At 42.3% G+C, this 71,610-nt stretch overlaps 2 long non-coding RNA genes across 3 annotated transcripts; one reads left to right on the top strand and one right to left on the bottom strand.

Moving 5' to 3' along the window:
• Nucleotides 1-11,041: 11,041 nt before the first annotated feature.
• On the top strand, nt 11,042-53,343 carry LOC119868176. The gene is made up of 4 exons (XR_005385923.1): nt 11,042-11,133; nt 31,802-31,926; nt 34,002-34,123; nt 53,216-53,343. It is a non-coding gene; the product is annotated as an uncharacterized LOC119868176 (long non-coding RNA).
• On the bottom strand, nt 33,915-43,481 carry LOC119868175. Of its 2 annotated transcripts, none has more exons than XR_005385922.1 (4): nt 43,236-43,481; nt 40,172-40,326; nt 34,905-35,117; nt 33,915-34,045 (listed from the first exon to the last, which is right to left on the bottom strand). It is a non-coding gene; the product is annotated as an uncharacterized LOC119868175 (long non-coding RNA). The 2 variants fall into 2 exon arrangements; XR_005385921.1 differs by having other exon boundaries at nt 33,978-34,048.
• Nucleotides 53,344-71,610: the final 18,267 nt, after the last annotated feature.

Raw genomic sequence — 71,610 nt, 5'->3', positions numbered from 1 at the left:
TTGTGCCCTTCCCCCAGCATCGTAATTTCTGCTCGAGGAGACGCCGCTCCTCTGCAGCGCTTTGCTGATTCACGATGATCGCGGAGGGAAAAGCCTCTTTGACTTGTGCCCCTGCAACTGGCGAGGCAAGCGCAAGTGGCTGCGAGGGCACACGCTTTGGGAAACCACCCACCACTGCGCAGCCGAGGTGCTAAATGGCAGGGTGGATGCCCTGCGTGGCGCTCAGCCGGGGCAGAAGGAAAGGCGGAAAGGGCGGGCGGGGGGTGGGAGTGCCGTGGCAGTGGGAAATACCGCGAGCCCAGTTCTGTGCCGCTGAGCTGGCGGCAGCTGGTGGGTGGGCACCTCTCAGGAGGCCTTAAGTCGATCTTTAAGCGGGGAGCGAACCGAGATGTTTCATGTGCCCTGATGCCAGCGCAGCGGCAAAAGTAAGCAGGGAAGCCAACCGACAGGTCTCCTTGGGAGCCTTGAACATTTTGGCGAAGCTCTTTGCATACTCAAATCTTTGTCCCTCCAAATGGTTCCTCCTAACCGAGGTTCACTCGCGTCCCTAGAATTTCCGGTTTTTTAATGTGAGCCCTCAAGCAGGCTGCAGAGCCGTCACTCCCTTTCTCCGTGCCTGGGCTGAATCTTAGAGCGGGAGAAACCCAGTGTCGCTCAGCTGGCCCGGGTGGGAGTGTTGTCCTCCCACAAGGAAAGGCCTTTACTTTGAGACCCGGGCTTTTGCTTCCAGTCCTTCCAACTCTATATTCCTATATCGTCTTTATGGATATGTGTGTGGGGCAATGGCCACCCCGCCTGCTTTAATTCGGAGGCACTGAATAGCCTGAGGGTGGATCTCGCTGCCACTTTTTCTTGCGGGAAATTCAGTTAGTATTACCTAAATTGAGTTGGAGCAAGGGGGGGGGGGAGCGTCTCCTCCTCCCGATTTGATTTTTCTTCTCTTGATTCAGACGTTCAGGGAAGCGTTGCCGCCACCAAAGAAAGATCTGGATTCGCATTTGGGACAATGACCTTGGGAATAGAGCTTCCATCAGGACATTTGTAAATTATTCCTTTTGCTGATTAAAAATTACATTTTAATTGTAGAGAATTTAGAAAATAAGAACTAGAGAAAGAAGGAAACAAAAGGACACCATATCCCTGTTACTCTCTCCACCTTTCAAAGACAATATAATGCAGAAGTTCAGGCTGCTGGTTCCATAGCCAATGAGTTGAATCCATGCTCCACTACTTACTATGATAGGTTGGGTGAGTAATTCCACCTCCTTATGCAGTACTTTCCTGTTCTGGAAAATGGGAATAATTAATAGTACCTACCTCATAGAGTCGTCCTGAGGAGTAAATTCGTTAAAAGATGGAAGGCACTTAAAAAGGTGCCTGGAATATCACAGACACCTAGTTAATGATCTTTGTCAGAATTCTAATCTTTCTTGGATATGTGTGTGTGAAAAAGAAAATCAGTCCCTGCCATCGAGGAATTGGCCTGGTATTATAATTTGGGACTTAGTGTTGCTAGGAGCTGCCCTGGTACTCATAGTTAAGCTTCCATGGTCTCCTTTTGAATAACAACTATTTTCCAAAACACTAGTGTCAGATAAGATCATTGAGTAACTGCGATGGATCCAGACAAAATTAGGACCACTCCATAATCATGTCTGAACACAGATGAAGCATGAGTATTGTCTGAATACCAAAATGACCAAACAAGTCCCTATCCTGGCTAGCAGGAGTGAATATTGTGGTTTTTTTTTTTTAATTTAAAATTTTTAAACAAATTACAGCTATCGCTTTGGTCTAGTCTTCTCTCCCAGATAAAGACTTATTAAAACACCCAATCATAAAACTACCCCTGTTTCTTGACAGCATCCAATCCACAGGAAGCCCCATTATCTTAAATCTTTCCCCAAATTACTTAACACAAACCCAAATGGTTCTTATTGAGATGGCCCTCAGTTCCCCATGATGCAGATTCTCCTTCACTGCAGTGAAAAATAAACCCAGGGCATTCAACTACTGATACATTCCTGGTAGTCTTCAAGCAGGAGGGTTTAGGCAATGGATGTGGCATGTTTATACACTCTCTTTTTCTAAAATTGAAAGTCATGTAAATGTTCTGTTTGGTAAACATTTTTTTTCATTATATAGATTGTAAGCTTTTTCTCATATTGCTTAATATTGCTATAAAACCTTTTAATGGCTGCAAAGAATTCCATCAATGGCTAAAACTCAACTTATTTAATGTATACTCTATTTGGGGGCCTTTAGGTTTTTTTAAAAAAATTTACTGTTGGGGCACCTGGGTGGCTCAGTTGCTTAAGCGTCGACTCTAGATTTCAGCTCAGGTCATGATCTCAGAGTTGTGGGATGGATCTCTGCATCTGGGCTGTGTGCTGAGTATAGAGCCTGCTTAAGATTCTCTGTCTCCCTCTTCCTCTGCCCCTCCCCCTGCTGTTTACAAAAGAACAAATAAATAAATAAATTTTTACTGTTATAAATAACACTGAGATGAACATCCTTCATGTAAATCTCTGACTACATCTCTATTTTCTTAGGGTCAAATATCCACCACTGCTGTTTAAGTAGACTGCTCCTTACAGTTGACTTTCTAATCATTGTTAAATTGGAAGGGACAAGGGCATTACTTCACAGGGATTAAATTTGTTGATAAAATAAATGAAGTATTCTCACTTGGGAGAGGATCATAGGAATGATCTGTTACATTAGGAGTAAGTCTGTTGGCTCAGTCTTGCTCAGAAATGCCAGAGGGATTAATCATGGTGTGGAGAGAGTGTGGGCTCAAAGGAAAAGCCTATTGTTTGATAAGGTTAGAAACAGGTTTACTCTTGTGTAGCAAGTGTGTCAGTCATTAGCTTTCAATATCACAACACCATTTTCTGCCAGAGGAACAACAAAATATTTTTATGCATATATGTTAAATCTAAACAGTTCTATGTTAACCATGAAATCAGTATGCATAGCAGGATCATGATATTCGGGCAGCTGCAATTTAGGGTGGCTCTTAGGATGGTGTGCTCATCACTCCTTTTTACATTTCTAATCTCAGTAACACTGATATTTTTTAAGTGGGACATGTTTCTGCCATCCTAAAGGATCTAGGTAAGATTTCTTGGAGAATGGAAACACATGCAGGGAAGGGCAAAGTATAGCAAGGGTTTTTCTTTCAGAGTAGGGAAGCAACCCTGGCCAATATCAGTGTTATCTTGAATGAGGATGTCTCCATGAAGTATCTGCTGGGACTCAGTCCTGTTTTGACCAAGAAGCTATTTTATGTACAACAACACTGTACTCCCTGAAATTTTATCCAAAGAGAGACTTCTGAAGATAGTTTAAACTTGCACTTGAGGAGAGAGCATGTGTGGCAAGTCCTAATAGGCTGCTTAAGACAAAGAGCCACACTGCTATGTGTAGATGATACCCATTCAAAAGGGTGCTGATTGGATTTTTCAGAGTACTCTGCCAATTTAGTAGGATCTCAGCATTGTCATGAGTCTTTTTAAAACGTGATCTATCGAGATCCCTGGCTGGCTCAGCGATTGAGCGTCTGCCTTCAGCTCAGGGCGTGATCCCGGGTCCAGGAATCGAGTGTGGCATCGAGTCTCACGTCGGGCTCCCTGCATGGAGCCTGCTTCTCCCTCTGCCTGTGTCTCTGCCTCTCTCTCTCTCTGTGTGTCTCTCATGAATACATAAATAAAAATCTTTTTTTTTAAAGTGATCTATCATGACATAAGGAAAAAAGTCATGCAGAATCATTTTCCTGCACTGATTCAGGGAGAGACCTTTTTGGGTATTGTTTTTGTTTTTTGTAAATGGGATTTTTAAAGAACTTTTCTGTCTTATTCATTTATTTGTTTATTTATTAAGATTTTAGGTAGTTAAAATACAGTGCAATATTGGTTTCTGGAGTAGAACTCAGTCACTTATGACTTAGATGCAACACCCAGTGCTCATCCCAACAAGTGCCCTTCTAAATACCCATCATGCATCTAGCACATCCCCCACCTATGTCCCTCCATCAAAAGTCAGTTTGTTCTCTATTGTTAAGATTCTCTTATGGCTTATTTCCCTCTCAGGAAGAGACATTTTGGAACACACTAGCTGGGTGTCTTGCTCACCCACGTCCAAATTTGCTTTTTTTCTCCTAACAGAAAGCCTCACCTTCTCTTTACTTTCCAAAATCCTTCCATCCTTCAAGGTTCTCATAAAATCCTAGCTCACATATCTGATAAGTTTTCTCTGGCACACCAACGTTGATTAATTTAACTAGATTGAGTAATCTTATTGCAATTAGCAGTAAGTTTCTACAGTAGTCAACAACTACGAGAAATAGAGCAAGAGATTCCCTACTCTCAAGGGATTTTTAGTTTAATAAGTTCGAGGATTAAAATATGAACCTGAGCAAGGGAGATGCCCAAGGAGAGGTCATGACAATGGTGTGGGGTCTCAAAAAGGCATAGATGGTATCTGGTTGGTCTCTAGTTTTATAGTGTCTTTAGTCTAGAATTAGCATCTTGCTGGTTTGAGCGTCTTTGTTATCTAATATTATAGATACCTACATGTTAATGATACTATGTGTCAGTTTTTTTGGATAGCCTTTGATCATGTGGCTGAGCTGCCAGAGGACCCCTTCTCTCTTTCCTTGGGATCGTCTTAAAGTTTTGGGAAGTCCTGAGTAATGCCACTTTCTCGATATCAAATTAAGTGCAACTCATGTTGTTTTTTCATTAAGTTAAACTAGCTTTCCTTCCACTGCACCTAAATGAGGAGAGTTTACATACATTTTTCACTTTCAGCACCAGGGACAGATCCACGTAAACTTAGTTACTCCTCCCCCTTCCAGCCCCCATCTCTTCTAAACTGTTATTAGAGAAAAATTAGAGCTAAAGAGATTATTTAGAATAATATAATCCAGGGGGTTGATCATTTTTTTTCTATGCCAGGACAATTAAAATGAAAATGTATTTAAATTAGTGGACCACCAAATCCAATAGAATCATATTTGAAATTGTGCCCAATACTTTTATGGCTTTGTGATGTGTTTGTATGGGAGGGGGGCATTTAAAGGGATACATTAGAGCTGACTCTAAAATACAACCTCTTGAACTTCAGGAGTAATTTAGCGGAAAATTTACAGAATAGAACATGAGGAAAAGAACATTTTAATGCATTTTATGTGCTAAGTTTACCGTAGGCACTTTCCCATACCTTACCTTTGTGATTTGCAAAATCACTGTGGGCTGTTAAGAATTGTCAAACCCATTTTAGAAAGAGAGGAAACTGAGGATTAAGGACATTAAATATCCTGTGCAGGATTACACTGCAGTGGAAGTGTAAATAGAATCTAGGCCTATGTCATATCAAAATCTATGTTTTTCTGTTCAATCATTCTTCTTCAAAGCACAATTGACTTAGTTCCTCTCCTAAAATGCCTTGACTGGGTATCATAATACGTCAAAAACATCTTAATCAGATAACATAATATGCCATGAATATTATAAACAATTAATGCTATTTCTATATTTGCTGTTCATGTAATAGTGTTGTAAGGTGGCAATTTTGTGGCCTATCCATTAATCAGTTTTTCAGTGTTTGGATTCATTTCTGATGTTGGTGTTCCTCAGAGGATTTTTGTGGACCAACAAAAATATTGTTATGGAACCCAAAGTGTTTGCTGATCTAATCCAACCCACTCTTTTTGCAGATGGTAAAACTTTTGCAGTGCTTGTCTGGATTTTTCTAACAAGAAAATCACTCAAAATGTTAAAATGGAAAACTGTCAACTGGTTTGAAAATACATAATGAAAAAAGCAACCAAATAGATTGACCTTATGCCTGTTGAAATGCTTCCATTTTTTCAGTGGTTCACCAACACACATTATACTGCAGAGGGAAACATTCTTTAGTTCTCTTCCTTTACTTTACTCTGTAAAGTGAATAGAGATCATTCTAATCACCAGAGCCATTGTCTTATGTATGAACATAGGGGACATAAAAAAGCAGGGGGTTTCCTGATACAACTCTTAGCTTCAGGGCAGTCTTTCTTTGATGTTTATATATTTAATCCCTTTAAAAATTGTACTCCAGAGCATAACCTAAGAACAAAGCACTTCATCCCTTCTGTTATTAGAACTGTGTACTTCTTGCTTTGACTTTTAAAAATGACAGAGCTACAAGGCATTCTGTTCCCCATGGCTGATCACTTCCTTCCAGTGAATGGCATTATGTTGGTGAATTAATTAATAGTAAAATCTGATTTACATATTCACAAATATTAGAATTGTAGAAAAATTACATCAGGAGACAGCTCCTTGGAGAAGCTAAGTGAGAGGAGAAAAAAAAATCAAAGGTTCCTTTTTCAGATATAGCATAGGACTTGGCATTTCTAGGCTGCTTTGCTTCCACCTTCGGGCATCTTCTGAATTTTGTAAAGCGGATTATTCTAGATATGGAAAAGTCTGTTCTACCATGGGTTGAAATACTTAGCCTCAGGTGAATGCCGTTACCTCCTGTAGTGTGCCAAGGAGCAGAAACTAAAGTAGTTTGGCTACTGGCCTATCCATCAGCAAATGTGGTCCTTCATCTAGCTCTGTATTATCACTATATTTTAGCTTTCTGTCTATAAAATCAGAATGAGAAAGATGATGATGCTATCTCCCTGGTAAGGAGATTTTCAGGTGTAAAATATGATAATGAATGTAAAGTGCTTTGAAACAACCTGACACATTATTGGGCCAGGTAGAAGGTCCAAGGCACATGCTAAATATGGAGCATGAAGTCATGTAAAGGTCTTGCCTTTGAGGAGTGCACAGTGAAGTGGACTGAAGCCAAATGAAATAACAAAATTGTGGAGTGCAGCAAGGATGTTGGTACTATGGGACCAGTGAGAATGTTTCCCTAACCCAATCTGAAAAATAAAGGTAAGGTTTGTAGAAGCTTTGGAGAGCATGTGTAGAGATGCTGTCTGGTGCTCCATCCTTACCCTCTTGGCCTAGAAGTTCACTCTAGGTGGTTTCTGTATACACTAAGGGCTTCCTGCCTTTCTCTGTTTGAGATATCCTTTGGCCATGGGGTAGGCTGGAAATGCCAGTGGGCTAACACCCCTTGAAGTAACTCAATTAATGAGGAATAGGAAAAATAAGTACCCAGATTTCTTTGTCTCTCTGTGGGACAACTCAGAAATGTGTTTCACTCAGGCTCTCAAGACTTCCCAGCAGAGTTGATCACCCTAGTTGCCCACAGCAGTAACCCACTCTTGAACACACCCTGAATTGGCTTTTCTGTCCTCTCCATCTTCCATCTTTATGCCTTCACTGAGCTTTCTGGGAATTCCCTCCTAAGTAAACCACTTGCACCCACACCTTTGTTTCAAGATCTGTTTCTGAGGGAGTCCAATCAAAAACAAGAGATGACATCCAAATGGAGTCTCAAAGGCTAATAGTTAGTCTAGCCTAGTGAATTTAATGGTGTGTAAATTATGCATCAGTAGAGCTGTTTGAGAAAGAAGAGAATTAGCTAACCCCCCGTGGAGGGAAAGAGTTTTCAGGGCTACTTGGAAGAATTCTTGGAGTATTCAAGGCAGAGGAAATATCATTTGAAATAATTATAAGGATGGGATAGAGAGCTTAGCTTGTTTTGGGAACTACAAATAGTTCAGGATGGACAGGCAGGAGTTTGGAAAAGTGGACAGGAACTGGGTTAAAAGGGGACTTATAAACCTAGATAAGGAGCTGGGTGTTCATTTTGAAGATGACCAGAAGCCATTCCAGGGCTTTGAATGAGGGAGTTTATGGCCAGCCTTATGTTCTATAAAGTTACTCCAGTGGCAACATAGAAGATAGATAAAGGAAAGACAAGTCTAGAGGCAAAGAGACCAGTTAGGAGGTCATGATAATAATTAGGATGAAAAGAGATTAGGACCTGAAGCAAGGTAGAGGCCAGTGTGATGGAAAGGGAAGCATTGATAGTTTTTTTGAGAGATAGAACTGCCAGGACCTAGATGATTGCAGAATAGAGCCAAGATACTGCATCATGATTTCTGAAAACACAGTGTTGTTCCAAAGGGCTTTGCTAAGCCATGCCCAACCCTAGAGATATTAGTGCATTTTTACCAAATTCCACTGGAACACAGAGCCTCTTGTCAGGGTGAGGAAGAAGGAGTGGGGGGACTGTGTTGAGCTCTAAGCTACAACAAATGGGGCTTGAATGTAAAGGTTTGGACATGAGAGCTGGACGAGGGAGGTTAGTGGCCTGGAGGAGTTTACAAGGTAGAGGATAAAACTGATTAGGTCAAATCCATAATATGGTGATTCACGTGGATTGATAAATGTCATTGCTTCAAAGGGAACTGAGTTATATCTTATGGCTGTTTCTTACATAAGACAGTTTCATCTGGAGAAGAAGGAAAGGAGATCAATGAGAAGCAGGGGTTGGGAAAATGGAATGTGTGGCTTTCATGGGTGAGATTCCCCAAAAACCTCCCTCTGTGTTTCATCTCAATTCACTTCATCTTTATAATGCACCCCTGTGATTTCCCCTCTACTGAATCTCTAGAACCCATCCCTGAAGGTGACCAAAGAGCATAATGTCTCTACATAAGGCCTCCATTTCTGGTGGCAGCTTATACTTTGTTAGGTCACGCACACACAGGCACATATTTCACACGTGTGTGCTTTAATTCACACAATTAGCAATCACATTGAAGAATACTGGCACCAATGTTTTGCAGTGTTAGCAACTCATTCTTTCCCTGACATCTGTGTGGGGGCACTGTAAATATGAAACCATTTTAATGAATTATTTTTAGTCCTATTATAAATTATACTGCTATTAACATTCATGTACAAGTTCTTATGTGGATGTATGTTTTTGTTTCTCTTGGCCATGTAACTACTGCTGGAATATACATGATAACTCCAAGCTTCACATTTTGAGGAACTGCCGAGCTCTTTTACAAAGGGCCTAAACCATTTTACATTCTTACCAGCAATGTTTTATGTTTGTCTGCTTGTTCATTATAATCATTATATGTAGTTTTTTCTCTATTGTTAGATGTTAGTTTCACAAAACCTTTGCAATCTCTTTCTTGATTTGTCTTCCTTCTAAATTCTTTTTGGTGAAATACATTTTTTTAAAAAACATCTTAGAATGTTACTTGAAAATCCCTGTAATAATGTAATAAGAATTAGGATAATGAGATTATCTAGAAATTATACTAGATTGGACCAGTGTATTACTTAGCTCATTGTTTGGGGATTCTGAATTTCAGATTGCGATGTTCACATCTTGCTGTGGAAAACCAAATCTTCCATGGAGTCTCCAACTTGGGGGGATTCTTTTTTTTTAAGTAGGCTCCACACTGGATGTGGAGTCTAATGTGAGGCTTGAACTCATGACTCTGAGATCAGGACCTGAGCTGAGATCAAGAGTTAGATGCTTAACCACCTGAGCCACCCAGACCTCCCTCTCCCCAGGGGAGATTAATTTAACCCACAGAACAGCAAAGATGGAATATGGGGACTACTATGATGGTCCCTCATTTTACACAGGGAAGAGGAAAGAAAGGATGGAGGGCCAAAAGGAGGTGAAAGACTGAGAAGGAGTTGTGGCAAGGCCATGAAGATGTAATGTCCTGACTTTTGTTAAGCTTTGACCTTAGCGCAGGGCCAGGGCCTGAGGTACAGTAGTGGGTCTGGTTTGGACCACTTGGGAGCTTGGTTATTTCACTTCTTCTCCTTTGTCCAGTTCAGACCACTCTCCCCAGTTTTCTTCTTCCAGTTCCACCCTACATTTATCCATCCATTCCCCATCACTCTGGCCAGTGGGTGGTGAGGCAAATTGGGGAATGGGGAAAAGAAGAATGAGAACATATGTGTTCATGACCCTTCCTCCACTTCTTCACCTCCCTATTTATTATCAATCTGGTAGGCGTTCTGTTTAATTTGCCTTACCTGAAGCAGTAACACTTTGATCTCTATAAAGCTGTAGAATCACCTAAGCCATGGTAATGAACTCCCCTATAGAACAATAAAGGTGAAATAAGGTGGTGACAAAATCCCACAGGAAGGACTATTAACTAATGTTATTAGGTGATACTTTCTTAGTGAGAATTCCCTCCACTGTAATATTTCATTATTAATAGTCCTTGGGAGTTTAAAGAAAAGAAATACCTTTTTATTTCTCTGGCTTGATCTCCTGGTACTCATAAAGGAATCTAGGCTGTGCTTTATGATGCCAAAAATCACTGGTCAATCCAATTTGATAATAGAACAACAATCAACCACGTTATTTGGAGCTATGTAGACAAAACAGCTAATTGTTTGACTGAAATATTCACATGCAAATCAGTTATTTTGACATCATATGGGCACAGTCCAAGTCAATATTTAAATAGTAATTTGAAAAATCATTAATTGGAGCCATATTTGTTGATTATCTCATATATACAGGAATTTTTCTCATTAAGCAGATGGCTCTGCATCAATCCCATCTTAGAAATTAGTAAACACAGATTTTCCTAGCTGTAGAAAGGAAGTAAATACATAAGAAGGGGCCAGAGGCATAAGGCAACCTAAAGAGAACTCTGAACACTGAGGTGGTGGTAATTCTTCAGTGGTGGTAAGATCATCTGTGGAGGAGATGGCACTTGGCAATTTGAACATTGGAGGTGTCAGTGATTAATCTGGTGTATTAGTTTCCTTGGGCTTCCTTAACAAAATGCCCAAAACTGCGTTGCTTGAACAATGGAAATTTACGGTCTTGTAGTTTTGGAGGCTGGAAGTCTGAGATCAATGTGTCAATACAGTTGGTTCCTTTTAGGGCTGTGCGGGTGAATAGGTCCCATGCCTCTCTTCTAGCTTCTGGTCGTTTGCTGGCAACCTTGGGCTCTGCTTGCTGGAGACTCATCATGTTCACATGCTGTTCTCCTGTGTCCATCTCCAAATTGCCCCTCCTTTATGAGGACATCAGTCATATTGAGTTAGGGACCCACTCTTCTCCATTGTGACTTCATCTTAACTAATGATATCTCTAATGGACCCTACTTCTAAATAAGATCCTGGGGCTTAGGACTTCAACCTGTGAATTTTGGGGGGAATACAATTCAGTCTATAACATCTGGTAAGCGACTAATATGACTTCCACAGGGGCCCAGGGGTCTCTGTCAGGTTTGACAATGGGTCATTTTGACTAGATGCTTTTGGGGAAAGATAAGGGCAAAGTAGAAATCTACTGTCAACCAGATACTAGGACCATTTAATCCTATTTTTTTATGCCCCTCTCTACTTCCTCTCCACATTTGGGAGGACTGGGACTAAAAGTTGCTTGAACTTTGGTGAATCACTCACATTTTCTGAGGGTGCTTCAGGTCTCCCCCAGCCTTGGAGATCATAATCTAAGAATATTCTTCCTTAGTGTGTTCCATATGTTTTCCAGGCTAGCATGAAGTTTTGTGTCAGAAGACACATGGGTATTTTCTTTCTTTACTCTTTATAAAATTACTCTCTCCCACAGGAGGTATTCTCCCCAAGAATTTTCATATTCTTAACCTAACATGAGCTCTCAGAGTCCTTCCTTCTACTTTATTTGAAAACACATGGTCGAGTTTCCCTGCTGCACTCCCTTCCCCAGCCAACACCATGGCTGACTCCACCCCATCTTCACCCTTGTGGGGCTTTCTCCTTGAATTTGGGAGAATCACTGGGCTACCATTTTCCACTTGGAAGAAAGGGGATGGTGAGCATCCTCTTAAATATCCCAAACACTTTGGTTAGAACCATCCTGTCTGAGAAGTCAGCCCTTGGCATCGTGATGGGTTGTGTTTTGCAAGGATCTCTCTTGCCTGAGAACATCACCAGCGGTGCCTTGGACTTCCAGTGAGTAACGTCAGAGGATATTTGTGTCAGTGTTAAACTGTCCTTCGAAGACACCTTTCTCTTACCTGTGTGAAGCCCTCTTATGTTGCTCTGCTTCATCTGAGAACTTCTTCAGAAGTGGCTCCTTTTAATTGTTGATGATGTTTATTACAAAGCTTTTAGTAAGACAATAATAGCAGCTATGTATGCATAATGCAAGAACGGTTGAAGGGTTGAGTCAAACCACTGGGCAGTTCGGTGGGAAAGAATCATCAGGCCAAGCTTTCATCTGGCACCTCTTGGCTAAGTGTTGCATATATTTATACATACACATTTCATGATTAGATATTTACATATGTACATATACAAACAAAATCATGTTGTTTAGTTGTCAAACAGAAGTTATTGAAGTAAAACCTGGATGTCTCTGTATACAAATTAGTGACAAAATATACATTATAAGCCCATTGTAGGTATCAATGGGGGGGGTGCTAGGAGGCAAAAATCCAGATTTCTGTTCTCAACGAGCTTGATGTCTTAGTGGGGAGACGTGATTGTTCATTAATTCAAGAAAAAAATTTATTTTTTTTTAAGAAAAAAATTTAAACATCTAACATTGCAGGCCCAATTTGAGAAAGGATATATGTTGTAAGCTATTACCCCTATATGAAAGATCACAGCTTACTGGAGGATGTAGAGAGGTTGACAAAAGATGACAAAAGTCTGGTGGAGACTTTAATAGAGGAACACATAGGGCATTGCAAGAGTTGGTGTTAGATATGTTTAACTCAGACTAAGAGAGCCAGGGAGGCTTCCTGCAGGTGGCAGAAAACTAAGACCAATGCATTACAGCACCATAAGTGTTCTGCACTCACTGGGTGGTGCAGGTGTAAGTAGCATTGAAAGATGGGGAGGTCACTTCATGCTGAGGTGACAAGGGATGACCTCATGGAGGAGTGAGGTTTGAGATAAACTGTGTAAGTTAATGTCAACAACCGTACCTACCTGGCCACTCTGCAACTGGGCATTGTGGAAACTATCTGTGGGGAGTTGGGTGGTGAGACAATCCTGGGGTGTTGTACAGGTTGGAGCTAGAAGAGAGAGATTTAACATTGAATCTGAGCCCAGCTAGCCATGCTATCCAAGAGCTGTCACCTGTGTCATCAGTATTTGTGTGGGGTCAGGGGTTTCTGGGGAAGGGCAGGCTTCACAGCAGATGGATTTGGGAATGGAAGTGTGGTTACCTAGAGTAATGGATGGATATTGGAAGAAGGGGGCTTATTTATCATAGTGTATGAGTTAGGAATGCTTTTGTCTGCAAGTGAAAAAAACCAACTAAGAATGACTTTAACAAAAAAAGGACTGATTTTCCCTGTATATTCCAGAATCTGGAGTTAGCCACTGGGGCACTGATTTAGTGGTGCAAGAATGTCAGAGATGGCATCTCTCCCATTCTCTCAGCCTTCTCTTCATGTTTGTTGCCTCGTGGTTGAAATATAACATTCCCAATTCTAGACATCAGGTATGCACTGCGGGCAGGAAAAAGGGGGAAGGTTATGTCTATTTCTTTAATAAGGAAAGTAATATTTTCTCCAGAAGCACCCCAGGAGATTTCCCCTTGTGTCTTCATGGCTAGACCTGTAGTACATTGCCACTCCTAAAATCAGGAGAGGTTGAGAAAGAGTTTAAGATTTTTAGTCTGTAAGAAAAGGGAGAGGGGGCTTATAAATGAGTGTTGGGAGGGCCAAGCAGGAACTGGGATATGTGTGTTGGGGCGCGGGCGGGGGGAGGGGCGGGAAGCATGGGGAATTGCTAGGGCTATTTGTAGCTTGAGCTGGGGTACAGGGACCAGGTGCAGTACCAGAAGCGGCCTCAAGGGGGAACCAAAGGGAAGGACACGCGGCTGGGTCCCCACACAGTGCTCCTTTCCCGACTCTTTGGGTCTCTCTCCACCATCGTTGCCTCTTTACCTCTGCCCTTAATCCAGATCCTCGCCCTTTCTCTCAGATGTTGGCTTTTTCTTTGATGCTGTCATTGGCCTCTCTCTCTTCTCACTCTGCACACACCTGGAGGGATGTCAGGAAGCCGACATTAGCAGGGCCTGAGACTCCTGCCAGGCCTAGAAGCTGTGCCAACCATAAGCTCCCTCTGGGTAAGGCTCGGATTTGCCAAGCCTCGCATCCCAGCCAGCCAGAGAGGAGGAAAATAACAGGGGCTCGAGAGCCCAATGATTGGTGCCAGGCCAGTCAGTGGGAAGCCAGACTGTAGTCACCTGGGATAAGAAATCTGTTCTCTAAAGACAAGTTGGATTCCGGACTTGTGTATTTCCTTCTTGGTTTCTGCCTTTCCCTTAAGTTTCTTGGTATGCTTTTCCAAAACCCCCACCCTTATCATCTCAGAATGAAAAGAAAAAAGGAATTACCCACATCACACCAACGAGAGCCTCTTCCTTACCTCCCCAGCCAGGAAGGGGGAAGACAACCTGTCCTAGCCTGCAATTCGGGTAAGAAGAGGGTGGTTAGTGGAGTAACTATCTTGGGGAAGGGAGCCAAGGACAAGGGTGATTTCTACCGTCTTGAAGGGACTCTCAACCAGGGTCCCTGGGGAGATGGGGAAATCAGAATTTCTGGTGAAGCTGACCTGTTATGGTTTAAAACAAAGCAGCACTTTGCCCCATGGAGTGGTTTTTAATCACAGTGTTTATTTTGCATGTCCAAGGATACTAAAGGTGGGCATAGATGTTTTTTTAAGAGGCAGCATGGCCCGCAAAGACTTCTCTGAAGTACCTGTAAGAGGATTTGGCAACTTGAATGAGTGACCTAATGGGGGAGCTAGGCTTTGGAAGTCTGTTGAAGCCTATGAATTCCCTCTCAAGAACTGATCTTACATGCATAAAATAAAATACGTAGGATAACAATGAAAAGTCAACTATACTGAAAGATATCAAAAAATTTAAAAATACCCAGGTCTGCAATAGACAAATACATGTGCTTCCTTATTAACATGTTAAATAAGATCTAGCAACAGTTCTAACAACTGCTGTAATTTTGAAGCAGTGATAAGTGTTAACAGTATTTTGAGATATCTGCAATGACTGAGATGTGAAATATGAAGATAACTGTGAGCTTTATTGGGGACAAAGTCACAGCCACTGCAAGAGGACTTTTGAGGTTTCTTGCCTATGTTGAATTGAAGGGAATGCCAAATTTCACTTGAGGGTTGAAACCCAAAAGGTAAAATTTTCCTATCCAAGTCATGGGCCTCCTGAATTCTACCCATAGACCTCATGGTGGTGGGGTGAGCGGGGGGCGGGCCACAGATTTAGAAGTCCTGACTACAAGGTAGAGAAAAGAGGAGACTACACAGTGGCAGGTTAATGCTACAATTAAGGAGGGCATGCAGAAGACCAGACAGTAGCCATGGGGGCACTATCCATCCTTCCGTGAATGGCCTGGAGTAGAAGCTGCATTCCGTTTTCTGGGTCTGTTTGGACTCACAGTAATGCCAAGTCCGGGAAATGGTGCTGTTCATTTTTTATTGGCAGTGGACTTGGTTATCTTGCGGGAGATTAATGGACTTAGAGTCTGCTCCAAGCCTGGGAGGGCTTCTGGTGAAGGTTTGCTCTCAGCCTTCCTGCCTTGACTGGCTCTGAAGCGTTCACACTGTGTCAGCCGGTGTAATGTTTATTTGCCTCCTCCATGAATGTGCTAAATGCAAATGAAAAGGCAACATCAAACACAAACGGAAAGGTGCAAGAAAAAGATTTGGCTTTGGGTCGTCCCTCTTTCTGAATATGGCACTGGGAGTCTAATTGCTAATACACATCAAGTCTTCAGTCAGAAGGTCACCTCAAGACTCACGTTAATCATTATTCTCACTTTGCAAACTGAGAAGGAGGACGGGCAATGAGTTCAAGGCCAAGGAGCATGACAAACAGGGTGTGATGAATAGAATTTCCAACCAAAGAATCACAATCCTTCTGGCCATGGATGCAGTTAGTTACACTGTTGAAAGCATGTCCACCAGTAAGCAAGTAATTATTGAATGCATGGCACATGATCCCAGCAAGGTGGGGCTGGAGGCCTCTTCAGCTGTGATGGTCAGGCATGGCCTCTCTGAGGGGGTGACATTGTCATCAAGAGCCCAATGAGGAAAAGCAGCAGCCACACAAAGATCCCAATAGAAGGAGTGGCGAGTGGCAATGCCCCCAGAGGGCAGCCTGTGTTGAGGGGCAGGGCCAGGTGGAAGGCCAGGGTGAGTGAGAGGGAGCATTGCAGGAGATGCAGCAGAGGGATAGGCAGGCCCAGAGCTGGGAGGGCTCCGGAGGTCACCGTGAGGAGTGGGGATTGTGGCCCACTTGAAACAGGAAGCCTCTGGAGGATTTTAAGCAGAGCAGCCGGCTTGGCTCGATGAGCAAGCTCTGACTTCCATTTCCACCCTAGCTCTGGCTGCTGGGTGAGGACTGCCAAAGTCAGGAGTGACCTGATGGGGAGTCGGGGCCACTTGGACTAGTACTGTAGCTGTGCGGATGGTGGGAAGCGCCCAGGTTCTGGAGATATTTTAGAGGCATAGACTATAGGACTTACTGTTAAATTAGATTAGACATATGAAAGGAAGAGCAGGATCAGGGATGACTCCTCAGAAACGTGAGGAGAGGTTTCTGAGCAAGAGAACACTAGCTAAAGATCTGCTGTAAGTGGCAGCACTGTCCACGGGAAACATGATGAGTTACGTGTGGTTCTTCTTGTGGCCTCTGAAACTGCCCCCCATGACCTTTCGCAATACCACTACCTTCTAGGTCTCCAGTGTCCTTTTTGGCTTTTCCAGGGTTATAACCATACACCTCTTTCTTAGAAAGCAGTATGAGGGTCAAGGGTTGTAGGGAGAAAGGGTAGGGTTTGGAACACAAAAGGACTAGAGCTCGAATGCTGGCCACCTCATTTACTTGTTCTGTGACCTGGGCAGCTTGCTTCTGAGTGTCAGTTCTTTGTCATCTGTGAAATGGGATGAAAAGAGTTACCATGTAGTGTTTTTTGAATACGGAATAACGCGATGAATGAAAAGTGCCCAGCCCAGAGCAGGCGCTGAGTCAGCTCATCCCAACTTCAGATTCAGTTTACTTCTCTCGCACTCTCTTTGGGTCTTGGCTTGGTGACAGCCTGGCCAGATGTTCACTAATAAACTAAATCACATAGAGATATTGTCCTGGTTCTCCAAGCTGGCCCCACATACAGGCAACTGGGGAACTCTAAAAAATACTCAAACCCACACCCCACCTCCTAGGGTTTCTGATTTCATTGGTTGGGGGTGTCAAAGGGTCATTATTTTTTAAAGCTCCCGAGGTATCTATGATGAGCAGCTATCTTTGAGAACCCCTGTTAAATTAGTGGGCAGTCATAATTTCATCAATGATCATTCAGTAGCCACTAGCATTTCTAGAAAAATGGTAGGGGTTCTAAAGATTTACCCCAAGCTGAAGCTTTCACTTGAGGAAACAAGGGCTTCTATTAAGAGTCCCTCTTAGCTAGTATTTGTTGTATACTCGTGTATCAGTGTGTCAGTGCTCGGTCCTGCATGCTTCCTGTGGAACTCCCAGGCTTCAGACCTCTTCAGGTGGCTTCCTATGGCACTTTGCTTCAAGAGGACAAACTTGAACAGGGCCTCTCTCTCTCTCTCTCTCTCTCTCTCTCTCTCTCCACCTCCATCTCTATGTCTGTCTCACTCTCACCTTAGCTATGTTGGCCTTCTTTCCAGTCCCTGAAACGTCCCACCTTCTCTGCCCCATTAGGGCCTTCACATGTGTTATTTCCTCCAGCCAGCCCCCTTCACACTCCCTTTGCCCCAAAATTCTGACTCCCGAAAGTGTTTTGATCTGCCTTTCGTAGGTATCTACCTCTTTGCCTGCTTGTGGAGTATCTGCCTTCCACACTCTATTGTGAACTCACAAAGGCATGGATGGGTCTGTTTTGTTCTCCGTTGAATCCTCACTGCCTGGCCCAGTATGACAAGATTTGTTTGAGTAAGTGCGGTGGTGAACATGGCTTCCCTGGGCCTTACACTCAATCAGGAGTGTGCTATGGGTGGAGAAACATTCTAGTGCCAGCTTCCCAAAGGGCTCCAAGACCGTCCTTTTCCAAACTGGGACCTTGGTGCCTAATTTGGTCAGTTGGTGACTCTCAGCCACCCTTGTGGCCTCAGTGTTCTCTTCTGTTATCTAGCCTTGGTCAGGACCACGAAGTGGTTTTAATAATGTTGAACCCCACACAGAAAAATTTGGGATGTTGGAGTGCTCTTTCTAAGATACTCTGTACAGCTGCCATGTAAATTCCTGCCTACGAGTTGATACAAGGACTGAGGAGCTGGGACTATCTGTCTAGACAGTATTACCAGTGTCTGTGCTGGGGGCTTGACTCAACTGCACTGGCCCAAGCCCCAATTTAGTTGAAGTGTTTTCTTCACCAAAGTGCTTCAGTGGCCTAGGGGGCAAGAGCAATATTATATTCACTGTTATACATAGTATGATTTTGGTGGCTGGCTATACTTCATGAGGAGGAATGAGTGGTGTATTTAGAAAACAAAGCTTCGAGGTCATTTTTATTCCCCCACCCCCTTCTGAAATCTTTCATTTTTTTTGTGTTTGTAGGGCAGAAAGACCATGCATATCACTGAAAGTCTTTGCTGAGTGGTTTTATTTTATTTATTTTTTTTTAAACTTTTTATTTATTTATTTATTTATGATAGGCACACAGTGAGAGAGAGAGAGAGAGGCAGAGACACAGGCAGAGGGAGAAGCAGGCTCCATGCTCCGGGAGCCCGACGTGGGATTCGATCCCAGATATCCAGGACCGCGCCCTGGGCCAAAGACAGGCGCCAAACCGCTGCGCCACCCAGGGATCCCTGCTGAGTGGTTTTAGTATGGAGGCCCTCATCAGCAGACCTTGAGATGAGCTGTGGATGCAGATAATCTGTTTGGGAGTGGTCCCAGGAAGCACTGGTAGGGGAGGGGTGAAGTGAGACAGGGGAGAGAAGGGAGCCTAAACAGACACACGTTAACGATAGTGTTACTATTGTGGGTGGCTGCCCCTCAGTCCTGCTGTGGGCCTCTGGGTGACTGTGTACACCATGGCTCAGAGTTGTTCTACCTAAGGGGTAAGGAAGCTGGGGTGCATATCCCCCACTCCCATCCTTTGTTGGTTGACAGCTACTGGAGGAGGCATTAACTCCTGGCCCTTCTGGCCTGCCCCATGTGTGGACAGAGCATGCGCCTGTGGCTGGAACAGGCTTTTAGGTAGGGGGCCACAGAGGCTTGCCTGGAAAGCCATGGGCATGTAAGAGAATCGTGAATGGCAAGAGGACATAGATAGGGTGCCAGCAGTTTCTGCTGTATCTGCTATACTGAGGATCTCTGCATGTGTGCCACATTGCTAGGAGTAGCAAAAAAGTTAACTATTTTGCTGGAGGCTTATGAGTTCAGATAGATGATGACTCAGACATATATATATATAACATATATAGTAAATGTTCAGAACATACACATACCTTCAGCAAATACAAACAAGTAGACAGACTGAGAAGGAATGTACCCTGAATACAAACTGGTATATTACACTAGTCAACCCTAGCTCCATTCTCATTCTGTAGATAAACTTGCAGAATTCAGGGATTGTGTAGACTTAAGAAATCTCAAAGACATTACAAAACAATTGTCAGGAAAATATGCATCCTTAAATGTATATAGTTTATATACAACTTTCCAACAACTGATAGGAAAAATACAGATGGTTTTAAACTGATAAGCTTATCAAAAATATTTCTTCTGCCTGCTTCATACAAGTCAAAGATTTGTTACACCAAATGTTGTCTTACAAATTGGGGTTTATGATACTAGCCCTACTTGAGAGACATACAATGAAGAAGAATTGAGAAGAATAGTGGTAAATAATGGAGAAAATATTGATGTGCTCTGAGTGTGCGAAGGAGATGTGTGTCATGTGTGTGCTAGAGGCAGGTGGAGGTAAAGGCAAGAATTGAAGAGGAGTCAGCAGCTAGCCTAAGCAATTGGTAAATAAAATAGAACCATTGTGAAATGTTTGTCTTATACTCTGTTTCCTTTATATGATTTCCTATGTTTTCCCCCCCCTAAAAAGTAAGCAGAAGCAGAGGCTGTTAATTCAAAATATTATTTATCTGGGTAAGGCCTTATCCTGACACACAAATGTCAACTGGAAGCATAAGAAAAAAAAATATTTACTTTGGTTGGCTTGTATTGTGCTTTGGGTTCAACTGAAAACCATTAGTGTTTATTCCCAACTCCCCCCACTGCTTTAAATCACTGAGCCAAAGACTGGCTTCATTTTGTTGAGGTCATATTAGCTCTGGGCATGAGGGGGCCCAGTGATGCTCAGAGAGGGAAGCTAAATGCTGCAGCCAACATCTGCCCAAGCTTGGTTTTAAGGTGCTCACCTCGATTCACTGCATTAATAATTTTTAGATGCAATCTTTTTTAAAACCTAAGTTATTTATTTAGGGAATCATCTTCCTACATTTCTTGAAATATTTGTTGGTTAATATTTAATCAAAGTACAACATGACCAAAACACTAGAGAAATAAAGATATGCTACAGATAGAACAACATAATTATGGCATTCATGTGTAAAAACCAATACTAAAGAGTTTTCAGTTTTCTAAATGATGCTTTTAGCTTGCATTCATTTCTGGGCTCTGATCTATGCCGTCTTGGAAGGTGTTCAGTCTGTTTTTGAAAGTGCGGTTACCACTGGGGTGGCCAGATACCGAGGGCTGGGAACATCTTCCTAAGTCCCATGCTAAGGTTCTGTTTCGTGGTCTTCTCTGTGGGACTGGCTGTGTCCCCGTGGAAGAGTATAGGCTCGATGACATGTGTGGCCTCTAATTTCTGTCCGGGTTAGTACCTCGTGTGCCCCTGCCCTGACTGGCAGGTGAGGACGGCCTTTGAGAGGAATAGTGAGGGAGGCACGGTGGTCCGTGGTCTAAGGTCATTACAGATCACCGCTGCCTACACGTGTGCACTAGCTGGATTGGCTGATGGGCTTACTGGGAAAAGGGACTTCTCGAAGACTCCTGTACATCTCTTCCATTGGAGCCACCTTTAGATGTGCACAGCATGCCCTTGTCAGATGGCCCGGAAACCACAGTTCGGTTGAAAGAGGAAGAAAGGCAGCGAGAGTAATGGTGGGGATGGCGAGCCTCTCAGAATCCCCTCTAGGCTTCTAAAAATAAAATACCGACCTTTCCCTAGTCCCTCGCCTGCAAGGGAAAAGTCCGCTTTCTTCTTTCATGGACAGTCACGGTCTTGGTGAGAAGATGAGTGAGGGTCTACCTAGGAAGAGGGAAAGTACACTAGGAATCTAAGTGGTAGGGATTCCATCCGGGAACTCGTGACCCAGGTGTCAGAAGGCCAGAGAGCAAAAGGGAAAGTGTGGGGAAGCCAGAGAATAGTTGCGGGAAGCAGTTCCCACCCGCTCTGGGAGGAGGAGAGGGAGAAAGGAGGGCGTGGGGGCCGGCGCCTGGGGCTCTGCGGAGCAGGGGGAGGAGGAGGCCGCGCGGTGGCAGCCTGAAGGCCAGGATGGCAACGGCCCAGCGAGCAAGGAGCGCGAGGTGAGGCCGCTGTGGGAACCGGAAGGAAGGACGGAAGGACGAAGTCCCTCTCCCCTTTTCGCATATTCCAGATTCCTCTGGGAGATCCTCCATGGCTCTCCCACTGGCTGAAGTGGCCAGGAAGCCACTAGCACGGCAGCTAGCACGGGCACCCGGGCCTTATGGCCTGCAGGGAGCCCCAGCTCCAGGCCCACGGCAAGCGGGGCAGGCAGGGGGGTGCTGGGGACAGGCCAGTCACAGCGACCCTCTGTCACCGACGGGAGTAGGCCTGTGTCCTTTCCTCTGCTCGGTACTTTGCATCCCTTCCTTCTGTCCTGGCCGTGAAGAACTCCCCAGCCTGGCCTGTTCCCCGCGTGGCCTCCCAGAAGGACGTTGCACGAAATGAAGATGAAGAGCCTTCGGTTTCTCCTGCACAGCAGCAGGATTTTCTCTGCGCTGGCCCTGCTGGAGGACCTGCCGAAGCCACGTGTGTTAGATTGAACGGAACAATAGAATTGTGATTTGACTTTCAAATATATCACTAATTTGAACAGGATCCAAGGATATTGAGGCTTGAGAGAGGCAAGGAATTAAAAATGAACACATTAGGAAAGTTCAACCCAAGCAGTAGATGAATGCGTCTCCCTAGTAATCCCTTAGAAAATACTTGACTGTTTACAAGACAGAACACTCTTATTCTGATGAATTTGAGGGATTTATTAAGGTCTTAAAATCATCCTGGTTCACTTTAATTTTTTTATTGTTATTTTTTTATTTTAATAAATTTATTTTTATTGGGGTTCAATTTGTCAACATACAGAATAACACCCAGTGCTCATCCCGTCAAGTGCCCACCTCAGTGCCCGCCAGGCAGTCACCCCCACCCCCCGCCCACCTCCCCAGGCAGTCACCCCCACCACCCGCCCACTTCCCCTTCCATCACCCCTAGTTCGTTTCCCAGAGTTAGGAGTCTTTCATGTTCTGTCTCCCTTTCTGATATTTCCCACTCATTTTTTGTCCTTTCCCCTTTATTCCCTTTCACTATTTTTTATATTCCCCAAATGAATGAGACCATATAATGTTTGTCCTTCTCTGATTGACTTATTTCACTCAGCATAATATCCTCCAGTTCCATCCACGTCGAAGCCAATGGTGGGTATTTGTTGTTTCTAAAGGCTGAGTAATATTCCATTGTATAGATAAACCACATCTTCTTTATCCATTCATCTTTCGATGGACAGCGAGGCTCCTTCCACAGTTTGGCTATTGTGGACATTGCTGCTATAAACATCGGGGTGCAGGTGTCCCGTCGTTTCATTGCATCTGTATCTTTGGGGTAAACCCCCAGCAGTGCAATTGCTGGGTCGTAGGGCAGGTCTATTTTTAACTCTTTGAGGAACCTCCACACAGTTTTCCAGAGGGGCTGCACCAGTTCACATTCCCACCAACAGTGCAAGAGGGTTCCCTTTTCTCCACATCCTCTCCAACATTTGTGTTTTCCTGCCTTGTTAATTTTCCCCATTCTCACTGGTGTGAGGTGGTATCTCACTGTGGTTTTGATTTGTATTTCTCTGATGGCAAGTGATGCGGAGCATTTTCTCATGTGCTTGTTGGCCATGTCTTCCTCTGTGAGATTTCTGTTCATGTCTTTTGCCCATTTCATGATTGGATTGTTTGTTTCTTGGGTGTTGAGTTTAATTTTATTTATTTTTTTAATGTTTATTTATTTATGATAGTAACAGAGAGAGAGAGAGAGAGAGGCAGAGACACAGGCAGAGAGAGAAGCAGGCTCCATGCACCGGGAGCCCGACGTGGGATTCGATCCCGGGTCTACAGGATCGCGCCCTGGGCCAAAGGCAGGCGCCAAACCGCTGCGCCACCCAGGGACCCCGGGTGTTGTTGAGTTTAATAAGTTCTTTATAGATCTTGGAAACTAGCCCTTTATCTGATACGTCATTTGCAAATATCTTTTCCCATTCTGTAGGTTGTCTTTTAGTTTTGTTGACTGTATCCTTTGCTGTGCAAAAGCTTCTTATCTTGATGAAGTCCGAATAGTTCATTTTTGCTTTTGTTTCTTTTGCCTTCGTGGATGTATCTTGCAAGAAGTTACTATGGCCGAGTTCAAAAAGGGTGTTGCCTGTGTTCTCCTCTAGGATTTTGATCGAATCTTGTCTCACATTTGGATCTTTCACCCATTTTGAGTTTATCTTTGTGTATGGTGCAAGAGAGTGGTCTAGTTTCATTCTTCTGCATGTGGATGTCCAATTTTCCCAGCACCATTTATTGAAGAGACTGTCTTTTTTCCAGTGGATAGTCTTTCCTCCTTTGTCGAATATTAGTTCACCATAAAGTTGAGGGTCCACTTCTGGATTCTCTATTCTGTTCCATTGATCTCTGTGTCTGTTTTTGTGCCAGTACCACACTGTCTTGATGACCACAGCTTTGTAGTACAACCTGAAATCTGGCATTGTGATGCCCCCAGCTATGGTTTTCTTTTTTAAAATCCCCCTGGCTATTCGGGGTCTTTTCTGATTCCACACAAATCTTAAAATAATTTGTTCTAACTCTCTGAAGAAAGTCCATGGTATTTGGATAGGGATTACATTAAACGTGTAAATTGCCCTGGGTAACATTGACATTTTCACAATATTAATTCTGCCAATCCATGAGCATGGAATATTTTTCCATCTCTTTGTGTCTTCCTCAATTTCTTTCAGAAGTGTTCTATAGTTTTTAGGGTATAGATCCTTTACCTCTTTGGTTAGGTTTATTCCTAGGTATCTTATGCTTTTGGGTGCAATTGTAAATGGGATTGAGTCCTTAATTTCCCTTTCTTCAGTTTCATTGTTAGTGTATAGAAACGCCCCTGACTTCTGGGCATTGATTTTGTATCCTGCCACACTGCCAAATTGCTGTATGGGTTCTAGCAATCTTGGGTTGGAGTCTTTTGGGTTTTCTTTGTAGAGTATCATGTCATCAGCGAAGAGGGAGAGTTTGACTTCTTCTTTGCCAACTTGAATGCCTTTTATTTCTTTTTGTTGTCTGATTGCTGAGGCTAGGACTTCCAGTACTATGTTGAATAGCAGTGGTGAGAGTGGACATCCCTGTCTTGTTCCTGATCTTAGGGGAAACGCTCTTTTAAATGAACCGGCTATAAGGTTGCCTTCGATCCACATATGCAAATTCATCTTCGAGGCTGATGCAGGTGACAATGGAATTTTCCAAGTGCACAGCAATATATGCTTAATTATACATGGTATTGTTAGAGACGCCCATTTTTCATGGAGTTTTGAAGGTTTCATAACTTTGGCAAAGTCATTTAATGAAAGCAGTACTGAGATGGTAGCACTGATATTCTAAGTAACATCTCATAACCATCAGTGATTGGGCTTCACAGGGGTTTTAAATTTGTGATTAAATGATGTCTAAGGGTATGTGCTTTATTAAAAACATTTCCTATTTGTCAGTGACAGTTTTTGAGAAGATGAGCTGACTCAGTGGCTGATGTTCTCCTGTACCTTCCAGCAATTAGCATGCTTTACCTTAGGGAGTACTTGGAGGAGCAATGAAAGTAGAAGAAAAGTTTACAGGGAGGAGAAATATTTGGGCTGGTTGTTTATCTGTGAAGTGGTGGAGCTGATAAACAGATGCTTTTTAAAAAGGTTTTATTTATTTATGCATGAGAGACACAGAGAGAGAGGCAGAGACATAGGCAGAGGGAGAAGCAGGCTCCCTGTGAGGAGCCCGATGAGGGATTCCATCTCCGGACCCAGGATCACGCCCTGAGCCAAAGGCAGATGCTCAACCTCTGAGCCACCCAGGTGCCCCAACAGACGCTTTTTTTGTGTTTCCATCTCCCAGACTTTGATTTCATATCAAGGAAATTACCACCAACACCTAGAGAAGATCACTCCATGCTTTTGTTTGTTAGGTTTATGCCCCAAGTTCCCTCAATCTATGGGATTTGTGAAATTTCTACCCTTTTCTTATTCCTTGTCCTGAGTACATCTGTTTCTTCAGTCCTCTCTTGAATCCCCAAAGATTGTTGCTTATCTGCTGAGCTGGCAAGCATCAGGCTTTTTTTTTTTTCTCTTTTGATTAGATTTTCTCAGAAAGATGGAAACAGTGGTGGCATATGGTTTTGGGTCAGGTTATTTTTCCGTTGGCTTTAAATTGTCACAGTACCACGGATTTCCTTGTAGATAAATTAGGCACTTCTGAAAACAGGAGGAGGTCTTTGAGACCTACAGCTATGCTTAATTATAATACCTTATATTTGCATAATGTTCTAAAGTGCATTGTCTCCTATAAAGACTCTTACCTCATTATATTTTAATTGTATTGTTCACAGGTCTGTCACTTTTAATAGAAAGTGAGCTCCTGGATGGCCAGAAATATATGTATTTCTCATCTGGCAGGCCCGGTGCCTGGCATATAATTAGTGCTTTAATAACCATTTGTTGAATATGTGATAAATCTTGCACTAATTTTACTCACAACATTATCATGAGGATTAGATGAGTCTTTAGATGGAAAAACCCTGATCACTGAGCCTGGTACATAGATGGCTCTCAGGAAATGTTTTTGAATTAAGTAGCAGCTATGTGATGCAACAGGATGCTTGTAAAGGGTGAAGGCCTGGAATACAGATCTTTAGCTTCTAAAAGGCAGGCTTTTCCCGTCCTACCTGAGCGGATTCTTACATGGACCCATTGCCAAAAGAGTAGAGAAGGGCTATTCGACAGGTTCTCTTAATAAATCCAGTTATGCACATGAACGAATCTATCAGAGGAGACCATCTTGATAATGCATGACAATACACAGGGAGCAGTGGTGACAGGAGTTCAAAATAATAGATAATCCCTCAAAGCACTTATTCCTCCCAGAAATGCAAAATACCATGAGAGGTAGCCAACTTCATTATTAAATTTTGGTTACAGTTGTAACAGGCTGCAGTGGAGTTCATGTGGGTAGAAGTTTAATGGTCAGGTTTCTTTTTAAATTTCATTTATTTATTCATGAGACACACACACACACACAGACAGACAGACAGACAGGCAGAGGGAGAAGTAGGCTCCATGCAGAGTGCCTAACGTGGGACTCGATCCCAGGTCTCCAGGACCACGACCTGGGCCGAAGGCGGCGCTAAACCGCTGAGCCACTAGGGCTGCCCCTAATGGTCAGGTTTTGAGTGTCAGCTCCAGGAGGCTGGTTTCTGTTATGATCAGCATTGTATCCCCAGTGCCTGGCACAGTGCCTAGAATATGGTAGGTGCTGTTGTAGACTGCGTTAATGGGCCCAAGCTTCTTTCCTCCTATATCCACATCCTTTGCCACCTGACTTTGCAGTTTGTCCCATTAAAGAGGCAGACTCTATTGTTCTGCCTCTTGGCTGACTTGCTTTGGCCAATGGAATATTAAGTGGCCAAAGCTTGGAGGCCAGACCAAAAGCTTGGAAAGCACTTGAAAAGGAGGCTTCTCTTCTTGTACCTCTGCTATTGCCATGAGAGGTACCTGCCTAGGCTCATTTTCCAGCCCCAGGAAGAGGATGAGAGCCCCGTGGAGCACAGCGGTACCACCACAGCTAAGCCCGGGCCTAATCAGCTAGCCTGAAGCTGAGACCTGCAGACATGCCCGCAGAGCCTGAATCATCTGCCCTTCAACTAACACATAAATTTGTGAGAGCGTAATAACTGCTGTTTAAAGCTGTTTAGTTTGAGGTGGTTTTGTAGTGTTTTTGTGGCAAGGGCCAAGTGCGTCAGATGCTTAATGAATCTTTGCGGAAGGAATTAATGCATAAATGGTGTGGCATGGCCAGCTGTTGTTAGGTACAGATTTCTTTTTCTAGCATCACTTTTCTGAAGAAGCTATCAGGCAAGGAAACCCGGAAGAAGATTCCTGGAGCTCTTAGTTAGGGGACTCAGGTTTTAACAGTGGCTCAGTCAGCCTTAAGTGGCTTCACTGAGACAAATCCATAGAGTAAGGGTAATTGTACGAAATACATAACCTGGGGATTTCAGAGGAAGGGTGTGAAGATGAAAAGCGCTGGTAGATTTTGCAAAAGCTCCATGTCCTCTGCTAATGTTATTACCAGGTTTTACCATAATGACCAATATATCTGACCTCATCAGAGAATGAGATAGTTCACAAAAGCGTTTTTTTTTTTTTTCAGGAAATCCCAGTTTCTGTATGTAAATGCCATTACATTTATTTTTACTTTTCGTAGCATGCATAAGCATAGGTGTTGGGATATAATCATCACTGCCTCTTAAAGACTCAGGATTGTCATTATGAGCAGCAATAATTTGTTACTTCATCAACTCAATTGTAAGATAGGGAGGAGTCTATCTGATGTCTGGTGACCTCCAGTATCCTTTCTGCTTCTAATATTGGTCCTTTATTGTGCTGCCACGAAGTGATGTCTTTTGCAGCTATTGAAAGGTGGAGGACTCACAGGGTCCATTCACAGAACATCCCTACCTCACCCAGCTGCTCTGCCTGAATGCTTCTGCTTGCAGCGTTGGTCTCACATTCCTCATCCCAGTAGATGTTCTTTAGCTACGGTGTGTTCTGTATCTAATCCAGTTCTGTTTTTCACACACACGGTCATCTGGAGGAGACCAGTGGTATCTCCATGTATTTATATTATGAAGTTCATAGCTTTTGGGGGCATCTTTGCTGCACAAAAGTCCTTCAATTTTGGAGTTCCGTGGGTTACACCTGGCTGAGGCTGCTGCAAGTTGGACTTCTGGTTAGGTGAGGTATTCCTGAATTGTTGGCCTCCCGTGCACAGCTGTGTTTTAGTATACTCTTGACTGTGGGCCCAAGTCTTTCATTTCCCTTCACTCCACATTGCTTTATATGCATTTTGGGGGAAACAGAGCCAACTTTGCAGACACCTACTTTGTGTCCTCTCTATCTCCCATTCTGCCTTCAGATGGAGAGCACTATTTTCCATTTCACCTCATGAGGATAAACCTGGGCATGCTGTTCATGGTTGAGGCATTTTCTGATCTGTGCTCCAACTAAAGTCCTCCTAAATCAGTTATGTCACATGGTATAGTGGAAAGAATACAGACCCAGATCCAAATAGATGTGGAGTCATAGGGACACCGATGCACTCCACTCCAGGTGTGGAGTGAAGGGAAATGAAAGACTTGGGCCCACAGTCAAGAGTATACATATCATGCCTTTGGATCAGGGTATGATCCAGGAGTCCTGGGATCGAGTCCTGCCTCAGGCTCCTGACAGGGAGCCTGCTTCTCCCTCTGCCTATGTCTCTGCTCCTCTCTCTGTGTCTCTCATGAATAAATAAATAAAATCTTTAAAAAAAAAGATATGGATTCATATATTGACTTTGCCCCATGTGAGCTGTTCCATTTTTCCAGCTTTGCAATGACAGATCTGTAAGTTGTCATTGTCCCGTCAACAAAATGGGGTTAATCATAGTTCCTATCTTATTGTCCTGTTTTGAGGTTTAAATAAGGTATATGTAAGGAAATGTATCACAGTGACTTGCAGATGTAAGCATTTAATTAATGCTATCATTAATATTATTATTAATATACATTAATTGTAGAAATTTGTAAGGTATACAATAGTACAAAGAAAAATTTGAAATAGAATTCCACCACTTACAGGCCTATATATACATATGTATATATATATTGTGTATATATATATATATATATGCATTGTGTGTGTGTGTGTGTATTTCTGGGAGGGATGTGTTTGTCTAGCCCATTCTATGTTGCTTTACAAAATGGTTATTTCCCAAAGCAATTTATGATTAGAACCTAAAATTGTGAAACTCATTTGGGGTTTCCCAGAATTGATTTTAGAGCAAAGTGTTACCACTTTTTTTTTTTAAAGCAAGTATCTTCCCAAGGGATTAAGGGGAGGAGAGTTTGTAGTCAAATTACATAGAGTAATTGAAATGAAAAGCTTCATTTCTTCCTAATAATTTGGGCCAATTCAGTGATATTTTCTAAGCACATGCTAGGTGGATTACACATAAACATTTCTACGTTTATCCTAGATAAGGCATCGGGAGTGAAAATGCTCCAGATTTTGCCTTTTGCGGGGCTATATGTCCAAAGGTCAGCAATTTTTCTGGATGGCTGGTAGGAATGATCTGTACAGAATAAAGGATAAGGGACTGCTATCTTTCCCTTGGAAGTACCCCACAGATTAGACAGCCAGAAATCAGATTCAGTGCTCCAAAATGTCAGAGCTTCAGTCGACAAAGAAATCATTTCAGAGTCATGGTGTGAAGTGCAAAGTAGGCTTTTTCCTGGAATTTTGACTAGAACTCACATCTGAGAACAAAAGGCACTGAGTCCTCGGAATTTTAAGTTCAGAGAATTACCAAGGCATGTGAATAGTCTGCTCCTCCAGAGTCTGCCTGCTGAGAGGCACCATTTCAGCAGAGCAGGCACCAGTGCGGGCCTCCCTCTGCTTCCCTCCGTCAGGCGAATGTGGCTATGGCATGTGAGGCCGTCTGGGTAGGGAGTCGGTAGAGATTCACGGAGCGGCAACCAGCGCCTCCCCCGGGCCGTGGAGCATTTGACTTGTCTGTTCCTTCTGCACGACCCAGGGTGACAGAACTCCCACAATCCCCACTCCAATTCTGAGAGTAAGAGTATCTCCTATACAAGATTGCCGAGCGCCCAAGCCAGCAGAATGCCCCATGCATCCCGCGGCTCTGGGATGACGACTCTGGGGCCCAGGGGGTATGGCAGGGATGAGAGATCAGAACCGAGAGGCAGAGTGCCAGGCGCAGCCAGCATTCCTACCCTGTGGCATGGCAAGAGTGTGGGACTTTGCTGTGTCCGGGGCGGGGCGGGGGTGTACCATGGAAAGTGGCTAGAGCATACACTCTCCTGTTTGTGCGCCCCCACCCCCTCCAGAGGGCCGCCACCTCGGTGAAGGGGTCCCGTGAACAAGTCACTATGGGGAGGACGCCTGGAGGGGTGAGGAAGAGGCCAACTTCAGCGGGATCTTCCACCACAGGGCACTGTTCAGGGGAGACCTCCCACGGGGTCTTCCGAGGAGCCAGGGTGCTTTCTCTCTTCAGAGAGCCAGCATTTTAAATTCCCCACTCACAGAGGGACCTCAGGGCAGTCAGGGTTGTACAGGACGACAGTGACACCAATCGAAAAGTGATGGTCACCTCACCTCCCCACAGAAGAGAACGGTAATTATAACCAGTGAAAGAAAAGGGAAGGGATGAAAAGAATTCTTCTTTCTCTTCTCCCTCCAGCCCACTGCCTCAGCCCTAAGGAGGGAAGAAGGCAGTGTGTGAGGGAGCGGTTCCTCTCACTTTGGTTTGACACCTCCTCCTGTTGTGCCCGAGATTGCGAATCCGAGAAACCAGAGGAGCCGACACCGATGCAAACACACGAGGGTTTATTTACAAGCTCGAGCTTGGGTCCGAGCGTACCCGACACAGCGGAGCAGGGACTTGGACCCCCGAGACCAAGAGGTGTAGCAGCTTTATAGGGACCAGTGGCCAATGGGATACACAGAGAGTTGCACAGTCATGTCGGTCCACACGCAGGTGGCCGATTGAATTACATTTTACCCTAAAGTATCCATTTGAACTGGCCTATCACTGAGCCGATTTCCGATTAGGGTGTGCCCTGGTCTTGACTAGGGCGGGTCAGTGCCCTAAGCAGGTCGGCACAAGGCAGGTGCAGCACAAAATGGAGTCAGTCCTGCTCTGCTTGTCCAGGGGTAGGGGATTTTTGTTAAATTTCCTGGGTCCCACACCTCCCACCGCCCAATTCCAAGTCTCCCGAGCCACTCACTAGTCAGCCTGAACGGGAGGAAGATTGAATCAAATATGAGATTGGAATTAGTTTTAGACTGTCTTAATAGTAGATTAATATTAAATATTACATTAAATATATAAAATTATATAAAAAGAGAATATACTATATATAAAATATAAATAATAGAATGAAATCTCACAGTGATTCATTTCCTGACTTGCAGCATTCATCGAGCATTTTATGAGATGTCTGCCCTGTTAAGTATTGAGCAGAAATATTCGGGATTCCGGAATGCAAAAGTGACTAACAGAAAATAAAAATAAATGAATAAAACCGGTGGTTTCAGACCAGTTATAGCAGAGATTGCTGGCTGTTTACCAAATTATTTTTTCATTTCTTCTAGAGCACCCAGCTTGATTGCATTTCCCAGCTTCCCTTGCAGTCAAGTTTGGTCACGTGACTAGTTCTCGCCAATGGGAGTATGAGTAGAAGATACTTGTTACTTCCTCCCTTAGTCAGCTCCAACATACTCTCTTTCCTTGTCAGCTGGGTGCAGATAACTACAAAGCCCCAGGGATTCCAGAACCACAGGTAAAAGGAGTCTGAATTTCTGAATTGCCTCATGGAAGAAGAGCCACCAACTGACCAGGAAGCATACTTTGGACTATCCTGTGAGCGAGAAATACAATTCTATTGTGCTTGAACTGTTATATATCTGCGGGACTATTTATGACAGCAGTCTATCCTACCCTAGTTCAAATGCCACTGCAATAGGACTTTTACCTTTACTAATCAGAATTTTGTTTCTTTTTTTATTTGTGGCTAACACTTCTATTGATTTCTTTTTCTCCTTTCCACCTTTCTTTTTGTAGTGGGGAATAAAGTTACTGTGGGATTCTGTGGAAATATTGTAACAGAATATAATTGTATTTAAGGGAAAATATTAGCAGGTTCTGGACAGATCACTAATCCTTTTTTGCTCTAGCCAAACCTTCTCAAGGCAAGATAGTATTATTGGTAGCCAGAAATCTCCATGATTAGGAACAGTTACCACTGTCAAACCAAGACCAACCTTGACATGGCTGCTGAATCATGGGTCCTTGGTTTGAGAGCCAGCACCTCTCCCTATTCTTTCTTTTTGTGCTAAGAAAGCCCCAGCAGTATGTTCCTTGAGCTCAGGAGATGAAAAACTTTGTGTAATAAGGCGGGAGAAAATGGAGAGAAACTTACTTTACTTTACCCAGGAAGGAAGTCTCCAGCAATTGAGAGAGAATCCTTAGGAACCTGAAGGGAGTTTATCTATGTTTAAAGATTTTCACCCAAGCCTCCCTGATTATAAAACGAATGTAAACAAAGTAGATGAAAATTTTTCAGTTGGACAATAGTTGATTTTCTGATAGGAACTATAAAATTGAGCCAATAAATACCAGTGTGTGGGTATATGTACATACATACATGTAAGGTCCATTCATCCTGTTGATCATTTCTTGACCTATTATGTAGAGATTCACTCTGGGTGGTATTTAGTGGGAATCTGTATAGAATTTTTCAAGAACCCAAAAGTACCTGCTGGGAAAATTTGCACTATACTAAAATGTATTTAGTGAGAGAAATTCTCAAAAGGAAATTGCAAAAGAAATTAGAATACCCAGGGGATCCCTGGGTGGCGCAGCGGTTTAGCGCCTGCCTTTGGCCCAGGGCGCGATTCTGGAGACCCGGGATCGAATCCCATGTCGGGCTTCCGGTGCATGGAGCCTGCTTCTCCCTCTGCCTATGTCTCTGCCTCTCTCTCTCTCTCTCTCTCTCTCTCTGTGTGTGTGTGTGTGTGACTATCATAAATTTTTTAAAAAATTTATCATGTCAAGGTTGGTCTTGGTTTGACAGTGGTAACTGTTCCTAATCATAAATTTTTTTAAAAAATTAGAATACCCAAAGACTTTAAGAGAGAGGAAATTTCATAAATAGAGATACCGCACAATTTTCCTCTTGGCTCCTTAGTTCTGATTGGCATTTCCCTTTGCTTTCCCACTCTGTCAGTGATTTATTTGAGGCTGAGGGCACATGCCGAGATGATTTGTGAGGCCTACCTAATGCCACGGTGATAGGGATCAATGGTTTGCTCTAAAAAGTAGTAAAATGCATCATCTCTATTGAACAAACGATATTTCTAAAAATATTTTGCTAAGCAGAGGAGTAAAACTTGAGATTTACTGTCAGGAAAGAAATATTAGAAAGTTAATTCATTTGCCTCATGACACGATTGGCATTTCTCTCAATCAAGCTTTATCTGTCATCCTCATGGAAAGGAAACAGGTGCCTCAAAAAATGTTCATTTCTAAACAGTCTTCTTTGGAGGGGAGAGAATTCTGCCAGAGACAACGCATTTTGCTCTATCACTTCTTTCCATTATGAGGTTTAGGACAAGAGACAACCAAGACCAAAATGAACCCAAACCAATTCTAATATGTAGTGAGGTAGTAAAGCTACATGGCTCAAAGAAGTGCTTTATGGTTAATTATTTTTTTACTTTCTCTCTACTTACAAAATGAATTACATGCTCAATGCAAAACAAAAACAAAAACAAAACAAAAAACAAAAAACAAAAACAAAAAACAAAAAAAAAACCACCTTGGAAAACCTAAAGGAACATAAGTCAGAAAGCAGTCACACCACCCAAAGATAGCCTTTTCATCTGTACTCATGTAATCATTTTTCTAAAGTTCTGCTTTATTTAAAACATTGGCAGGCCATGGGCTTCACAACACAGGCTGGAAACCTGGAAACTTGATCCTGCTGGACAAGAGAGTGGGGCATATTGGAAACGATAAGAGAAACAAAGGATTTGAAAAAGGAAACTGTAGAAATGTGGTAAGTATAATTTTAGAAAAACAGTGCAAGTTAAATTTTTGATGGAGATAATTGATGCTTTTGCTCTTCTGGTAGAATACATCCATATTTTACGAATAAAATTGTAATGCATGCTAACTCTACTGCATGTAATTAGTGAGTGGGGCCGTGGTAGTCCAGGAAACATTACAAAGTTGGGACATTACAATTTTGCAAATGCCACACACGGAGAACAGAAAGAAATGGATAATGAAGAGTATCGCCAAGTATTATAACTTGATAATGGGCATGAAAGCTACTTGTCAATTATCATGTGCGCTACAGATGCTAATATTATTACTGTTCATGACTATTATTCTTACTAAATATATGGAGAGGCAGGAAGTCTGTAGGAAAAACCGAAATTGCATAGAATTTCCTGATTCTCAGGAAGATCTAATGGCCTGAGTATAAAGTGTTAGTTGGCAATATTTGAAGGGTGGTCATATAGAAGAGTGGTTCAGTTTGATCCTATGAATCCCAAGGAGTTCAGGATAAAGACTTTGGACAGTTTTCCTTGATTAAAAACAATCACTTGGGACGCCTGTGGGGCTCAGTTGGTGAAGTGTCTGATTCTTGATTTCTGCTCAGGCCCCTGCCATGCTTTCAGGGTCATGGGATCAAACCCTAGGTTGGGCTCTGCACTGGGCATTGAGACTGCTTGGGATTCTCTCTCTCTCTCCTTCTCCCTTTGCCCCTCTTCCTCCCCCTAAAAAAATCACTTTAGAAAAATAAATGAAATGATAACTAAGTAGCATCCTACCTTCATGAGAAAATTTTCCTTAAATTTCAGAATAAGTCCAGGCATTTTACTTCACTTTTGATGTCCCTCTGTGAGAGCCTGGGGAAGGCTTTGGGACCAGACTGAGTTGTTTTCCTTTTTGGAAAAATTTTGTTCTCTCCATGTTGAGCATTTTCTCCAAGTCAGCCTTTTAAAATATTTCTTTCATGTATTAGTCAGACACATTTCCAGCACCTGAAAAGCAAATACACTATGTTTATGTCATCTGAGAAGCCGCAAAGCTTTCTGCTCATCACCCACTGATGTTAAAACTACATTATTCATAACAACCCCAGTAGCTGAGATTGCAAAAAGCTGAATTGTTTTCTCTTTGAAAATTTAACATTATTATTATTGCAGGGTCTTTATTTTATTCCTCTGTGTAAATCAGGGTAGGATAAGTGTCATAACAAACGATTCAAAAAATCTCAGTGGTTTAGTACAATGAGAGTTTATTTTTCACTGATGTCACATTCCAGCTCAGGTAGAGAGTGTTGGTGACTCTGTTCCACTCAATCATTCAGGGACCCAGTGCCCTTCTGTCATGTGGTGTAGATCACTTCTACCCAGATTTTGTTGGCTGGAATTCAGTGACGTAGCCCCTCCTGTCCGTCTAGCTCTTTGCCCAGGAGGAAGAGAAATGATGTATTATGAATGCATAGAAGTCTCTACAGCACCTCAAAAAATTGTAATAATAGGCAATAAAAGTCTAAAATCTAGATTATTTCTAAAAATAGAAAGTCAACATTAAAATCAGAAGAATGGTTACATGATAAGAATTTTGGCTTTGAGATATCTCCAGTGTATACCTGTGTATCTCAAGCTGATTTTAGGGAGACTCTCTCAGTTGCTGGGCTGTTGGAAACTTGACTCTAATCAGATATCATTAAAGGACCAGCTGTGGGGCAGTGATTTCTGACCTGGGTCTCTGACCCCTGAAAATTCTCAAAATGGATCCATGCCATCCATATGCAAAAACTAATTTCCTTTTTTTTTTAAGAAAATATTTTATTTATTTATTTGAGAGAGAGAGGATGAGCCAGGGGGAGGGGCAAAGAGAGAGGGAAAAGCAGTCTCCCCACTGACCAGGGAGCCTGATGTGGGGCTTGATGCTAGGACCCTGGATCATGACCTGAGCCAAAGGCAGATGCTTAATGGACTGAGCCACCCAGGCACCCCATCAACAACTCATTTTCTAAATCAGCCACTGAACCAGGTCAGGGGACATTATGTAATGCTCAAAAGTGCTATGCTGTTCTTTGCTAATGATACAATTCTAAGAATTGAGTTGTATTTCTTGGAGCCTGTTTGAGGGCTTATAATAGACTGCGGTGTGTCCAGGGAAGAGTGACTAGGAGAATGAGGGCATTTCAAATGATATTATTCATTCACTGCTGTTGAGGGCCCACCATGTGCCATTCACCATGGTGCTAGAGATAGAACAAAAGAAGCAGTATTTCTGCCTTCACGGAACTTAGTAATGGTGACAGTGAACAAGAAAACCAATGTATGAACATGTTAAATTTAACTAGTGTATTCCTGAAGAAAATAAAGTGATGTGCTAGGGAGTGTCTAGTAGGGATGAGATGTCGTTAGGCAGACTTAGTCAGGGAAGGTCTTTCTGAGGAGGTGGGATATTTTAGTGGAGATATGAATGGTGAGAAGGATCCAGCCTTGTGGGGAAGAACATTCCAGTATAAACTCCAAGGGAGGAAGGACGTTGGTGTGTTCAAGTAACAAAAAGGCCAGTGTGACTTAAGTGCCTGAGCAGAGCAGGGGTTGGGGGGCTGGGTCGCAAAGAGACAGAGAGATGGGGAGCATCCAGATTGTGGTGTTTGGGTTTTGATCTCAGTGTCTTGAGAGGCCAGCAAAGGGTTTTAAGTAAGAAAGTGATGTGGCACTTGACGGGATGAGCACTGGGTGTTATTCTGTATGTTGGCAAATTGAACACCAATAAAAAATAAATTTATTAAAAAAAAAGAAAGTGATGTGGCTGGGTTTACATGATTCAAATGGCGTCCTGGCTGCTGTGTGGTACATGGAATGTAGGGATATGAGAGTGGAACCAGAGAGGCCAGTTCTGGGCTGCTGGCCACCGGGTCAAGGATGCTGCTGCTTGTAGACACTGGTAGCAGAAGGAAGGTCAGAAAGGGTGATGAATCTTTGATGGAGGTTGGCTACCCTAGGAAGGTGTTGTTAGAGAAGAGGAATCCAGATTACTCCTAGGTTTTTGGTATGCACTGCTGGGTAGAGATCTTTCTGGAATGCTGAGGGAGGATTCAAGTGTTGGTTGATCCAGGTGAGCTTTCGGGTTCTTTGAAACTTAAGGGCCACAATTTGATGCAAGACAAAATAGGAGCTGGGGGGGCACCGCCCCCCGGGGATAGGGGGCTGGTGATCTTGCTCCTGGAGGTTCTATCCCATGAAGTGTTACGCACAGACTCCTGCAGGTACCATGGGCTCTGCAGCTACAGCCTTAGTCTTTGGGAGGCTGTGCTATCCGCTGCGATAGAATAGAAAGCCTCCATTTTGTAGACTGGAGCATTCCTTCCACCCTACCCTTCTTTCCTGAGTTGTAAGGCTAATTGCCATTCTTTTTCCTTAGTTTTTTTTTTTTTAAAGCTTAATCTTATTATGAGAAGTTACATTCTGGCTAAAATGCATTCTCAGCTTCCCTTATAACTAGGGGTGGCCAATGATGCGTAGGCAAAACACGCTGGCTGAGACCTATGGGAAGACACTATAAGAGGCACAGGTCAGCTTGGAACACAGGTGTGATGGCTGGTGATAAAGCAACTGCTTTGGCCTGCAGCAGACTTGAAAATGACAGCTGAGAGCTCAGGCAGGGGAGGCAGAAAGGTACAAGGAGCCCAAGGCCTGGATGACAACATGGAGACGTCCCATGTCTCTGAAGTGCCTATCCTCATGCTTCTTTTATGCAAGAGAAAAAGCCCCTATCCTATTTAAACCACTGGTATTTTACTTATCAGCAGCCAAATACAATTCCTAATTGGGAATGCTTCTCCTCCCCAGCTGAAACTGCTTTTCAAAGCAGCGTCTCCTCTTTTCTGTGAGTTGCCCCAAGCTTGTTTCCTTGGGCAAAGAAGTTAGATAAGTGCTGCCTGCCCTATCCTCACCGAGGCCTTCCTTAACCACCCTATTTAAAAATGTACCCCCCTACCTCTACTCCCTCATCCTCACTTACTGCTTTATTTTTCTCCACGCCACTTATCAGTGTCTCACATACCGTATGATTTATGTATTTTATTTATTGTGTCTCTCTTGCACTTCTCCCCACAATCTTAAATTAAGCTCTGTGAGGAGTTTTGTCTGTTTCATTCCCTGCTGTATGCTCTGATCTGATTCCTCCTAAACGATTCAGTTTGTAGAGAAATGAACACAGAGACCAGCAGTGACTGACACTTCTGCTGCTCCTTTGGCCTGTATTCATTCTCTCTCTCTCTCTCTCTCTCTCTCTCTCTCTCATACACACAGACATGCATTATATGTGTACATTGTTATTATAAGTTCACTTCCGTTCTCTTTGGCCCATGTCTTACTGAATTAAAAAACACCTTAGAAATAAAGGTCAAATGCCAATCGGCAAGGAGAAAGGACAAAGTTCCCAGTATTCCCCTGTGTCTTGTCATGCCGGAGCATTTTGTGTGATGTAGACTTGCTGGGAAGCAGTCCTCATTTTTCCCGGCACCAGGCACTAATGATGACCTCTGTGCATTGTCTTGTTTGAGGTCACGTAAGAGAGGAGAAAGGCTCAGTCAGGCATCCACTCTCAGAAGGGAGCTGGCAGTAAGTAGCACTGGGGTCTTAGGTGAAATGACTGAAGAAGCTCACCAGGGTCCAGCTGTTCATGTCACCTGCCCCCAGTTCCATGTTAGTTGGTCTGAATGCATTTGCAGGGCCCAGACTCACTCTCTGTTCCTCTCTTGCCTCCATGTGGTGTGAAAAAAAAGAGGATGAAGTTTTGCTTGATAATGAAAGGGCCATCCCAGAGATGACAGGGGACCCCAGCCAGGACGCTATGCGTCTGGCTCCAGGGAAAGTAAGACCTACTTTCCTAGTCTGGGCATGGCACACTTAAGGGGCAGCAGAGCCCAGGGCAGTCAGGTCACTGCAGAATTTGCCCTGTTAGTGAGGCGGGATGGTCCAAAGGCAGGGTCAGGGTCCAGTCTGGGGTCCAAGGCCTCTTGTTCTGCCTCTGCCGTCTATATACCTCCTCATGGGAAATCTGTCGGCCTGCTCTTGCCAGTGTCTTTCCTGTTGCTTCCTAGTTCTGCAATCGTAAACAGGAGATGAAAGGATCTGAGAGCTGCTTGCTCCACAGCAGTTCGGGGCAAATGAATGAAACAAAAAGTTCAGATTAACCTCTTTCAATGACATACTGTTGCTTAACACAGTATTCTCACATGCGGTGGCTCAAAACAAAGCAACTTACTATTTCTCCTGGCCTCTTGTGAGTAGAAAATGAGATAATGTATGCATAGCCCTGAGCACAGTATCAGGCACAGAGCTGGCACTCCATAATTATTGTCCTTTGTAGAGAATGACCTTGCCCATGACCATATCCTGAGGCTCTGCTCCATCTTAAAATTGCATATTAGAGCAGCACAGTAGAACTTTGGGATTGCCTGCTATTAGGGTTGCCCCTAAAATGTCAGGGGGGCACCTGACATATTTTGTGTGTGACCTCTATCTATGTAAGCAATTGAATAAAAATTGTACTATAAAAATTCATGGATGCATGTGAGGTTTAGCATTTTACTGATGAAGATTTAGGACAGTGGATGAGTAGAGATGTGCTATTTACATATGTGTTTATTGTCAGATCAATACATGTGAAGATTCTTTGTTGTGTCCAGCCATCATGTCTTCTCGTTCAGATCTCGGTACCACCTAATTAGTGTTCTTTATTGTCAAATACACCGTTCCTGGCTTGTGTCACCTAGCACCCCTTGCTTACTTCCTGAGAAAGAGATAGACTCACAATACCATGGCTCTTTGGAACCTGTTTATATTGGAACAACCGAGATCTTCTTGCCGTTCATTTTCCCTGGGACCCTTATTTAATGCTGGCTATTTCATTACCTGTGATACTGCATCAGCCGTCACACTGCCACAGATCCCAGCTGCCACGGATTTTCCCAAGGTAATCTACCAGGCTTTGTCGATGCTGGACAAAGTAGGCAGGAAAGTGTGAACGAGAAGTAATTTTAGGGTCATGTTAAATTTACCTTTCAGAATTTTATAGCGTTAATGCACAAAGACACATCTTCCAACCATGTGTTCTCTTGAACTCCTTAGGCCATAATCACTGCATTTCTGTATTGTGGTCCGATTTGATGTTGATCAGCATACTGGGTATCATTGGTGGTGGTGGAACAGGTAACTAGAGGTGGAGCAAGGGTGGGTGAGTTGACACCCACACCCACACATGTGGCCCCAACCTCCTTCTTTACTTGTGATTTTCACTCTGCTTGTGAATATACTTACTGGCCAGAAAAATGAAGGTTCTATATCAATCAGTCATATCATTGACTTGGGATGCTACTAAAGTATAGTGAGAGCGTTGGGAGGGAATACTTTAAGGAACTTAAATGAAAGGGAGTGTGTTTTTAATCAGCGTTGGCTGTGTTAGGTATTTGAGGAAGCTACTGCTTTGCTCATGGACTCTGGTGATAGCTTCCTAGAAGGGGTCTCCACTTCTGAGCATGCAGAAAACAAATATTAGAACTCCAATGTGTATTTACTTTTGGTTAAAAAAAGGGAAAAAAGGGCAGCCTGGATGGCTCAGTGGTTTAGCGTTGCCTTCAGCCCAGGGCGTGATCCTGGAGACCCAGGATCGAGTCCCACGTCGGGCTCTCTGCATGGAGCCTGCTTCTCCCTCTGCTTGTGTCTCTGCCTCTCTCTCTGCATCTCTCTGTGTCTCTCATGGATAAATAAATAAAATCTTTTTTAAAAAAAAGGAAAAAAAGAGAAGAAACAAATTAAGCTTTTCTAATATTTAGTGTTGCCAGATAAAAGACAGGCTGCCTACTTAAATGTGAGTTTCAGATAAACAACAATTTTTAAGTCTAAGTATGCCCCCATTGGCATAAAGTAGTGTTTGTCATGTATTTGAAATTCTAATTTAATTAGGCATCCAGTACTTTTATTTTCATAATATGATGACTCTGCTATGACTCTGCTAGTATTTAATATACAGAAGGACACAGATGCCCCTCCTTGGTCTGTATGTTACATGGTCACCCTATCACATATCCTGAGGGCAAAGAGGTATTGACAGTGGGTCCATGGCTCATTATATGTTTTTAGGTAGTTACCACTTACTAAAGTTTACATGTACCCGGTTAAGGGCTTATAAATATGATCTATTTTTAAAACACATCATCATTATTATTATTATTATTATTATTATTACTATTAAGTTATAGCTATTAAGAATCCGCATTAGCGGAATTTAGCATGACTTTTGTCCATCGAAAGATGAATGGATAAAGAAGATGTGGTCTATGTATACAATGGAATATTACTCAGCCATTAGAAACAACAAATACCCACCATTTGCTTCAACGTGGATGGAACTGGAGGGTATTATGCTGAGTGAAGTAAGTCAATCGGAAAAGGACAAACATTATGTGGTCTCATTCGTTTGGGGAATATAAAAAATAGTGAAAGGGAATGAAGGGGAAAGGAGAGAAAATGAGTGGGAAATATCAGTGAAGGTGACAGAACATGAGAGTCACCTAACTCTGGGAAACGTACAAGGGGTAGTGGAAGGGGAGGTGGGCAGGAGGATGGGGTGACTGGGTGATGGGCACTGAGGTGGGCACTTGACAGGATGAGCACTGGGTGTTATGCTATATGTGGGCAAATCGAACTCCAATAAAAAAATATACCAAAAAAAGTCAATCTAAAATTTCCTAATGAGTGCTAGAGAGGTAATATGTGACTTTTGAACTAAATTAAGAAAGGAAGAGTATGTTGGATCATACTACTCAAAAATTTCATATTTTGCCAGTGAGAGCAGGAGTGACTTTTGTACCTCTAATGAATGAAACAAAATTAAGCATAATTTTTAAAAGATTACATTTTCATTTTTAATGTTTTTGATATTTCAATTTTGGGCACATGTTTTATAATGTGATAATATATTAGTGTAATAGAACATGTATGTGCTTTATGAATAAGCGTATATATATTCAGGGGTATGCAAAAATCTCTCGTACAGGTAGGATGCTTGCTTTATCCAAATAGTTTGGAGGCCCCTCACTTAAAATTTTGTTTTATATGTGGGGGTGTGGGTTTGTCTTGGTGGAAGCAACTACTAGCTTTAAGAATAATTGCTTGTTCTCAAGTTGTAATCAGTAACATTCTTGTGGTTGAACAGATTGCAAAATTTCACCAGATTTATACTTAGATGCCTATAAGAGAGAAATTTGGAAGCTCTCTAACATCTTTGTAAAGCCTCCAAAAGAGTAGCCACACTGCTAGAGAGAGTAGCTCGGAACCCTGTGTTACAGAGACCTGGAAGTTTATAAAAAGACTTCACTCCTTAGTTCCTGGCTGCCTCAGATTCATGGAGAACTTGCCCAGTGCATCAGGCCTTCATATACACATAAGGAGTTGGTCGTAAGGTGCAAACTTCCAATCGTAAAATGAATGAGTCCTAGGGGTCTAATGTAGAGCATGGTGACTATAGCTGACCATCCTCTATTATATACCTGAAAGTTGGTAAGAGGGACCTTAAATGTTCTCACCACACAAAAAAGTTAATTATGTGAGGTGATAGAGGTGTTAGCTAGCCTTACTGTGGTAATCATCTTGCAGTATATATGTGTATCAAGATATCACATTGTACACTTTAAACTTACAAATGTTATATATCAGTAATATCTCAGTAAAGCCAGGAAAAAAGTGGGTGGAGATGGCAAATGTCAGTAGGGGGTGAAAACCGAGTCCTTTTCTAGAAAACCTCCCTAGAGACATTAGCATCCTGGGCTCCCGGGTTTTCTTTGGAGTGAGAGGTTTTCTCTGGAGGACACAGCCCGACCACCTGGCAGCCGTGGTAACAGGTGGTCCCAGCCGCTGTATTCATTGCTCTAGGGATCCGCCGTGAGCCTCCATGAGAGGGTGATCCCTTGCACCCAGGATGACAGGCCAGTGCTCATCACAGCCACATTCCCCACCACACTTCTGGGCTGGAGCAGCAGTGTCCTCACGACTGCAGCAAGAGAGAAGCCTCACAGCACGGGTGGCAGGAGGCTTTTGGCAGCCTCACAGGATGTCTGCAAATACCTTTCACTTATGCAGTTTGGCAGTGCAGTGGCGCATGGAGACAGCATCCTGGCTCTGCTTGGGAGATACTGGCCTTGGAAGCTGACTTCTCAGGTTGAAATCTTGAGACTGAGGCTTAAAACAGTATAGGAAAGGCCATGGCATTTCCAGAAACCCTTCTCTTCTGCTGGCCAATAGATGGTGGCTTTAAATGTGCAGTGCAGTCAGGCTAGAAAAGAAGAAAGGATTTAGAGTGCTGGTAGAGCCATTATTTCAATAGTATGGAACATAATGGTTTCTTTGGTAACCAAGCCAGGGAGACACCCACACAAAGTTAGAATGCATTGGGCTCATTTCTGTTCCCCACCCCACCCCCCAATCCAACGAGATTAAAATAGTATAAAGAGAAAAATGAGATGCAGCAGCATTTCATACCAGAGGGGCTTCGTTCCCTATGAGAATATATTAATGACCTATATGTCATCTTATGGACAAGGGGACATAGCAGTTTTTAGCTATGAAACTCTGTATTCATGGTCACTCAGATGGCTTTATTCTACTACCTGCCCAGACTTCAGTGCTTATTTTGTAGATAGGACACTGAGAAACAAGGTGGGGGGGGGGCAAGGGAACGAGAAACATTTAACCCCTTCTGCACTGCCCATGTTCTTAGTGTCAGCCAGGCAAAGGCAGCACACAAAAGGCAAAACAAATGAGTTTGAAAGGAAACCATGTACTTTTAGTTCTATGAGTAATTGTTCTCCTAGCTGATAAAGTTCCAAACCCCTACTCTGGATGAGGGTTTAAAAGTGTCACATAACAGGATTCACATGTGAAGCATCAACAAGAGAGTGCCCTCCTAGATTTACAGTTCTGTCCATTGGAATTTTTTTGTTCTTGTTGATGGAATTGCTCTGTATCTTCACTATCCAATGAGGAAGCCACTGGCCATGTGAGGCTATTTAAAATTCAGTTTCTCCATTTAAATTAAATGGCCATATGTGGCTAGTGGCTACTGGATGGGAGAGTGCTGTTAGAAGTTCAGAAGGAAAGGATGATTTTCATCACTGAAAAATCACCAAATAGCAATTTGTCTTTAATGTTTCACTTTACCATTTTTTTTTCCTGGTGTCAACTTTCTCATCTGGATGTTACCCTATGGATTACCAAAAGCAATGTTTTACCTAACAGTTCTAATAATAGTGTATCCAGGGGGCCTCAGGCACTCCACAAACATCATCTCATTAATTCCTCCAAACTCCCAATGGGACAGGTAGGGAATACAGATAATTATGTTTAATTTTATAAAAGAGAAAAACAAACATTAGTCTAAAATGTAAATTATTAGCAGCGGAGGGCCTTCTGGAATCCCACTCTTCTTTTGCTTTCTTTGTACTTTACAGCAGACAAAATTCCAGCCTTTCTGTTTGAGGAACTGACATTAGTTAAATAATCAAGATGATATATGTACATGTGCCATGGAGAAGAGATACTTGAGCCTGTAATAGGGAGAGTTAAGGCAGAGAAACAGTTTATCTTAAACAGGGGCCAAGAACTAGAGAATGAGCAGCAGCAATCAACTAGGGATAAAGAGACTATTCCAGTTAGAAGGAGCAACATATGCAAAGGCCCTGAGGTAACAAGGACTACGGTTGAATATGAGAGACTGAAAGAAGGCTGTCATTGGGGAAACATATAAGGAGAAAGTGGGTGAGGTGCAAGATAGGGTTGGAGAAGTTTGCAGAAGCTAGACCAGATAGCCCCTGCAGGCTACTTTTAGGAGCTATATCTTTACCTTAAGTGTGTGACACTGAAAGTTTTCTGTTTTTTTGTTTGTTTTTTATTTGTTTGCTTGTTTTTTTTGTGTGAGATGTATGTGGCCCATGACAGAATTATATTTTCAAAAGGTCACATTAGTTGATTGTGGCAAATAGAGAACAGTTTGGATGGGGGTTGTAGCAAGAGATGGTAGGGATTTGCAAAGACTATTCATTATTTCCTTCTGGATTTATTCTGAACCTATTGAGCAGTCTCAGAACTTGTACTTAACCAGATTCTTTGTATCTTGCATGAGGTCTTTTGGCCTCATGCCAAATGAGATGTCCTTAGGCCTTTTGGCCTAATGAGATGTCCTTACTTTTCTGCTAGAGCTAACCACAGCAATGGTGGGTGATGAGGTAGGGAGGTTCTGGCCTATAGTGTTGTAGGAATACCTTCTGTGACTGATGATTTTAGCATCTTAGTCTTTTCTTTTTCCTTCTATGTTGCTAGTTTTCATCAGAAAAGGCAAATACCATTATTTCCCTTTTTGCTTTGATGTCTTGGATCTTTCAACATTTGCTGACTTAAAAGTATTATTTCAAATTCCTGTCCTGCAGGGTTTTTGTCTTATTGTGTTCCAGGCTTTTGAGACCAATTACAAAACTAATGCTAGGGTTTCTGGGTTCATACTTGAAATATGATAATTTTATGTGATTTATATAATGAAAAAGGAAAAAGATCCTGAAGTTCTATTGTGCTTTTTAATGTCTATTATAATACTTGTTCATTCTGATTTGCATTACAATTATTTATGCATGCATAGTAAGCTCTTTCTATAGCCCCACCCACCTTCCCTTTGGCCTCCTACTCATCCTTCAGATTTCATGTCATCATCACTTCTTCAAGGAAGCATTCCCTGATCTCCCTAACTAGGATGCTTCCCTATCTTATAAATTTTTGTGGTACTGTGATCACTTACAGTAACTCCTCTGCTATTGAATCACTGTCTGTCTGTTGGATGAGGAGGTGGATTGGATCTTGCCCTTGACTGTGCTCACCATTAGGTCCACTGCATCAGCACAATGCCTACCACAGAGGAGGCACTCACTAACTGCTTGCTAATGGATAATTAACTACATTTCTTGAGGTCAGGGAATTTTTGTTTCATGGTTGACCTGCCATTTCTCCCAACATTTGAGGAATTGCTGTGGGCTTCCAGTAGGCTCTGGGGAAACCAGGCCCCCATATCACCCTGGTCCATGCTGGCTTTAGCAACTGCTGGTAGCTGCTATGGCCCCAGGTTGCTCCCATGGGCCCAGGTGGTATCTTTGACATAAGGCTCCAGCTCACCCCAGGACCTGCAGATTCCAATGGCCCTAGGCTGCTCCTGTGGCCCCAGGCTCCTGATGGGCTTTTGGAAACTCAGGCTGCCAGGCAACCCCTGTGACACCAGGCTTCCACTGGATTCCTATAAACCCAGGCTCCCAGCTTACCCTGCTGGCCAGGTGCCATGACACAGGGTGGCTTCAGTGCTACCAGGCTCCTGGAATATTTCAGCATCACCTGACTTCTGCAAGTCTAGGTAGTTTCTGTGGCCCAAGGTTCCCAATCATTCCCTGTAAACATAAGATCCAGGTGGGCACCTATGAATCCAGTCCCCCTGGCAGGCCTAGCACCGGGCCCACTCCATGGACACAGTCAGGCTGGTCCCTGTGTATCTGTGCACCAGGTCTGCCCACTTGCTGACCCAGGCCCCAGACCTGCCTGACCAGTGACTCTAGCAGCAAGCCAGCCCACTGATACCACCAGATGGCCCACCCACAGTCTCTGGACCAGCTGACTGGAGAAGAGTTTTGCTTGCTACGATGGTCTGTAAAGATTGAAAGAGTTGTTTATCTCCTTAAATGCACAGATACCATTGCAAGGCCACAAAGATTATGAATAATTAAGGAAACATGACACCACCAAAGGAAGCAAATAAAACTCCAATGGCTGACTTTAAAGAAATGAAGATCTGTGAATTGTCTGACAAAGAATTCAGAGTAATCTTCCTAAAGAAGTTCTATGAACTACAATAAAACAATCAAATGAAATTAGCAAAGCAATGCATGAACAAAATCAGAAGTTTAACAAAGAAATAGAAACAATTAAAAATAAGCAAACAAATCCTAGAGTTGAAAATTATAGTGACTAAACTGAAGAATTCAATAGAGAGATTCACTAGGAGATTCAGTCAAGTAGAAGAAAGAATTAGTGAACTTGAAGACATATCAGTTGAAATCATTCAGCAGATGAGCAAAAGGAAAAAAAGAGTGAAAAAGAGTGAAGAAAGCCTTTGTGGAGTAAAGGGCACTATTAAAAGTAACAATCTATGCATTTTTGGAGTCCCAGAAAATGAAGAGAGAGAAAGAGGCACAAAGCTTATTTAAAGAAATAATGGATGAGAACTGCTTAAATCTGGGGAGAGATGTAGACATCTAAGTTCATGAATCTAACAGTTCACCCCAAAATTTCAACCCCACGTGGTCTTCTCCAAGATACATTATAATAAAACTGTCTAAATTCAGGCAAATAGGAAATGTTTAAATAGCAGGAGAAAAAAAAATCTCACATATGAAAGAACCCATAAAAGGCTTTCAGTGGATTTCTCTGTAGAACCCTTGCAGGCCAGGATAGAATTGTATCATATATTCAAAGTGTTGGGAGAAAAAAACAAACTACCAACCAAGAATAATCCACCTCACAAATGTGTCTTTCAGGAATGAGGGAGAGATAAAGACTTTTCCAAATAAACTAAAGCAGAGGGAGGTGATTACCACTAGGCTTGCCTTACAAGAAATACTTGTTTGGCAAACTGAAAAGAAAAGATACTAATTAGTAACATAAAAACATATGAAAATATATAAAGATACTGGTAAAGGTAGGTATAGAGTCAAATTTGGAATACTCTAATAATGTAATATGGTGGTATGTTAATTACCTAATTCTAGCTTAAAAGTTTAAAAGAAAAAAGTTTTAAAAATAACTATAGCTACAATAATTTGTCAATGGATATACAATATAAAACGAAGTAAATTATGACATCAAAAACAAAATATGGGGTGGATTGTAAAAAGGTAGATTTTTTTGTATGTGATCAAAGTTATGTTTTCATCAGTTTATTTTTCTTAGAGATTTTATTTATTCATTCATGAAAGACAGAGAGAGGCAGAGACATAGGCAGATGGAGAAGCAGGCTTCTCACAGGGAACCTGATGTGGGACTCGATCCCAGGACACTAGGATCATGCCCTGAGCCAAAGGCAGATGCTCAACCACTGAGCCACCCAGGTGTCCCTGTTTTCATCAGTTTAAAAGACACTGTTATGGGGCACCTGGGTGGCTCAGCGGTTGAGCAGCTGCCTTTGGCTCAGATCGTGATCCCGGGATCTTGGGACCAAGTCCCACATTGGGCTCCTTGCGGAAAGTCTGCTTCTCCCTCTGCCTATGTCTCTGCCTCTCTCTCTCTGAGTCTCTCATGAATAAATAAATAAAGTCTTAAAAAATACACTGTTGTAAGATATTTTGTAAGCCTCATGATAATCATGAAACAAAAACATGCAGTAGGTATACAAAAGATAAAGAGAAGGGAGTCAAAGCATACTAATATGGAAAAATATCAATTCACAAAGAAGGCAGCAAAAGAGGATGAAAGGAAGAAAGGAACTAAGAAAGAGCCAGAAAACTGTTAATAAGATGGCATTAGTAAGTCTTTACCTATTAATAATTACTTTAAATGCAAATGAATAAAATGATCTAATCCAAAGGTATAGCCAAATGAATTAAGAAACAAACCCCATGCTGCCTTCCAAAGACTTCCAGAGACTCACTTCAGCTTTAGGGATACTCATAGGTTCCAAGTGAAGGGATGGAAAAACAAGAGAGCGAGAGTCACTATATATATTAATAGAATGAAAGATAAAAATTATATGATCATCTCAATAGACACTGAAAAAGCATTCGACAAAAGTCAACATCCTTTTATAATATAATCTCTGAACAAATTGGGTGTAGAAGGAACATACTTCAACATAAGAAAGGCCACATATGACAAGCCCACAGCCAACATACTCAGTTATGAAAGGTTGAAAGCTTTTCCTCCAAGATCAGGAACAAGACGGAGGTGCTTACTCTTATCACTCCTATTCAGCATAGTACTGGAAGTCCTAGCCAGAGCAGTCAGGCAAGAAAAAGAACTAAAAATGCATCCAAGTCAGAAAGGAAGGAGTAAAATATTCTCTGATTGTAAGTGATATGATCTTATATATAGAAAACCTGAAGTACTCCACCAAAACACTGTAAGAATTAATAAGAGAATTCAGTAAAGTCACAGGAAACAAAGTCAATATTAAAAAAATCAGTTGTATTTCTGGACACTAACAATGAACTATCTGAAAAAGAAAAAGAGACAAAAATCCTAATCACATGCTTGGCTAAATTTATTCCTAAGGATTTCATTATTTTTGATAAAATAGCATCAAATTTAACCAAGGATGTGTGTGATTGAAAGATCTGTACACTGAAAATTACAAGACATTGATGAAAGAAATTGAAGAAGACACATATAAACAGGAAGATACTCTGTGTTCATGGATCAGCAAAGTTGATACTGTGAATATGTCCATACTACCCAAAGTCATCTATAGATTCAAAGAAATCCCTATCAGAATTCCAATGGCATTTTTCACAGAATAGAAGAAAAATCCTAAAATGTTTCTGGAAACATAAAAGACATTGGGTAGCCAAAGAAATCTGAAGAAAGAACAAAGCTGGAAGCATCACACTTCCTAATTTCAAACATTATTACAAAGCTATAGTAATAAAAAATGTATAGTACTTACATAAAAACCAAACAGTCTGATTTTAAAATAGGCAAAGGATTTGAATAGACATTTTTCCAAAGAAGATATACAAATGGCCAACAGGTACATAAAAAGATGCTCAATAGCACAAATCATCAGGGAAATACCAATCACAACCACAGTGAAATATCACCTCACACCTGTAGAATGGCTGTTATAAAAAAGATAAGGGCCAACAGGAGTTGGCAAAGATATGGAGAAAAGGGAACCCTTGTGCACTATTGGTGGAAATGTAAATTGGTGTAGCCACTTTAGAAAACAGAGTGGAGGTTCCTCAGAAAATTAAAAATAGCTATGATCCAGCAATTCCACTTCTGAGTATATACCCAAAAGAAGTGAAATTACTATCTTGAATATTTAACTGCACCTCCATATTCATCACAGCACTATTCGCAATAGTCAAGATATGGAAACAGCTTAAGTGTCCGTCAGTGGATGAATGGATAAAGAAAATTTGGTATATATTTACAATGGTATATTATTCAGCCAGAAAAATGAAAATCCTGCCCTTTGGGACAGTATGGATGGACCTTGAGGGCATTATGCTAAGTGACATTAAGCCAGACAGAGAAAGACAAATACTGTATGTTCTAACTTATATATGGAATCTAAAAATGCTGAATTCATCAAAACAGAGAATAGAGTGGTAGTGGTTACCAGGAATTTGAGGGATAAGGAAATGGGGAGATATTGGTCAAAGATTACAGACTTCTAGCTATAAGATGAGTAAGTTCGAAGAATCTAATGTATAGTATATGGTGATTATAATTAACAATACTGCGTGTGTATATACTTGGAAATTATTAAGAGATCTTACATGTTATCACTACAGCTAAATGTTAATTATGGGAGGGGGTAGAGGTGCTAACTAACCTTCTTGTGGTAAACATTTTATAATATATATGTGTATCAAATCATCATGCTGTACACCTTAAACTAAATACATTATATATCAGTAATATCTCAATAAAGCTGGAAAAAATTTATGTGAAACCTATATTATTTTTTGGAGAAATGTGACTATGGTTATTTTTAAATTTAAATTTAAATTCTAGTTAGTTAACATACGGTGCAATATTGGTTTCAGGAGTAGAATTCAGTAGTAATTCATCACTTACATACACTACTCAGTGCTCATCACAAGTGCCCTCCTTAATACCCTCATCCGTGTATCCCATCCCCCACCCACATCCCTCCATCAACCCTCTGTTTGTTCTGTGTTGTTAAGAGTCTCTTGTGATTTGTTTCCCTCTCTCTTCTTTTTGTTCCCCTGCCTTCCCATACATTCATCTGTTTTGTTTCTTAAATACCATATAGGAGTGAAATCATATAGTATTTGTCTTTCTCTGATTGACGTATGTTGCTTAACAGGATTTCATTCTTTTTAATGGCTGAGTAATACACACACACACACACACACACACACACACACACACACCCCACATCTTTATCCATTCGTCAGTTGATGGACATTTGGGCTGTCTCCATAGTTTGGCTATTGTTGATAATGCTGCTATAAACATCCAGGAGTTTGTACTCCTCTGAGTCTGTATTTTATGTCCTTGGGTAAATACCTAGTAGTGCCAATTGCTGGCACATAGGTAGTTCTATCTTTAACTTTTTGAGGAACCTCCATACTGTTCTCCAGAATGATTACACCAGTTTGCATTCCCAGGAACCGTGGATGAGGGTTCCCCTTTCTCTGCATCCTTGCCACCACTACCTGTTGTTTCTTGTGTTGTTAATTTTAGTCGTTCTGGCAGGTGTGAGTTGGAAACCTGTATTATTCATTTCAGCCATTTCACGGGTCATTTTTGGCAGAGATGCCAGTATTCAAGTGGACATAGCTTGCCACTTACTACAAATGCATTAAATATAGTCCATTTAAAATGGGAAGAAGATACTAAAAAACATAACATATACAGGAATATAGTGAAATAGGTAAGAGCAGTGATTTTAAAGCCAAACTATGAGAATTCAAATCAGGGTTCTTGACCTTACTAGCTGCACGGCCATGTATAAGTTGTTTAACCTCTCTGTTTCCTCATTTGTAACATGGAGACAGTGATTCCTACCTCAAATAATATTATGATGCATACCTGAGTCAATTTATATAAGTCATTTACAGCAATGCCTTGCATAAGTGTTACGCTGTTTCTGTTTTGCGACTGTTCCTAGGAAGGACAGGCTATGTGAGGTTAACTAGGGCCCCAGTAGCAAAAACCCTCAAGTTCCTCCATGGCTCCTTTTTGGAAAGTTGAAGATGAGCACCTCTATGGTATTCTCAGTTGATACTTTGCTCAGTGAATTGATTTGATTTTTTTCAGTTCCCACATTTTAATACTATGCAGCTGGTAATGGAATTAGTTTTCCCACCAAAGTTTACTGCAAATGGTGGAAGGCCAACAAAAGCTAAGGACATTGAGATGATGCTGGTTATGTCAAATTATTGGAGAAGCTTCAGAAAAGGGTGTGGGAGGGCCTTGAGTTTGTCAAATTTGGCTCCCCAGAGGAAGTAAGGGGGTATTTACATATGTGTGGAGGGGGTAGAGGCTATGCAGCTGGGGGCAATAGGTTCATGTGTGTATATTTTAAACTTTACACTGGGGGTGATATATACACAGAAAGGCACATACACATCATAAGTGTATAGATTGAATTTTCACAAGTAAACATATTCAAGTAACCAGCATCCAGATCAAGAATCAGAACATAATCAGCAGCCCAGAAGGCCTTTCCAGTCACTAATCCCCCAGCTCTAATCACTATCCTGACTTCTACCACTGCAGATTAGTTTTGCCTGTTTTTGCTGTTTATTTAGTTAAAATCATACAGACAAACCATGAGAGACTCCTAACTCTGGGAAACAAAGGATTGCGGAAGGGGAGGTGCATGGAGGGATGGGGTAGCTGGGTGATGGGCACTGAGGAGGGCACTTGATGGGATGAGCACTGGGTGTTATATTATATGTTGGCAAATCGAATTTAAATTTTAAAAAACTGAAAAAAAATCATATGGTATTTACTCCTTTGTGTCCTGCCTTTATCCTCAATATTATTTATGTATACAAGATTCCTCTATACTGTTGTGTGTAGTTGTATATCATTCATTGACATGCTGTATATTATTCCATCCTTTGAAAATGTATTTCCTATTCCATTGTTGATGGGCATTTGGGTGGCTTCCAGTTTGGGGCTACTGTGTGCTTTTCTGAGCATCCTAATACATTTTTAGTGCACATGTGAGTGTATTTCTGGAGGGCATATGCCTCAGAGTGGAATTGCTGGGTCACAAGGTATGTGGATGTTAAGCTTTAGGTTTTATGTGATTTTTTTTTCAGCTCTGGAGGTGATTCTGATTCCTGGCCAAGGCTGAGAACCACTGATCTATAATATCTACCCAAAAGGAAGGTTTAAAGCCATGCTATCAAAGCATGGATGAGCTCATTAAAGATGTAATATTAAGAAGATGAACTACAGGGATCATCCAACTGTCTCACAGATAATGCCAATGTTTGTTGCTTCAATAGTTAGCTTGCCTTTTCTGTAGGGGGTCTGGGTGGGTGGGTTAATGCTGGATCCTGGCTCTCTTATTTTCTTTTCTCCCTTGGTTCGACCCTTATTTCTCTCAGGTTCAGCAAAGTGGAATGCTGACCGAGAACTGGGACTGAAGGGAAGCATTGCCAAGTACTGTTAATTATTAATGAAATGAATTTGCATCAAACCAGAGGGGATTAAAGTGGCTTGAAATGAATAGCAAGTTCTTGATAAGGCTTTTCCTATTCTCAGGTGACTGGAATGATGCACTCGTGTTGGAGCATATTAATTTAATAGAAGCACTGCTCCCCCCACAGTGCAGCTTGGAGCTGGATGTAAGCCCAGCCCAGGGACAGCAGGTTCCAAAGCAATTTCTGCTTATGTGGCTATGGTGAAACAAAGTGACGCGAGCACGACACGGTGGGTTCAAAAAATGCTGCAGACGTACCCCAAAGCAAAATATCCCTTCACTCCCCCACTGCAGGCACTGGGGGGAGTAAAGGAACTTGTTACCGTGGCAGACAGATCCCGGTTCAAACCCCAGCTCAGCTTTACCAACCGTGTGACCTTGGGCAAGTTACCTAACCTCTTGGAGCCTTTGATTTCTCCATCTGTGAAATGGGATAATTATATGTACTTCAAGGAAATTGTATGCAAAGTGCCTGGCTCACAGTAGGCACCTAGCAAATAGCAACTAATTGCTTATGGTACTGTGAGAGACTGCTGGGAATATCCCTGTGTGGTAGGGAAGGGCCGTGGAGGAAAGGTAGTGCTCTAGAAGCAAGTTTTGGACAGATGGCAGGCCCATATTGAAAATGGAAATGTTTCCTGCTGCTACAGATTCGAAGAAGGTCTTTGAGTCTGTGTAAAACACAAAGGGATTAGCTACCAGTATTTTCTGTTAGTTTATTACACACACAGGCATACAAATATGCCCAGGAAGTGTGGAAAGCTAACCAAGCTTGAAGATTGGTAGGAATGTCAGGGTGGCTCAGCAGGGCATTCTGCATAGCCCCATTTTAGAACCAAGTGTCCCCACTCAAAGAAAACTCATTTGGGTGGCCATGTTCTGCTCCATGTGTCTTCAGCCCTCCTTGACTGCAGCTGACTAGACCATGGATGAGTGTGAATGCTGGGGCTCTCTGGTCTATCTCGCTCATCTTTTAAGATCTAGTTCAAGTGTTACCATCTACAGAAAGTGTTCCCCAACAGTTTAGGCTGTTAGGATAGGACTGACCTAGATGGTGTTGTGTTATGATGGGTGGGAGCTAACAGGCAGAGAGATGAAGCTATCCAAACCCTAGACACTAAGTGGCATGGAAGAATGACAGTAATGATAGTACAACATTTATTGAACACTTATTTTGTGGCAGGCATTAAGCTCAACACTTTTGTCACGTGATCTCTTCTGGTAACCCATTAAGGAGTATACAATTATTTTCTCCATTTTAAAGATGAAGAAAGCAGGTTCACTGCTCTCCAAGCTGGAAGCAAGTACCAATCTTGTTTTTAATTTTTTTTAAAGATTTTATTTATTTATTCATGAGAGAGAGAGAGAGAGGCAGAGACATAGGCAGAGGGAGAAGCAGGCTCCCCGTGGGGAGCCTGATGCTGGACTCGATCCCAGGACCTCAGGATCACAACCTGAGCCAAAGGCAGAGCTCAACTACTGAGCCACCCAGGCACCCTAATCTTTTTTTTTCTGATCCGATACTCTTAAATCACCCTGACACAGCCTATTAGGTGGGCAACCATGCCCGTGTAGCATAAGAACTGGGAAGTGCTCTGTTATTCAATAGAAGCCATGTTCAGAGAGAGTGTGATGCCATTTTTGTATGTATTTCTTGTGTTGGATTATTTCAAGTTGTAAAAAAAACTACTCTTGTTCAATTGATAGCAGTTCATTTGTTTAATGATTTAAAGGTCATTCTTTTACATTTAAACAACATATAATTCAATGACAGAAATTCCTGTAGCAGCATTATTAGGACCAGGGCCATATAATAAGCATCTAAAAAGCACTTGGTGTTTTTGTAAATGGTCAGGTCATTAATTGATTTGTCCAAATACCCCTTATGTGGTGGCTGACTAATAGAATAATCCATGTTTTAGGGCGAAGTTTAGGAGACCCTAGGAGGTTAATATGTACCCAGGTTCCCTACTGAAAAAGATAATGCAGGCTCAGAATCCAGCATCGCTAACTAGTCATTCAATCAGTTCCTTGGTACTGAAAGGAAGTAACCCCTGGAGTGGCTGCACACATTGCAGAACTCTTTCAATATTTGAATGATATGCTCTTTGGAGTTAGAGTTAGAGACAATTGGGGATCCCTGGGTGGCGCAGTGGTTTGGCGCCTGCCTTTGGCCCAGGGCGCGATCCTGGAGACCCGGGATCGAATCCCACGTCGGGCTCCCGGTGCATGGAGCCTGCTTCTCCCTCTGCCTGTGTCTCTGCCTCTCTCTCTCTCTCTGCGTGACTATCATAAATAAAAAAAAAAAAAAATAGAGTTAGAGACAATTGAATACTATTCTCAACACTCCCATTCTATAATTTTACTACTGGTAGATATCCATCAATTCCTTCATTCCACAAATATTTTTTGCTAAGTATTATGTGTAGACATTGGATTCCATTTTGGAGGCATAAGCCTGGGCAAGATTGAGCTTACATTGGGAGGAGCAGACAAGTAAACTGCAGTTCTATGGGGTGGATAAGAGCAGTGCTGAACATACTCACCCAAGAGGTGGAATATAGCTGTGATGTGTGAAGCTTATATCAGCCAAATGAGCTGCTTTGCCATCCCAGACTCTTCTACCAGTTACCAGAACCCAGAAGCCTGTAGACAGTGGCTCTCGAATTTTGGCAGATAGAAGAGTCATCTGGGAGTCTGGTAAAATACCAAGGCCCAGACCCTGCTTCACATGAACAAAACTGGGCCTCTGTGTTCTTTATCAGCTCTCCAGGTGATTGTGACCCACGCCTAAGTTTGAGAACCACTGTTGTAGACCAATACCACACCATTCCACTGGATCTAATAATGCCATATGTGGCAGTTGGGTTATTTTCTGGGTTTTCTTTCTGGAATGTGGAATCGGACCTGCTACAGGATATCTGATTTCAAGAGACTTTGGCTTGTTTGAAGCTGAATTACTCAAAGTGGGAAAATAGTTTTACATCTCTTTTCATGCTGGTTACCTTGCCTCTGACCTATATCTTTGGTTTATTGCACTTGTTTCTTTGAAGTTGTTTTCTGAGCAGAAAACATATTATTGAAAAGTGCTCTTATGAATTCAAGATGTGGGATTAAGTAGGAAATACCAGCACTAGAACAGAGGCAAATACTTGATCGAAGACAACATCCCTTTGGGGGAGAATCCCTGTTTCTTATTTCTTTGTCACTTTCCTATTTCCACCAAATTGAGACAGGGCTTAAAGCAAAGCTTTCCATGTACAGCTGTGTGTCTTAGGGCAAGTTGCTTCATGTTCCTGTGCCTCAGTTTCCTGGTGTGTATGGTGGGGATAGTGATAATAATAGTGCCTGCCTAACAGGGTTTTTGTGATGATTAAGGTAACACAAGACTGCCCTTCGAACTGGACACCTAGTAAGTGCTACATAAATGTTCTTGCTATTATTTTGTCCATCCTGCCTTTCAAATGTCCCTTTCTTCCTCTTGTGCCTGTTGTTTCATTTCTGGATTATGTTGAGACTAAAGACCAGGGGGTCCTGCCAAGATTCATTCTAAAAGAATTGGGACCTCACAAAGGACTAAAATGAACTTAAACTCGCCTTGTGGTTACTGCCAGTGCTTTTTAGAAACAGACAGTGCTTAGAAACGGGAGGTTAAAGTTTAGGAACAGAACCTACTGTCAACCAATGTCAATGCAGAGCCATGCTTTGGAATGGTGGGCCAAAAAGCGACTTGTGATCGATTCCCCTGACATTCCCTAGAGGAGCCCAGCAATCTCTTAGATGTACCTTTCTACCATGGCCCCAGGCCCCACTCTTCCCCTTCCAGGACGGGGCAGACTGGCCAAGGTGAGATCCACATGGAGACTGTATAGGGTTGACTGCAGCAGAATTTGTATTTCAATAAGATGTTCATAGTTCCACTTTGCCTCTTGCAGGCTAAGGTGAAAATTCTCCATCCAAATGCTTACTGCCTTTCTGAACCTCTCAGGGTCCCATTGCGGGCCACAGACACAACCCTGAGCATCTGGTCTCCAGCAGGCCTCTATGCACATCTCCGCTCCCTCCTTCCTCCATGCTACCAAGGGGACCTGGTCTCTGTCCTCTCAACTTTCCTTATCTCTCCGCCTTCACTGTGAAGCCCTCCACTCCCGCTCTACCATCCACTGTAATTCTCTGTTCTCTTTACAAGCTTAAGTTGTAAAAAGAGATGTACTCTTTAAAAAAATATATATTCATTGCTACCCACCCTCTCTGAGCTGAACTGATATATATATATATATATATATATTACACACTTTGCTTTTGTATACAGAAATAAAACCACAACTATAAGGATTTTACGTGTAGATAATTTGGGAAATAGGAAGGGTTGGTACACTATATATTTTTTTAAAAATACGGTTAACTTAGCTAGTTTTATTTGTATTTGGCCATTTCTATAGTCAGTGCATTTTGTATCAGGCTCTTCTATTTTCATCTTTGCTTTCATGTGCCAGTTCTTTAAAGGACCTTTTCTTATACTATAATACTAAATTTATCTGGTGGTCACCCTTATACTGTATTACTTTAATATTAAATACTTAAGAGAAATTTCCCATTTGCAAAAGAAGAAAAATATATGCATAGAGTTTATGTACCAACTTAGACATGTTTTAAATTTTTTGTATCTTGAAATAATTACAGACTCACAGAAAGTTGCAAAAATAGTGCATAGCATCCTGTGTATCCTTCCTCCGGTTTTCCCCAATGGTGATGTATTACACAGCTGGAGTATATCAAATCAAGAAATTGACATTGGTACAACACTGTTGACAAGACTACAGATCTTTGTTTTTCACCATTTTTACATGCACTCATTTGTGTATGTGTGTGTCTCTGTGTGTATGTAGTTCTGTTCAGTCTTATTCAGTGTAACCACCAGTACAATCTAGATGTAGCACTGTCCCATCATCACAGAGTAACTCCCTTGTGCTGCCTCTTTGCGTTTATATGCCTTGGCAACTACTCATCTGCTCTCTACCTCTATAATAGTTTTATCATGCTGAGGATTTTATGTAGATAAAAGCATACAGTATGTAACCTTTTGAGAGTGATTTTTTTTCCACTAGGCATCATGCCTTTGGGTCTGCCTGAAGTATTACATGTGTTGATAGTTTGTACTTTTTTACTGCTGAGTAATATTCCATTGCATGAATGGACCAGAGTGTATTGACTATTATTATTTTATTGTATCTTTTTTGAAGTCTTTGAGCTGCTGACTTTCTACTGTAGTTCTTCTATCTAAGGAAGCTAATATACAATTCAGTGCATTGAAATGGGATACTAGCATGTCAGGGCATATATATGAAAATTTACAATCTAGTATATTCTCAGTTGTAGATAATAATCCTTTGGTAGCATTTGGTTGGGTTTTACATATCTTTGAGCCATAGAACAGCCAGTATTTTCAGTGATGACCAGTTATTCTCAAATCTTTACTTCCTCTCATGGACTTGTCCCTCTGCATCTGCTCTTTTCTTATGTGCTCATATATATCATATATATGTGGAATGATGTCAATTTCTTAATGTTGAATTTTTTTGTCCAGCATGATAATAATAAATAATGAAATTTTTAAGTAATTTTAATTTCTATTTTTACTAATGGAAATCATATTCATTATGAAAGTTTCTGATGATCAGAGTGAAGAAGATTTTAAAATTACCTATAATCCTGCCACACAGGAAAATCTGCTATGCTGTTTAATATTTTATTGTAAATCCCTCCAGGGCCTTTAGAACATTTAAGCTTTCTATTCCTCAGTATTAAACTGTCTGTCGTCTAGACCTCATTTGGTGTTAGCACTCTGGGAGCAGAGTTGGAGTGTGAATACACTGTGTTTGAGAGTCTAAGACATAATCAGAGGAACCTGAGCCTGTGCTCTGTTTTTTTTTTTTTTTTAAACGTATGTATTTATTTGAGATTGAGAATGTGTGAGCAGGGGGAGGGGCAGAGGGAGAGGGAGGGAGAGAACCTCCAGCACGCTCTGCACTAAGTGCAGAGAGTGAGGTGGGGCTGGATCCCACCACCCTGAGATCATGACCCAAGCTGACACCAAGAGTCGAATACTCAACAGACTGAACCACCCAGACACCCCTCTCTCTGTTTTTATAGTCCAGACCTCAGCGTTGAGCAGAATCACATCTTCTTTCCTAATTGGTAAGCTGATCCAGAATTTGCAGGAATCTTGATAAATCACTTGCTATCCTCCCCTGACCCCTACTCTTCCCTGAGATTTGGGGCACTGCCAGTCCCAAGCTGACATCCTTTCCTGAGAACCTCTCCCTGGCCCTGCTTGGCCTTTCGAGGTAAGGGTGCTCCTTTCCCTAGCCAAAGTCACCCACAGTTTCCATCTCTTGATACAAATCCCAAGGGGGAAGGAATCCAGCAGCAGAAGAAGAGAAAGGTTACATACGTTGCTCCTCACATAGAAGCCTCTAATGCCAGAGTACTGTTTTGGGGAGCTTTCAAAGGTGACCTTCCTCAATGTCTGCCAGCGTTCTTCCCCCTTGAGGTTAGAGGGAAAAGAAGAGGGCTGTGGCCTGACTGCCTTTCCTTTATCTCAGTGATGTGCTGGAACACCGGTCAGATGGCCTGAGGGGAGGGGAACTTGATCCCGGCAGTGAGGTATATAGCCTGTTGCTCCTTGCGGGCATCTGGCAAACTCCCAAGAAGGAGGGTGCGCCTCCCCATCCTGTCACTGCTGTGTGCTCAGATGCCTTGCTCAGGGAAGATGTTCAACAATTATTGTGGGCTCCCCACGACGTTTTTCCTCTACTCCAGGAAGCAGGTTGAAACGTTAAACTGACATCATTACAGGGATGGCCTTAAATTATAAACTAGAAAGTTTATGAAAATAATGAACTTGATCACCACTTTGTTGCTAAGTATTGGTTACAAATTACTCGGGCCCATCCCCCAATCGATCCTGGTGCAAAAGTGTGTCTCAGTCCTGTCATGTCCTAGGCTTTGCTACCACCCCTTAGAAGGGCATCATTTCTGCATTCCTGAGCTCTGAGGTCCTAGCCTGTCACTAGCATTGTGGCCACCTTTTCCTTACTGCTCCTGCCAGCCGTCCTTGTGACCTTCTCTTCCATCCATTCACCATAGGACTAAGAGTGGTCTTTCTGAAGGGCACACCGATGTGTTCCTGGTCCTCTGTGGCCCACCAGTGTTAGCAGGGTGGCGCCCAGGGTCATCAGGAGCTGCCTGCTAGTTCTCTAGTCTCATGCCATCTCTCCCCCGCCCCAAGCCATTCTAAGCCTCCGATATTTCCTTCCCAGAAGGCCTTCCCTGCCTCCACATCTTCCCATGGGTCATTCCCTCTGCTAAGATGTTCTTTCAGTCTGCTGTTCTCCAGACTCAAACTGTTACCGCCTTTCAAAAAGAGGTCTTTGGTGCTTTCTGGAGAAATACTATGCTCCCACAGCTCCTTGGGTGAACCTCTAGTGCAGCTGTGTCAACCGTTAATTTCTTGTCTTCTCTACCCCCTTATCACTATACTGCAAATATTTGGAAAGAGATTATGTTCTATTTGGTCTTGTATCCTCAGTTTCTGACAAGAGTAGATGTTCAACACGTGTTTGCTGACTCGATCAGTATAATTAAAAACTTCCACTTTTTTTGTCTTTTGTCCTACACCAGTGTTCATATTTAAAACAAAATTGCTTCTCAATGTTTCTCTCAAACTGATCACGTTAGACCACTGCATTTGTTTTCCTCAAGTTTGTTTTTCCTCCCTCTGAGAAGATACCTTCACAAGCATTGTGCCAAATAGGACTTCTTCTGGGGGAGTCTCTTGAAATACCACAGGAGAAAGTTTCTGAACGCCTGTTGTGAGTTGATCCTTCTTGATGCTCACGATTTCTCTCATCAGAATCAAAATATCACACATGAGTACCACACACATGGTTGGATAATTCTTCAGCACTGACAACTCTACCACTGAATATCATCGCCCAACTTCGTTGATCCCCGAGCGTGTTTTATTATTATTTTCTGACATTCTCTTTACTGGATTTCCTTCCCCCTGTCAACAGGCCCCAGTCTTTACTAGCTCTTTAGAAGCACCCTTGTTAAGGCTACTTATAGAGTCTTTGCTTTGCCACACCTGGCCTTTTCTGTCCCCTTAAACTTCCAGTGACCTCTCCCACAGCTTCCTGCATGTGCTCAGGATCACCCGAGAACTTGCTAAAACCCAGACTGCGAGGATCCACCCCGAGCTTCTGGTTCAGTAGGTTTGGAGTAGGGCTGGGAATTTATGTTCCTTAACAGGCTCCCAGGTGAAGCTGATCTGCTGGTTCAGGACTATGCTCCGAGAGTCCGCTTTACCAGCATACCTGGCACTCTGCCCATGTTCACAATGACAGCTGCTTCCCTCATGCTCACTGATTCTGCGTCACACAGTGGCATTTAGTTGGTCCAGTACCATGTACCTTGGCAGGTGGCTCGGTGTAATGCGTGGGTCTGGGCCTGTGCTCAGTGTTCCAGCTCCCATACTTTGTCCTTGGCCGAGTTCCTTGCTGGACGTATTAGTTCCTGGGGGAGTAGGTACTTCGATTTCCCTTGCTTAGCCCCTGCTGGAAGCTGGAGATCCCAGGGTAAGTTTATTTCCTGTATCTGGGAATCGATCTGTTTGCCTAGTTCTCTGTGACTGTGCCCACTCTGGCGTCGTTGGTTTGTCTGTACTGATTCCTGCTTGTTTGCTGTGAAGACTTCGGGGTTTGCCTGTTTTGTGCCAGTGTGTCTGGCATCTTGGAATTGCTTCATTCTAGTGGGGCATTTGTCTGTGTTAGGCAGGCTTGACTTCAGTAGGTATTCCAGGCTACCTTATTATTGCTTTGTAAATGTTGAATATTCAATTGAACAACTTTGTCTCTATTTATCTGTTGCTTTATTTCCTCCTTTTGTTGATTTCTCTGTTGTTTTCAGACTCCTTAACCCCAGTCTCCGTCTCCCTTATGTCTTGGGACTCCATTCTGGCTTTTTCTTAGCTGAATGGTTACTTTTCTGGTGAGATCATGCAACATGGCTGAAAGGTTCTAGTGCCACCTACATACATAACTTTGTTCAGAGTAAATGCAGTTGACCCTTGAAAAACATGGGTTTGAAATGTATGTGTCCACTTACATGAGGATTTGTTTTGATACAGTACTGTAAATGTTTTTTCTTTTTTAAAAATTTTATTTATTTATTCATGAGAGACAGAGAGAGAGAGGCAGAGACACAGGCAGAGGGAGAAGCAGGCTCCATGCAGGGAGCCCAACGTGGGACTCCATTCCAGGTCTCCAGGATCACACCCTGGGCTGAAGGCGGCACTAAACCGCTGAGCCCCCCGGGCTGCCCTAAATGTTTTTTCTCTTATGATTTTGTCTTTTCCCTAGCTTGATTATAAAAAATAGTATATAATACATATGACATGCAAAATATGGGTTAATTGACTGTTACACTTAGAGCTTTCAGACAACAGTGTGATAATGGTAATTTTTTGGACAGTCAACATGTAGATTTTTGACTGTGTGGGAGGTTGGTGCCCCTAACTCCTGTGTTGTTCAAAGATCAACTGTACATTATAATTTCTTTAATTTTATTTTTTGGTACCTAAATGTTTTTTCTAGTATTTGTATTTTTTATTCGAGTATAATTAGCATAAAGCGTTATATTTCAGGTGTACAACCTAGTGACTCGACAATTTATGCATTATGCAGTGCTCACCATGAACAGTGTAGTTACCATCTGTCACCATACGAAGTCATAATATTATTGACTACATTCCCTATGCTGCATTTTTCATCCATCTTCTCTACCTCTTAAGCCTGTGTCAGTGATGCTTAGGAGCTTGCTACCCAAAGTGTAGTCTGAGGATCAGCACCATCAGCTGAGTTAGGGGAACTCATTAGAAGTACATAGCTTCAGGCCCTACCTCAGACCTATTGAATTAGCATCTGCATTTTACCGGCAACCCCAGGTGATGTGTATGCATGTTGGAAAGAACTGCTCTGTGGAATAGCTTCTGGAGGATCAGTTGCTACCACCTGAGCATTCATGACTCAATCTTAGCATGTAACTTTTTCCAACTTAATCACCACTGATGTAACTACTACTAACTTTTTTTGGGTGGGTTTCCAACTGACAATATGGACTATGACAAACGACCCATAACTGTGCAGGAACCCAGAAGTGCTTTGTGTATGTTTGAGATTTTTCACTTGGGATATTTCTTTGGCAGGCCTAGCCCATATTATCAACACACCAAATGAATAGTTCTATATCTTTGTTTGCCATTGTCTTACGTGGGCTTGGATGAGAGGCAGCCCGAGGTTCTGGGGTGGATGAGCATCACTCCACAGTCAACACTATATTCCAAGTACTTAATTTAATGCTGGCCTGTAGCAGGTGACCATTCAGACATCTGTCACCAGCATTTAGCCTGGGGAAAGTGTTGAAAGTGGATCAGCCTGGGTGAACTAACACTACCCCAGGGCTTGTATGGTGAATGGGGCCAGCAGTAGTGGTCTGAACAGTGACCAATAACCGGTCTTGTTGCCAGATGCCCATCTCTCTAGGAACAGGACTCAATCCAGTAACTAAGAGTCTAAGTGTCAGACCCAGTCATTATGGGGAGAGGGTGATTAAGACATGTATGGAGTATGAGGACCTCAGTCAGGACTGCCCGGATTCAGAATCGGGCTATATCTCCAGAGGCAGGAAACCTGGACCATCAAGCTGGAGACCCAGGTGGATAGGCCCTTCCTTATTAGCAGTGTGGTAAAAGAGAATGGGTTTGGGACGCCTGGGTGGCTCAATGGTTGAGCGTCTGCCTTTGGCTCAGGTTGTGATTCTGGGGTCCTGAGATCGAGTCCCATATTGGGCTCCCCGCAGGGAGCCTGCCTCTCCCTCTGCCTATGCTCCTCTCTCTGTGTCTCTCATGAATAAATAAATCTTAAAAAAAAGAATGGGTTCTAGAGTCCAACTTGGGTTTGCATCACAGGCCTCCTTCCTCCTAGCTATGTGACCTTGAATAACTCAACAAACCTCAGATGGTCTTCCTAGTCAAATAAGACTTCATGTAAAGGGTCTAATACAGGGCTTCAAGTGGTAGGTGCTTAAGTAAATAGTAGTTGCTAATAGGCTTATTATAATTAGAGGCAGTCATATTCTTGTGTCAGCATAGGGACCTCAGGAAAGTTCTGGTTCTTCAAGTTCGCAAGGTTAAAGCAGCAAAGCTAATTCTGATTGTTGGAGGTTTGGGTAACTAATGTGCTTCCTTGATGGCCAGTAGCTGGGCAAAATGGAGCGTGCATACTAAAAGCACGCGTGCTTATTTTGGAGAAGGCGAGGATAGTTCTTAGTGCCAACTGGGCAGCACTAAAAAATGGAGATCAGTATGGTGCCACTGGTAGTCACAAAGGGGGGATTACAGGCGTAGGCTGCTGTTGAAGTCTGTGGCTTTTGACAGGTTTATTACTCTGCTCAGTTTGTTCATCTGTAAATAGGGGAATTGAATGAAATGCCCCTGCAGGTAGTGGACAATTCATATTGTTACAGGTGTTCCTAGTACAATGGAGTTTAGTGGGAATTCTGTGTGTAAGATTAATCAGTATAATTTTCATCCTTGTATGTAGCATTTGTAAGTGGTTATTTATAGACTTAAAGTGAAGTGCAGCTTACCCTGTCACCTCCGATCTGCAGGCGGTCAGTGAGGTGGAGCCCTGGTGGTAAGGGAGATGGACTGAGGCTGAATGTCAGAGTTGAGCCTCATGCTTGCTCTTAAAGCTGCTGAAATTCTGGAACAAGTCCCTCACATTGCAGTAGCAACTAGATTGAAAGGGGCTGTTGATCCTTCACCTGTAATATTTCTTTTCAAAAAGGATTAAGTCTGAAAGCAGATTGAAATGGCTTTTTTTATTATGAATTCTTAGATGTATAGGCATGCTTTTTCAAGAGCATGCTCCTTCTGTATGGGATCTATTTTGCTAGTGAATCTGTGTAGTGTGAGTAGCAGATCCCTATGCCAATGGAAGACTAAAAGTCACCCAAGGGCTAGGAGAGGGCTTTTCTAGTCTCCTGGAATCCTATGTGTTTCACTGTATGAATTCTGTAGAGCTGTGTTTGGTTAGTGCTTCTCTTCTTCTTAGGTTGTGGAAAAGCATCACCTGGAGGGCTGGCTCAGCTCAACTCTCGGGCCTCATCCTCAGGTTTCATGGATCTGGTATAGGGCCTGAGAATTTGCATTTTCAGCAAGCTCTTGGGTGATGCCGATGGTGACCTGGCCCCAGGTTGAGTATCACAGCTGTATGCTGTTTTCAATGCCATTTTCTTTTTTTTTTTTTTTTAAAGATTTTAATTATTTTTTCATGAGAGACAGAGAGGCAGAGACATAGGCAGAGGGAGAAGCAGGCTCCCTGTGGGGAGCCCAATATGGGACTCGATCCTGGGACTGGGATCACACCTTGAGCTGAAGACAGATGCTTAACCACTGAGCCACCCAGGCGCCCCTCAATACCATTTTCTATAGCCTGATTATCCTCCAGCTTCTACTGGCATCTTCCATTTGCCATTCAAAATTGGTCCTCTTCCTTTTTCCCTCACCTGCTCTCCCCCTAAGGGAAGAAGTGGCCAAAGTGACCTTCATGTCAGCCTCAAGAGGATGTACCCTTACTCTGAAGGCTCCATGCCTTGGATACCTCTGTGGATAGGCAGCTTTGATCATGGAAAATAAAGGTTTATCTCATGGCAAAACTTGGTCTGTCCTTTGGATATCCTGGAGGCTGGGCGAGAGCATCAGTAGACCAGAGGTTTGCTGCATTTGTTGCTCTTCTTTAATCCCTCTGTTGGAACCCAAAGTAGAAAATAAAAACCAAAGTGGCAAATGTCAAAACTCAAGTCTTACAGACTCTATTCTCCCAGGGGTTGTCTTCCTCTTGCTCTATAGCCTGCTTGACTGCAACGACAGCTTACTGGTGGGGTGGCATGGAAGTCCACAGAGTACTCCAGGGTTGGTCAGCTGTTCTCCCTGGGTCTAACCCAGGAATCCTCAGGTCGACCCCCTAGAAAGGCCTAATAATTGTTTGGGGGAAGATTCCTCACTGACTCTTGGTCCTCTGGCCAGTAGATTACCAGAGCATGAGAAACAATAAAAACAAAAAACGCCCCTGGGTCCTGTACTCTGCACAGCTTTAAATGCCTGTGTGACCTTGGACTGGTTTCCTTACCATCTGACCTCTTTGACTTCGATACCCTCTGGATCTAATCCTGAGCCTGGAAGTTAAACTTTGGCCAACTGGACAGTTGGGAGATGGGCTGTGTGGTTATCTACTTAGTGGCTGTATTGTAAGGTCTTGTTTAGCCTCCTTGTGTTCTGGTCAGGGGCTGTCGAGGCCTAAGGATCTTCTTGTGTTGGAGAACCAGAAAGACTGAGGCCCTCTCTGCCTAGGAGAGTGGGTGGCTAATTCAAAGACCAGCAGTGGCAAGAAAGTTCTATAAATGAGAGAAGTGGGCTGGGAGTGGTGGTAAGGAAAAGAGGATTGTAGTGAATGGAGACATGTGCTGGGTCCTAAGAGGACAGCAGCTAAGGAGACCCAGCTGACTGTTGCCTAAAGTTGCCAGATCCTCCCAACTTGGCAGGAAAAGCCAGAGCTCTAGGGGATTCCTCCCACCTCCCAGTGTGAGATAAAGAGTACTTTGGAAAATTGTGAAAGGTCTTAAGTAACTCTTGAGGTTGAACTTAGCCTGCAAAGACCCTACTTTGACTTTATGGCATATCAAGCAGGGAAGTAAAGATTTAATGAATTGGTTATTAATAATCATTTCCGAATGTATGCCTGCCTTACATCAGAGGTTTTTGATCTGATTCCCCAGCTTGGGTTTACTTAGGTCTTAAGCAACAGACAAGGATTTAACAACATATTTTAATACTCATTAAAATAGAACTCAGGATTCTGTTCCAAGCTTGTACAGAAATGGATCTAGAGAAGTATATTCTATATTGGAATCTATCTTCCTCTTGGCTTCCTCCAACAATTAGATGAAAATGAAAGAATTTAGCCCAAGGATATTAATGGCATATGGTATTAATACAAATCTACAACACTTCTAATTTGAGTATAGGAAAATGAAGAGTGAGCACCACTGGTTGAGTGACAGTGAGTATATCTAGGGAACTGCTGTGATTCTAAATTTTCAACGCTATTTTTGTCCAGAGATCATGTTGAATCATTCTTCCAAAACACTTTACAGCAAAAGAAAAAGGTAAGGACAAGGCAAAAGACCAACTTGAATTTGATGAAAGACCTACTGAAAAGCAAATGTTGCCCTACCTATTTTCCTTTTCTATTGCCTGTGCTGCTCTGGGTCTCTGTAACCTGAAGAGAGAAGAGGATAAATAAGGGAATGGAACACAAGTAGGAAAATACTTAATACAGAATTGTTGAGTATGTAGCAGAGTCATGTTAAAGCCAAGTAATTCTTCATAAATAATTAGCTCAAGATATTAAGACTTACTTGCTTATCTTTAAGGACTTTAACACAAAACTACAAATGTCAGCATAAATGGGGATATTATAATTTATTTTTTTAAAAGATTTTGTTTATGAGAGAGAGAGAGAGACAGAGAGAGAGAGAGACAGAGACAGGCAGAGACACAGGCAGAGGGAGAAGCAGGCTCCACAGAGGGAGCCCGATTCGGGACTCGATCCAGGGACTCCAGGATCATGCCCTGGGCCGAAGGCGGCGCTAAACCACTGAGCCACCCGGGCTGCCCTATAATTTTTTTTTTAAATCCGAGGCCCACTGATGTTTAACAACTTTTAATGTCTAGAGTTTTTAAACAATCAGAATCCATTCTTAAGGTCTGGATCGTATTTTGTTTTTTGTGGGTGTGATACACCCAACTTAAAGTTGAGAGAATTTTCTAAGAAATAAAATCCTTGTTTAAAACAAAACAAAAATGAAACCACATGAAATACTCCAGACTTGGAGAGGCCAGGCAGTCTAAGTTAGGAAGCACTTCAGGCTTTCCTCAGCCAGGCAGAACCACTACCTGGCTAGGGTTACCAGGGCCTGTAGGCTTTGACAGTCTTTATGCCTTATAACCTTGGTGTTAGAGGCAATCCTTGGGAAACAGGGTGGCCTGGAGCCTGGAGCCTGCCTTGTTACAGAATACTATGTAATAATAGCTGTTCCTCTCCCAAAGTCCTCCTAATCAACCAGAAGGCTTTTCTCAGCATTTACCACCACTCTGAGACTTCTGAACTACTGCATTCCTGCCTTTTTGTATTGGAGTTTCTCTTATTCCCAAAGCACAGGTAGCCTCGAAGTAGCTTAGACTTTTACTCTAAGAAGGTTTACTTTTGCCTATGCCTAGGCCTCCTAGAATTGTCAGTTCCCATGATTCTTGTCTTAAAATCCTTTTGGTTCTGTAGACTACTTAAGTCTTTTCTAACTAAAATCACATGTGTTTTGTTATCATAGAAGGTTGTGTATCCTGTCGTTCAAACAAATCTACAGCTTTCTCCTTCCAGCTGGCTTGTCAGGTAGAGTGAATTAGTTGGAGACTAAAATATGTCTGCTGCTTAAAAAATTTAAAAAAATAAACTTTTTTTTTATGACCACACTGTGGATATTGACTACTAAGACTCATGAATTCCTGTCTCTATTAGTGCTCTTGGCTTTCACTTCTCTGAACTACATGTTGCTCAGGTTCACCTACACCCATCCTCCAAGGACAGATTGCAATATGCACGGACCATTGGGTGATACATTCTTGGAATCCCGATACCTGAGCACATAGCATAACTACCCAGCACTGCTTTTGATTCTGACTGGCTGGTCATATTCTCACATTCTTAATCAGATATCTACTTAAACCCCAAAGAGTGAGCTCACTAAATGTTATATAAGGTTACATTTCACTTCCACAGAAGTCTGTAGGCACTAGAGGGTGGAGTACAGACATTGGCTTCATATTTGTGGACTCAGTGGTTCCTCCTCTTAGATATTCTGTGAAGACCAAGACCATTCTGGGGTCACAGGTAAAGATTAAGTCTGTTATCTTGTGCTCTTAAAATAACAGCAAATTTTTTTTGCCTTAAAATTGCAAGAAGGCTTTGGCAGGGAGATGTGGAGCTTATAAAAGCAGGCCCTTAACTATCTTCAGTACAAAAGGGAGTATAAATTAGTATAACCTATCTCAAAAGAAATCTGGAAATTGTCTTAGCTAGTAATGGGCTTTCTAGGAATTTGTCATAAGGGAAATGAGGTTAAAGTGAATAAAGGTATACAAGACTACTTTTTATTAGTACAATTAATAGGAAATGGGCAACAAATGGTTACTGTAAGTGTTACCCTCTGGGGTATTAAATACTCATTAAGATGGAAATATTTTGAAAATCTTTTGGGTGAAGCAAAGTATCATCCTAATAAAATGGCATATAACATTACTTTTTTTTCCCTCACAGGTTGTCATTAGGTAATAGAATTGCATGTTCCCTGTGGATTTTTTTAAAAAAATTTTCTACACTTCTTAGTATTGCTTTTAGAATCGAAGTGGTGAAAGAGTTACTTGATCTGATTCTTTGCCTGATCCTGCTGCTGTCAAGGTAGATGAATGAGTGTACTTTGCATTGTTGCTATTCTAGGGCCTGAGAGAGTTGGTTCAGTAACTGTCTGAAATCTAGCATAGGAGAAAGGGAAGCCCTCTTCCACTGCTGGTGGGAATGCAAGCTGGTGCAGCCACTCTGGAAGACCGTATGGAGGTTCCTCAAAAAGTTGAAAATAGAGCTACCCTATGACACAGCAATTGCACTACTGGATATTTACCTCAAAGATAGATATGTAATGATCTGAAGGGGCACCTGCACCTTAATGTTTATAGCAGCAATAGCCACAATAGCCAAACTGTGGAAAGAGCCCAGATGTCCATCGACAGATGAATGGATTAAGAAGACACACACACACACACACACATATCCATATATATCCATATATATCCATACATGTATATGTATGTATGTATACATATCCATATATATGTGTATATATATATATATATACTCATGCATATAATGGAATATTACTCAGCCATCAAAAAATGAAACCTTGCCATTTGCAATAATGTGGATGGAATTAGAGGATATTATGCTAAGTAGAGGGCTGAGGAGTCCATCAGAGAAAGACACATAATTTCACTCGTATGTGGAATTTAAGAAACAGAGGAGCAGGAGCCTAGGGGAAGGGAGGGGAAAAATAAAACAAGACAAAAATCAGAGGGAGACAAACAATAAGAGACTCTTAATTCTAGGAAACAAACTGAGGGGAGGTGGGTGGGGGGATGGAATAACTGGGTGATGGACATTAAGGAGGGCACATAATGGAATTTATATGTAAGACTGAATCACTGAACTCTACCTCTGAAACTAATACTAAATGTTAATTGCATTTAAATAAAAATAAAATAAAAATACATATGTATATAATCTGAAAAAAATCTAGCCTACATGGGCTTGACTTAAATTGGTGTCACCGTAAAAGGATGTCCTCACAAAACTGGGGGAACAAATAGGTGGTGGCATCTAAGAGTCCAGGGGGAGATAGCTAGTCCCGGAACTGCTCCATATCTGATGTCTGATTCCTTCATTTCTCTATGCTGTCAGCCTGTGCTTACCCATGTTCTTGATTTCCTCTCTGTTCTAAGCACTTTTTTTTCTATACCAGACTGGATTCTGTTTTGACAGGAATTACAGCCTGCGTTATGCCCAAGACAAGCCATTGTGAATGGCTGGTGTATACCTGGTTTGTTGTAGGGTTCCAAGACTTTATCCATTAGGAGATGAAGTGAGAAAGACCTTGGTGATTTAACATCCCACTAAAGCCAGCTGTGGTTCAGGATGGCGCTCCACACTTAGAGGATGATGGAATATCTAAACAGGTAGTTGAGGCAGAAGGACCATTAAATGAGAAGCTAATTCTTAG

The sequence above is a fragment of the Canis lupus genome, chromosome X (assembly GCF_011100685.1).
Source record: "Canis lupus familiaris isolate Mischka breed German Shepherd chromosome X, alternate assembly UU_Cfam_GSD_1.0, whole genome shotgun sequence".
Lineage (NCBI taxonomy): Eukaryota > Metazoa > Chordata > Mammalia > Carnivora > Canidae > Canis > Canis lupus.
Note: the sequence above shows the minus strand (reverse complement) of the source record. Positions and strands in the feature narration are given on the sequence as shown.